The sequence below is a fragment of the Oncorhynchus mykiss genome, chromosome 10 (genome assembly GCF_057628025.1).
Source record: "Oncorhynchus mykiss isolate SJ-2025 chromosome 10, ASM5762802v1, whole genome shotgun sequence".
Taxonomy (NCBI): domain Eukaryota; kingdom Metazoa; phylum Chordata; class Actinopteri; order Salmoniformes; family Salmonidae; genus Oncorhynchus; species Oncorhynchus mykiss.
Genome location: NC_143031.1, coordinates 84,246,647 through 84,318,735, shown reverse-complemented (window position 1 = coordinate 84,318,735; position 72,089 = coordinate 84,246,647). Strand labels below are relative to the sequence as shown.

The window sequence follows — 72,089 nt, the reverse complement described above, 5'->3', positions numbered from 1 at the left end:
TACCTCCACCTACAGTCACATACCTCTTTACCTCCACCTACAGTCACATACCTCTTTACCTCCACCTACAGTCCCATACCTCTTTACCTCCAACTACAGTCACATACCTCTTTACCTCCACCTACAGTCCCATACCTCTTTACCTCCACCTACAGTCCCATACCTCTTTACCTCCACCTACAGTCCCATACCTCTATACCTCCACCTACAGTCACATACCTCTTTACCTCCACCTACAGTCACATACCTCTTTACCTCCACCTACAGTCACATACCTCTTTACCTCCACCTACAGTCACATACCTCTATACCTCCACCTACAGTCCCATACCTCTTTACCTCCACCTACAGTCCCATACCTCTATACCTCCACCTACAGTCCCATACCTCTTTACCTCCACCTACAGTCACATACCTCTTTACCTCCACCTACAGTCACATACCTCTTTACCTCCACCTACAGTCACATACCTCTTTACCTCCACCTACAGTCACAAACCTCCACCTACAGTCACATACCTCTTTACCTCCACCTACAGTCACATACCTCTTTACCTCCACCTACAGTCACATACCTCTATACCTCCACCTACAGTCCCTTACCTCCACCTACAGTCACATACCTCTTTACCTCCACCTACAGTCACATACCTCCACCTACAGTCACATACCTCTTACCTCCACCTACATTCACATACCTCTATACCTCCACCTACAGTCACATACCTCCACCTACAGTCACATACCTCTTTACCTCCACCTACAGTCACATACCTCTATACCTCCACCTACAGTCACATACCTCTATACCTCCACCTACAGTCCCATACCTCTTTACCTCCACCTACAGTCACATACCTCTTTACCTCCACCTACAGTCTCATACCTCCACCTACAGTCACATACCTCTTTACCTCCACCTACAGTCCCTTACCTCCACCTACAGTCACATACCTCCACCTACAGTCACATACCTCTTACCTCCACCTACAGTCACATACCTCTTTACCTCCACCTACAGTCACATACCTCCACCTACAGTCACATACCTCTTACCTCCACCTACATTCACATACCTCCACCTACAGTCCCATACCTCTTTACCTCCACCTAAAGTCCCATTCCTCTATACCTCCACCTACAGTCACATACCTCTTTACCTCCACCTACAGTCCCATTCCACTATACCTCCACCTACAGTCACATACCTCCAACTACAGTCACATACCTCTTTACTTCCACCTACAGTCCCATTCCTCTATACCTCCACCTACAGTCACATACCTCTTTACCTCCACCTAAAGTCCCATTCCTCTATACCTCCACCTACAGTCACATACCTCTTTACCTCCACCTACAGTCCCATTCCTCTATACCTCCACCTACAGTCACATACCTCCACCTACAGTCCCATACCTCTTTACCTCCACCTACAGTCACATACCTCCACCTACAGTCACATACCTCCACCTACAGTCACATACCTCCAACTACAGTCCCATACCTCTTTACTTCCACCTACAGTCACATACCTTTATACCTCCACCTACAGTCACATACCTCTTTACCTCCACCTACAGTCACATACCTCTTTACCTCCACCTACAGTCACATACCTCCAACTACAGTCCCATACCTCTTTACCTCCACCTACAGTCCCATACCTCTTTACCTCCACCTACAGTCACATACCTCCACCTACAGTCCCATACCTCTATACCTCCACCTACAGTCACATACCTCTTTACCTCCACCTACAGTCACATACCTCTTTACCTCCACCTACAGTCCCATACCTCTTTACCTCCAACTACAGTCACATACCTCTTTACCTCCACCTACAGTCCCATACCTCTTTACCTCCACCTACAGTCCCATACCTCTTTACCTCCACCTACAGTCCCATACCTCTATACCTCCACCTACAGTCACATACCTCTTTACCTCCACCTACAGTCACATACCTCTTTACCTCCACCTACAGTCACATACCTCTTTACCTCCACCTACAGTCACATACCTCTATACCTCCACCTACAGTCCCATACCTCTTTACCTCCACCTACAGTCCCATACCTCTATACCTCCACCTACAGTCCCATACCTCTTTACCTCCACCTACAGTCACATACCTCTTTACCTCCACCTACAGTCACATACCTCTTTACCTCCACCTACAGTCACATACCTCTTTACCTCCACCTACAGTCACAAACCTCCACCTACAGTCACATACCTCTTTACCTCCACCTACAGTCACATACCTCTTTACCTCCACCTACAGTCACATACCTCTATACCTCCACCTACAGTCCCTTACCTCCACCTACAGTCACATACCTCTTTACCTCCACCTACAGTCACATACCTCCACCTACAGTCACATACCTCTTACCTCCACCTACATTCACATACCTCTATACCTCCACCTACAGTCACATACCTCCACCTACAGTCACATACCTCTTTACCTCCACCTACAGTCACATACCTCTATACCTCCACCTACAGTCACATACCTCTATACCTCCACCTACAGTCCCATACCTCTTTACCTCCACCTACAGTCACATACCTCTTTACCTCCACCTACAGTCTCATACCTCCACCTACAGTCACATACCTCTTTACCTCCACCTACAGTCCCTTACCTCCACCTACAGTCACATACCTCCACCTACAGTCACATACCTCTTACCTCCACCTACAGTCACATACCTCTTTACCTCCACCTACAGTCACATACCTCCACCTACAGTCACATACCTCTTACCTCCACCTACATTCACATACCTCCACCTACAGTCCCATACCTCTTTACCTCCACCTAAAGTCCCATTCCTCTATACCTCCACCTACAGTCACATACCTCTTTACCTCCACCTACAGTCCCATTCCACTATACCTCCACCTACAGTCACATACCTCCAACTACAGTCACATACCTCTTTACTTCCACCTACAGTCCCATTCCTCTATACCTCCACCTACAGTCACATACCTCTTTACCTCCACCTAAAGTCCCATTCCTCTATACCTCCACCTACAGTCACATACCTCTTTACCTCCACCTACAGTCCCATTCCTCTATACCTCCACCTACAGTCACATACCTCCACCTACAGTCCCATTCCTCTATACCTCCACCTACAGTCACATACCTCCAACTACAGTCACATACCTCTTTACCTCCACCTACAGTCACATACCTCTTTACCTCCACCTACAGTCACATACCTCTTTACCTCCACCTACAGTCCCATACCTCTATACCTCCACCTACAGTCACATACCTCCACCTACAGTCACATACCTCTTTACCTCCACCTACAGTCCCATACCTCTATACCTCCACCTACAGTCACATACCTCCACCTACAGTCACATACCTCTTTACCTCCACCTACAGTCACATACCTCTCTACCTCCACCTACAGTCCCATACCTCTTTACCTCCACCTACAGTCACATACCTCTATACCTCCACCTACAGTCCCATACCTCCACCTACAGTCCCTTACCTCCACCTACAGTCCCATACCTCTTTACCTCCACCTACAGTCACATACCTCTTTACCTCCACCTACAGTCACATACCTCTTTACCTCCACCTACAGTCACATACCTCTTTACCTCCACCTACAGTCCCATACCTCTTTACCTCCACCTACAGTCACATACCTCTTTACCTCCACCTACAGTCCCATTCCTCTATACCTCCACCTACAGTCACATACCTCTATACCTCCAGCTACAGTCCCATACCTCTTTACCTCCACCTACAGTCACATACCTCCACCTACAGTCACATACCTCCACCTACAGTCCCATACCTCTTTACCTCCACCTACAGTCCCATACCTCTTTACCTCCACCTACAGTCCCATACCTCTTTACCTCCACATACAGTCACATACCTCTATACCTCCACCTACAGTCCCATACCTCTATACCTCCACCTACAGTCCCATACCTCTTTACCTCCACCTACAGTCACATACCTCTTTACCTCCACCTACAGTCCCATACCTCTATACCTCCACCTACAGTCACATACCTCTTTACCTCCACCTACAGTCTCATACCTCTTTACCTCCACCTACAGTCCCATACCTCTATACCTCCACCTACAGTCCCATACCTCTATACCTCCACCTACAGTCCCATACCTCTTTACCTCCACCTACAGTCCCATACCTCCAACTACAGTCACATACCTCCACCTACAGTCACATACCTCTATACCTCCACCTACAGTCACATACCTCCACCTAGAGTCCCATACCTCTTTACCTCCACCTAAAGTCCCATACCTCTTTACCTCCACCTACAGTCACATACCTCCAACTACAGTCACATACCTCCACCTACAGTCACATACCTCTATACCTCCACCTACAGTCACATACCTCCACCTACAGTCCCATACCTCTTTACCTCCACCTACAGTCACACACCTCCACCTACAGTCACATACCTCCACCTACAGTCCCATTCCTCTATACCTCCACCTACAGTCACATACCTCCAACTACAGTCCCATACCTCTTTACTTCCACCTACAGTCACATACCTCTATACCGCCACCTACATTCACATACCTCTTTACCTCCACCTACAGTCACATACCTCTTTACCTCCACCTACAGTCCCATACCTCCAACTACAGTCACATACCTCCACCTACAGTCACATACCTCTATACCTCCACCTACAGTCACATACCTCCACCTACAGTCCCATACCTCATTACCTCCACCTAAAGTCCCATACCTCTTTACCTCCACCTACAGTCACATACCTCCAACTACAGTCACATACCTCCACCTACAGTCACATACCTCTATACCTCCACCTACAGTCACATACCTCCACCTACAGTCACATACCTCCACCTACAGTCCCATACCTCTTTACCTCCACCTACAGTCACATACCTCCACCTACAGTCACATACCTCCACCTACAGTCACATACCTCCACCTACAGTCACATTCCTCTATACCTCCACCTACAGTCACATACCTCCAACTACAGTCCCATACCTCTTTACCTCCACCTACAGTCACATACCTCTTTACCTCCACCTACAGTCACATACCTCTTTACCTCCACCTACAGTCACATACCTCTTTACCTCCACCTACAGTCACATACCTCCACCTACAGTCCCATACCTCTTTACCTCCACCTACAGTCACATACCTCTTTACCTCCACCTACAGTCACATACCTCTTTACCTCCACCTACAGTCCCATACCTCTTTACCTCCAACTACAGTCACATACCTCTTTACCTCCACCTACAGTCCCATACCTCTTTACCTCCACCTACAGTCCCATACCTCTTTACCTCCACCTACAGTCCCATACCTCTATACCTCCACCTACAGTCACATACCTCTTTACCTCCACCTACAGTCACATACCTCTTTACCTCCACCTACAGTCACATACCTCTTTACCTCCACCTACAGTCACATACCTCTTTACCTCCACCTACAGTCACATACCTCTTTACCTCCACCTACAGTCACATACCTCTTTACCTCCACCTACAGTCACATACCTCTATACCTCCACCTACAGTCCCATACCTCTTTACCTCCACCTACAGTCCCATACCTCTATACCTCCACCTACAGTCCCATACCTCTTTACCTCCACCTACAGTCACATACCTCTTTACCTCCACCTACAGTCACATACCTCTTTACCTCCACCTACAGTCACATACCTCTTTACCTCCACCTACAGTCACATACCTCTTTACCTCCACCTACAGTCACATACCTCTTTACCTCCACCTACAGTCACATACCTCCACCTACAGTCACATACCTCTTTACCTCCACCTACAGTCACATACCTCTTTACCTCCACCTACAGTCACATACCTCTATACCTCCACCTACAGTCCCTTACCTCCACCTACAGTCAAATACCTCTTTACCTCCACCTACAGTCACATACCTCCACCTACAGTCACATACCTCTTACCTCCACCTACAGTCACATACCTCTATACCTCCACCTACAGTCACATACCTCCACCTACAGTCACATACCTCTTTACCTCCACCTACAGTCACATACCTCTATACCTCCACCTACAGTCACATACCTCTATACCGCCACCTACAGTCACATACCTCTTTACCTCCACCTACAGTCACATACCTCTTTACCTCCACCTACAGTCCCATACCTCCAACTACAGTCACATACCTCCACCTACAGTCACATACCTCTATACCTCCACCTACAGTCACATACCTCCACCTACAGTCCCATACCTCTTTACCTCCACCTAAAGTCCCATACCTCTTTACCTCCACCTACAGTCACATACCTCCAACTACAGTCACATACCTCCACCTACAGTCACATACCTCTATACCTCCACCTACAGTCACATACCTCCACCTACAGTCACATACCTCCACCTACAGTCCCATACCTCTTTACCTCCACCTACAGTCACATACCTCCACCTACAGTCACATACCTCCACCTACAGTCACATACCTCCACCTACAGTCCCATTCCTCTATACCTCCACCTACAGTCACATACCTCCAACTACAGTCCCATACCTCTTTACTTCCACCTACAGTCACATACCTCTATACCGCCACCTACAGTCACATACCTCTTTACCTCCACCTACAGTCACATACCTCTTTACCTCCACCTACAGTCACATACCTCCAACTACAGTCCCATACCTCTTTTCCTCCACCTACAGTCCCATACCTCTTTACCTCCACCTACAGTCACATACCTCCACCTACAGTCCCATACCTCTATACCTCCACCTACAGTCACATACCTCTTTAGCTCCACCTACAGTCACATACCTCTTTACCTCCACCTACAGTCCCATACCTCTTTACCTCCAACTACAGTCACATACCTCTTTACCTCCACCTACAGTCCCATACCTCTTTACCTCCACCTACAGTCCCATACCTCTATACCTCCACCTACAGTCACATACCTCTTTACCTCCACCTACAGTCACATACCTCTTTACCTCCACCTACAGTCACATACCTCTTTACCTCCACCTACAGTCACATACCTCTTTACCTCCACCTACAGTCACATACCTCTTTACCTCCACCTACAGTCACATACCTCTTTACCTCCACCTACAGTCACATACCTCTTTACCTCCACCTACAGTCACATACCTCCACCTACAGTCACATACCTCTTTACCTCCACCTACAGTCACATACCTCTTTACCTCCACCTACAGTCACATACCTCTATACCTCCACCTACAGTCCCTTACCTCCACCTACAGTCACATACCTCTTTACCTCCACCTACAGTCACATACCTCCACCTACAGTCACATACCTCTTACCTCCACCTACAGTCACATACCTCTATACCTCCACCTACAGTCACATACCTCCACCTACAGTCACATACCTCTTTACCTCCACCTACAGTCACATACCTCTATACCTCCACCTACAGTCCCTTACCTCCACCTACAGTCACATACCTCTTTACCTCCACCTACAGTCACATACCTCCACCTACAGTCACATACCTCTTACCTCCACCTACAGTCACATACCTCTATACCTCCACCTACAGTCACATACCTCCACCTACAGTCCCATACCTCTTTTCCTCCACCTACAGTCCCATACCTCTTTACCTCCACCTACAGTCACATACCTCCACCTACAGTCCCATACCTCTATACCTCCACCTACAGTCACATACCTCTTTACCTCCACCTACAGTCACATACCTCTTTACCTCCACCTACAGTCCCATACCTCCTTACCTCCAACTACAGTCACATACCTCTTTACCTCCACCTACAGTCCCATACCTCTTTACCTCCACCTACAGTCCCATACCTCTTTACCTCCACCTACAGTCCCATACCTCTATACCTCCACCTACAGTCACATACCTCTTTACCTCCACCTACAGTCACATACCTCTTTACCTCCACCTACAGTCACATACCTCTTTACCTCCACCTACAGTCACATACCTCTATACCTCCACCTACAGTCCCATACCTCTTTACCTCCACCTACAGTCCCATACCTCTATACCTCCACCTACAGTCCCATACCTCTTTACCTCCACCTACAGTCACATACCTCTTTACCTCCACCTACAGTCACATACCTCTTTACCTCCACCTACAGTCACATACCTCTTTACCTCCACCTACAGTCACATACCTCTTTACCTCCACCTACAGTCACATACCTCTTTACCTCCACCTACAGTCACATACCTCTTTACCTCCACCTACAGTCACATACCTCCACCTACAGTCACATACCTCTTTACCTCCACCTACAGTCACATACCTCTTTACCTCCACCTACAGTCACATACCTCTATACCTCCACCTACAGTCCCTTACCTCCACCTACAGTCACATACCTCTTTACCTCCACCTACAGTCACATACCTCCACCTACAGTCACATACCTCTTACCTCCACCTACAGTCACATACCTCTATACCTCCACCTACAGTCACATACCTCCACCTACAGTCACATACCTCTTTACCTCCACCTACAGTCACATACCTCTATACCTCCACCTACAGTCACATACCTCTATACCTCCACCTACAGTCACATACCTCTATACCGCCACCTACAGTCACATACCTCTTTACCTCCACCTACAGTCACATACCTCTTTACCTCCACCTACAGTCCCATACCTCCAACTACAGTCACATACCTCCACCTACAGTCACATACCTCTATACCTCCACCTACAGTCACATACCTCCACCTACAGTCCCATACCTCTTTACCTCCACCTAAAGTCCCATACCTCTTTACCTCCACCTACAGTCACATACCTCCAACTACAGTCACATACCTCCACCTACAGTCACATACCTCTATACCTCCACCTACAGTCACATACCTCCACCTACAGTCACATACCTCCACCTACAGTCCCATACCTCTTTACCTCCACCTACAGTCACATACCTCCACCTACAGTCACATACCTCCACCTACAGTCCCATTCCTCTATACCTCCACCTACAGTCACATACCTCCAACTACAGTCACATACCTCTTTACTTCCACCTACAGTCACATACCTCTATACCGCCACCTACAGTCACATACCTCTTTACCTCCACCTACAGTCACATACCTCTTTACCTCCACCTACAGTCACATACCTCCAACTACAGTCCCATACCTCTTTTCCTCCACCTACAGTCCCATACCTCTTTACCTCCACCTACAGTCACATACCTCTTTACCTCCACCTACAGTCCCATACCTCTATACCTCCACCTACAGTCACATACCTCTTTACCTCCACCTACAGTCACATACCTCTTTACCTCCACCTACAGTCCCATACCTCTTTACCTCCAACTATAGTCACATACCTCTTTACCTCCACCTACAGTCCCATACCTCTTTACCTCCACCTACAGTCCCATACCTCTTTACCTCCACCTACAGTCCCATACCTCTATACCTCCACCTACAGTCACATACCTCTTTACCTCCACCTACAGTCACATACCTCTTTACCTCCACCTACAGTCACATATCTCTTTACCTCCACCTACAGTCACATACCTCTATACCTCCACCTACAGTCCCATACCTCTTTACCTCCACCTACAGTCCCATACCTCTATACCTCCACCTACAGTCCCATACCTCTTTACCTCCACCTACAGTCACATACCTCTTTACCTCCACCTACAGTCACATACCTCTTTACCTCCACCTACAGTCACATACCTCTTTACCTCCACCTACAGTCACATACCTCTTTACCTCCACCTACAGTCACATACCTCTTTACCTCCACCTACAGTCACATACCTCTTTACCTCCACCTACAGTCACATACCTCCACCTACAGTCACATACCTCTTTACCTCCACCTACAGTCACATACCTCTTTACCTCCACCTACAGTCACATACCTCTATACCTCCACCTACAGTCCCTTACCTCCACCTACAGTCACATACCTCTTTACCTCCACCTACAGTCACATACCTCCACCTACAGTCACATACCTCTTACCTCCACCTACAGTCACATACCTCTATACCTCCACCTACAGTCACATACCTCCACCTACAGTCACATACCTCTTTACCTCCACCTACAGTCACATACCTCTATACCTCCACCTACAGTCACATACCTCTATACCTCCACCTACAGTCCCATACCTCTTTACCTCCACCTACAGTCACATACCTCTTTACCTCCACCTACAGTCACATACCTCTTTACCTCCACCTACAGTCACATACCTCTTTACCTCCACCTACAGTCACATACCTCTTTACCTCCACCTACAGTCACATACCTCTTTACCTCCACCTACAGTCACATACCTCCACCTACAGTCACATACCTCTTTACCTCCACCTACAGTCACATACCTCTTTACCTCCACCTACAGTCACATACCTCTATACCTCCACCTACAGTCCCTTACCTCCACCTACAGTCACATACCTCTTTACCTCCACCTACAGTCACATACCTCCACCTACAGTCACATACCTCTTACCTCCACCTACAGTCACATACCTCTATACCTCCACCTACAGTCACATACCTCCACCTACAGTCACATACCTCTTTACCTCCACCTACAGTCACATACCTCTATACCTCCACCTACAGTCACATACCTCTATACCTCCACCTACAGTCCCATACCTCTTTACCTCCACCTACAGTCACATACCTCTTTACCTCCACCTACAGTCTCATACCTCCACCTACAGTCACATACCTCTTTACCTCCACCTACAGTCCCTTACCTCCACCTACAGTCACATACCTCTTTACCTCCACCTACAGTCACATACCTCCACCTACAGTCACATACCTCTTACCTCCACCTACAGTCACATACCTCTTTACCTCCACCTACAGTCACATACCTCCACCTACAGTCACATACCTCTTACCTCCACCTACATTCACATACCTCCACCTACAGTCCCATACCTCTTTACCTCCACCTAAAGTCCCATTCCTCTATACCTCCACCTACAGTCACATACCTCTTTACCTCCACCTACAGTCCCATTCCTCTATACCTCCACCTACAGTCACATACCTCCAACTACAGTCACATACCTCTTTACTTCCACCTACAGTCCCATTCCTCTATACCTCCACCTACAGTCACATACCTCTTTACCTCCACCTAAAGTCCCATTCCTCTATACCTCCACCTACAGTCACATACCTCTTTACCTCCACCTACAGTCCCATTCCTCTATACCTCCACCTACAGTCACATACCTCCACCTACAGTCCCATTCCTCTATACCTCCACCTACAGTCACATACCTCCAACTACAGTCACATACCTCTTTACCTCCACCTACAGTCACATACCTCTTTACCTCCACCTACAGTCACATACCTCTTTACCTCCACCTACAGTCCCATACCTCTATACCTCCACCTACAGTCACATACCTCCACCTACAGTCACATACCTCTTTACCTCCACCTACAGTCCCATACCTCTATACCTCCACCTACAGTCACATACCTCCACCTACAGTCACATACCTCTTTACTTCCACCTACAGTCACATACCTCTCTACCTCCACCTACAGTCCCATACCTCTTTACCTCCACCTACAGTCACATACCTCTATACCTCCACCTACAGTCCCATACCTCCACCTACAGTCCCTTACCTCCACCTACAGTCCCATACCTCTTTACCTCCACCTACAGTCACATACCTCTTTACCTCCACCTACAGTCACATACCTCTTTACCTCCACCTACAGTCACATACCTCTTTACCTCCACCTACAGTCACATACCTCTTTACCTCCACCTACAGTCCCATACCTCTTTACCTCCACCTACAGTCACATACCTCTTTACCTCCACCTACAGTCCCATTCCTCTATACCTCCACCTACAGTCACATACCTCTATACCACCAGCTACAGTCCCATACCTCTTTACCTCCACCTACAGTCACATACCTCCACCTACAGTCACATACCTCCACCTACAGTCCCATACCTCTTTACCTCCACCTACAGTCCCATACCTCTTTACCTCCACCTACAGTCCCATACCTCTTTACCTCCACCTACAGTCACATACCTCTATACCTCCACCTACAGTCCCATACCTCTATACCTCCACCTACAGTCCCATACCTCTTTACCTCCACCTACAGTCACATACCTCTTTACCTCCACCTACAGTCCCATACCTCTATACCTCCACCTACAGTCACATACCTCTCTACCTCCACCTACAGTCTCATACCTCTTTACCTCCACCTACAGTCCCATACCTCTATACCTCCACCTACAGTCCCATACCTCTATACCTCCACCTACAGTCCCATACCTCTTTACCTCCACCTACAGTCCCATACCTCCACCTACAGTCACATACCTCTATACCTCCACCTACAGTCCCTTACCTCCACCTACAGTCCCTTACCTCCACCTACAGTCACATACCTCCACCTACAGTCACATACCTCCACCTACAGTCACATACCTCCACCTACAGTCACATACCTCCACCTACAGTCACATACCTCTTTACCTCCACCTACAGTCCCATACCTCTTTACCTCCACCTACAGTCACATACCTCTTTACCTCCACCTACAGTCACATACCTCTATACCTCCACCTACAGTCCCTTACCTCCACCTACAGTCACATACCTCTTTACCTCCACCTACAGTCACATACCTCCACCTACAGTCACATACCTCCACCTACAGTCACATACCTCCACCTACAGTCACATACCTCCACCTACAGTCACATACCTCTTTACCTCCACCTACAGTCCCATACCTCTTTACCTCCACCTACAGTCACATACCTCTTTACCTCCACCTACAGTCACATACCTCTATACCTCCACCTACAGTCCCTTACCTCCACCTACAGTCACATACCTCTTTACCTCCACCTACAGTCACATACCTCCACCTACAGTCACATACCTCCACCTACAGTCACATACCTCTTTACCTCCACCTACAGTCACATACCTCTTTACCTCCACCTACAGTCACATACCTCTTTACCTCCACCTACAGTCACATACCTCCACCTACAGTCCCATTCCTCTATACCTCCACCTACAGTCACATACCTCTTTACCTCCACCTACAGTCACATACCTCTCTACCTCCACCTACAGTCACATACCTCCACCTACAGTCACATACCTCCACCTACAGTCACATACCTCTTTACCTCCACCTAAAGTCCCATTCCTCTATACCTCCACCTACAGTCACATACCTCTTTACCTCCACCTACAGTCCCATTCCTCTTTACTTCCACCTACAGTCACATACCTCTTTACCTCCACCTACAGTCCCATACCTCTTTACCTCCACCTACAGTCACATACCTCTTTACCTCCACCTACAGTCACATACCTCTTTACCTCCACCTACAGTCACATACCTCTTTACCTCCACCTACAGTCACATACCTCTTTACCTCCACCTACAGTCACATACCTCTTTACCTCCACCTACAGTCACATACCTCTTTACCTCCACCTACAGTCCCATACCTCTTTACCTCCACCTACAGTCCCATACCTCTTTACCTCCACCTACAGTCACATACCTCTTTACCTCCACCTACAGTCACATACCTCTTTACCTCCACCTACAGTCACATACCTCTTTACCTCCACCTACAGTCTCATACCTCTTTACCTCCACCTACAGTCACATACCTCTATACCTCCACCTACAGTCCCATACCTCTGTACCTCCACCTACAGTCCCATACCTCTTTACCTCCACCTACAGTCACATACCTCTTTACCTCCACCTACAGTCACATACCTCCACCTACAGTCACATACCTCTTTACCTCCACCTACATTCACATACCTCCACCTACAGTCCCATACCTCTTTACCTCCACCTACATTCACATACCTCCACCTAAAGTCCCATTCCTCTATACCTCCACCTACAGTCACATACCTCTTTACCTCCACCTACAGTCCCATTCCTCTATACCTCCACCTACAGTCACATACCTCCAACTACAGTCACATACCTCTTTACCTCCACCTACAGTCACATACCTCTTTACTTCCACCTACAGTCACATACCTCCACCTACAGTCACATACCTCTTTACCTCCACCTACAGTCACATACCTCTTTACCTCCACCTACAGTCACATACCTCTTTACCTCCACCTACAGTCACATACCTCCACCTACAGTCACATACCTCTTTACCTCCACCTACAGTCACATACCTCTTTACCTCCACCTACAGTCACATACCTCTTTACCTCCACCTACAGTCACATACGTAACAAGCAGGACATTCATACCAGCCTTACACTACATTAAGCAGGACGTTCATACCAGCCTTACAGTACATTAAGCAGGACTTTTCATACCAGCCTTACAGTACATTAAGCAGGACATTCATACCAGCCTTACACTACATTAAGCAGGACGCTCATACCAGCCTTACAGTACATTAAGCAGGACGTTCATACCAGCCTTACACTACATTAAGCAGGACATTCATACCAGCCTTACACTACATTAAGCAGGACATTCATACCAGCCTTACAGTACATTAAGCAGGACATTCATACCAGCCTTACACTACATTAAGCAGGACATTCATACCAGCCTTACACTGCATTAAGCAGGACGTTCATACCAGCCTTACATTACATTAAGCAGGACGTTCATACCAGCCTTACAGTACATTAAGCAGGACATTCATACCAGCCTTACAGTACATTAAGCAGGACATTCATACCAGCCTTACACTACATTAAGCAGGACATTCATACCAGCCTTACACTACATTAAGCAGGACGTTCATACCAGCCTTACATTACATTAAGCAGGACGTTCATACCAGCCTTACAGTACATTAAGCAGGACATTCATACCAGCCTTACAGTACATTAAGCAGGACATTCATACCAGCCTTACAGTACATTAAGCAGGACATTCATACCAGCCTTACACTACATTAAGCAGGACATTCATACCAGCCTTACAGTACATTAAGCAGGACATTCATACCAGCCTTACAGTACATTAAGCAGGACATTCATACCAGCCTTACAGTACATTAAGCAGGACGTTCATACCAGCCTTACAGTACATTAAGCAGGACATTCATACCAGCCTTACAGTCCAATTGTAACCCAGTAGTAGTGTGAGCTGCTAACATAAAGTGACATGGAGGCTGTTTCTACAGTCTGACCCTGTTTCTACAGTCTGACCCTGTTTCTACAGTCTGATCCTGTTTCTACAGTCTGATCCTGTTTCTACAGTCTGAGCCTGTTTCTACAGTCTGACCTTGTTTCTACAGTCTGAGCCTGTTTCTACAGTCTGATCCTGTTTCTACAGTCTGAGGCTGTTTCTACAGTCTGAAGTCCCCTGTGTTTTCCCCCACGGTGGAGGGATTGTGCGCACCGACACGGAGTTCTGTGTGTGTGTGTCTTTGTGTGTGTGTGTGTGTGTGTGTGTGTGTGCTCAGTGTGTGTGTGTGTGTTTTTGTATGTGTCCTTAAGGTATCCCTCCATACCTCAGAAGGCTCCCTGAGTCACATACCTCACATTCCTGGCAACAATGGCTCTGTTTTCACTAGCCTGTTTTATAGAGGGTCTTCAGAGATGTTTTCACTAGCCTGTTTAATAGAGGGTCTTCAGAGATGTTTTCAGTAGCCTGTTTTATAGAGGGTCTTCAGAGATGTTTTCACTAGCTTGTTTTATAGAGGGTCTTTAGAGATGTTTTCACTAGCCTGTTTTATAGAGGGTCTTCAGAGATGTTTTCACTAGCCTGTTTTACAGAGGGTCTTCAGAGATGTTTTCAGTAGCCTGTTTTATAGAGGAGAGGGTTTTCAGAGATGTTTTCAGTAGCCTGTTTTATAGAGGGTCTTCAGAGATGTTTTCACTAGCCTGTTTTATAGATGGTCTTCAGAGATGTTTTCACTAGCCTGTTTTATAGAGGGTCTTCAGAGATGTGTTCACTAGCCTGTTTTATAGAGGGTCTTCAGAGATGTTTTCAGTAGCCTGTTATATAGAGGGTCTTCAGAGATGTTTTCAGTAGCCTGTTTTATAGAGGGTCTTCAGAGATGTTTTCAGTAGCCTGTTTTATAGAGGGTCTTCAGAGATGTTTTCACTAGCCTGTTATATAGAGGGTCTTCAGAGATGTTTTCAGTAGCCTGTTTTATAGAGGGTCTTCAGAGATGTTTTCAGTAGCCTGTTTTATAGAGGGTCTTCAGAGATGTTTTCAGTAGCCTGTTTTATAGAGGGTCTTCAGAGATTTTTTCACTAGCCTGTTTTACAGAGGGTCTTCAGAGATGTTTTCACTAGCCTGTTTTATAGAGGGTCTTCAGAGATGTTTTCAATGGACACTAGTTTTACATTGAGTTGTATTGACAGTGAGTTTGTGTGTTTGAAGTCAAAGTGAACTTTAAAGACATGATTCTAAAATTGTTTCAGTAAGTTATTTATTAACTGTAAAAATGTCAGATAATTAAATGTTATTTTGTTACGACTAAATCTGCATCCCAAATGGAACACTAAACCCTATTCTCTATGGGCCCTGTGGTCTAAAGTAGTGCACCCTATTCTCTATGGGCCCTGTGGTCTAAAGTAGTGCACCCTATTTCCTATTGCCCTGTGGTCAAAAGTAGTGCACCCTATTCTCTATGGGCCCTGGTCAAAAGTAGTGCACCCTATTCCCTATGGGCCCTGGTCAAAAGTAGTGCACCCTATTCCCTATGGGCCCTGTGGTCTAAAGTAGTGCGCCCTATTCCCTATGGGCCCTGTGGTCTAAAGTAGTGCGCCCTATTCCCTATGGGCTCTGTGTTCTAAAGTAGTGCACCCTATTCCCTATGGGCCCTGTGGTCTAAAGTAGTGCACATGCGATTAGCATGAGGTTGAGCTAACGTAGGCTAATGCGATTAGCATGAGGTTGTAAGTAACATGAAAATGAAGAGGCTAAAAGTTTGTTTTTATTTCATATTTTATTTAACCTGGCTGGTAGTGTCATTGGGGGATGCAGAGACAGACTGTCATTGTGGCTTTCCATTTTTAGTTCCGCTGTCTCCTGGACAACCTCTCTGGGACTAAATACACTGCCAAGACTCTTGAGACACACACGTACACACCATGCACACACACACACAAACACAGACCTGAAATTCCTCAGACAGCTTCCAGTAATAAGAGACTCTTCTCTCTGACGCCACAAACTATAAACCAAGAGGTCTTTACATTAAATCCACCCGTTCAACACACACGGTAGGACATGTTCCTCTTTTGTCTTCCCGCCAACACACACACACACACACACACACACACACACACACACACACACACACACACACACACACACACACACACACACACACACACACACACACACACACACACACACACCCTGGATGTCTTCTGTAATATGATCTACTGGAAGAGTATTCTCCTGATTTTCCTGGCTGTGGGGGTTCAGGGAGACAGACAGGGAGAGGAGAAAACGTTTTTCAACTGTGGGGTAGGAGAGAGAGAGAGACAGAGAGGTGGAGAGAGAGAGAGAGGGGGAGAGAGAGAAAGAAGAAAACGTTTTCAACTGTGAGGTAGGAGAGAGAGAGAGACAGAGAGAGAAAAAAACATTTTCATCTGTGGAAGGTAGACTAGAGAGAACTTTTTCATCTGTGGAAGGTAGGAGAGAGAGACTGAAGAATTTAATCTGTGGGAGGTAGGAGAGAGAGACCGAGGAATTGGATCTGTGGGAGGTAGTGTAGTGTAATTACAGAGTTTATAGCGCCGTACCAAGCCTGCCACATCACTATGGACACAACGGAATATAAGACGTCCTTAACCGTTTTTACCCTCTTCTGTGTCCTGTCGATATGCTGGTGTGCCCCTCAACGGTTCTGCCAGCCTGGAGACGACAATTCGGGTAAAGTACCACATTGTATTCATTCATCATCCTCATGGCTGGTTACGCATCACGGAGCTATTGAAGTAAGTTACGAGGTCGTTTCTGAGACGATTGTCTTGTCTTTTTTTCCCCCCATGTGATTTTATAAAAGCGTATAGTGTTTGTTTGCTACAGCCTAGCGGTCCATCCATCACTCTACTCCGTGCTTCTACATCTGCATGGCTGCTTGGGGTTTTTAGGCTGGGTTTCTGTATAGAAACGTTAAGGTGCACTGTCCCTTTAAAAATATAACATTTACTCAAACTCAGTATGAGTATTTCAAGTCAGGTTAATAGTATTTCAAGTCAGGTTACTAGTATTTCAAGTCAAGTTAATGGTATTTCAAGTCATGTTAATAGTATTTCAAGTCAGGTTAGTAGTATTTCAAGTCAGGTAACTAGTATTTCAAGTCAGGTTACTAAAAATGTTAAGTCCAAACCACAGTATCCGTTTATAAGTGCAATATAATTGTAGAAAAAATGTCAAAGTAAATGTCATCACAGATGTTGATTCTTCGTCTGTGCTGGTGTCTGACGTTCTACAGTGGCAAGCGAAAGTATTCACACCCTTGGCATTTTTCCTATTTTGTTGCCTTCACAACCTGGAATTAAAATAGTTTTTAGGGGGGGGGTAATATATAATTTGATTTACACAACATACCTACCGCTTTGAAGATGCAACATTTTTTTTCTTATTGGGAAACAAACAAGAAATAAGACAAAAAACAGAAATTTAGCGTGCATAACTATTCACCCTCCCAAAGTCAGTACTTTGTAGAGCCACGTTTTGCAGCAATTACAGCTGCAAGTCTCTTGGGGTATGTCTCTATAAGCTTGGCACATCTAGCCACTGGGATTTTTGCCCATTCTTCAAGGCAAAACTGCTCCAGCTCCTTCAAGTTGGATGGGTTTCGCTGGTGCACAGCAATCTTTAACACATATCACAGATTCTCAATTGGATTGAGATCTGGGCTTTGACTAGGCCATTCCAAGACATTTAAATGTTTCCCCTTAAACCACTAGAGAGTTGATTTAGTAGTATGCTTAGGGTCATTGTCCTGCTGGAAGGTGAACCTCCTTCCCAGTCTCAAATCTCTGGAAGACTGAAACAGGTTTCCGTCAAGAATTTCCTTGGATTTAGCGCCATCCATCATTCATTCAATTCTGACCAGTTTCCCAGTCCCTGCCGATGAAAAACATCCCCACAGCATGATGCTGTTGCCACCACCATGCATCACTGTGGGGATAGTATTCTCGGGGTGATGAGAGGTGTTGGGTTTGCGCCAGACGTAGTGTTTTCTTAGATGGCCAAATAGCTCAATTCTGGTCTCATCTGACCAGAGTACCTTCTTCCATATGTTTGGGGAGTCTCCCACATGCCTGTTTGGCGAACACCAAACATGTTTGCTTATTTTTTTTCTTTAAGCAGTGGCTTTTTTCTGTCTACTCTTCCGTAAAGCCCAGCTTTGTGTAGTGTACGGCTTAAAGTGGTCCAAATGGACAGATACTACAATCTCTGATGTGGAGCTTTGCAGATACTTCAGGATTATCTTTGGTCTCTTTGTTGCCTCTCTGATTAATGCCCTACTTTCTTGGTCCAAGAAAGAGATGAGTTTTGGGCAGGTTCTCTTGGCAGGTTTGTTATGGTGCCATTTAAATAAAAATAATAATAATAGATTTAATGGTGCTCCGTGGGATGTTCAAAGTTTCTGCTTGGTGGTGCCCCTTGCTTAGTGGTTTTGCAGACTCTGGGGCCTTTCACAACAGGTGCACATATACTGAGAAGATCAAGAAGATCCACAAACGATTGAATGTACCACTGAGCACTGCCAGGGCAATTATAAAAATATAAAAAAATATATGGAACAGTTGAAAACCTCACGGGTAGAGGACACAAATGCATTTTGCCCCCCAGGAGAGGGAGGAGGATGGTGAGAGTCTGGGGGTTCTCAAGCAGAGGTTAGAGAACCACTGCAGTAGGTCACATAGAGTCTGGGGGATTCTCCAGGAGAGGTTATAGAACCACTGCAGTAGGTTACATAGAGTCTGGGGGTTCTCCAGCAGAGGTTAGAGAACCACTGCAGTAGGTCACATAGAGTCTGGGGGTTCTCCAGGAAAGGTTAGAGAACCACTGCAGTAGGTTACATAGAGTCTGGGTGTTCTCCAGGAGAGGCTAGAGAACCACTGCAGTAGGTTACATAGAGTCTGGGGGTTCTCCAGGAGAGGTTATAGAACCACTGCAGTAGGTTAGATAGAGTCTGGGGGTTCTCCAGGAGAGGTTAGAGAACCACTGCAGTAGGTTACATAGAGTCTGGGGGTTCTCCAGGAGAGGTTATAGAACCACTGCAGTAGGTTACATAGAGTCTGGGGGTTCTCCAGGAGAGGTTAGAGAACCACTGCAGTAGGTTACATAAAGTCTGGGGATTCTCCAGGAGAGGTTATAGAACCAATGCAGTAGGTTACATAGAGTCTGGGGTTCTCCAGGAGAGGTTATAGAACCACTGCAGTAGGTTACATAAAGTCTGGGGGTTCTCCAGGAGAGGCTAGATAACCACTGCAGTAGGTTACATAGAGTATGGGGGTTCTCCAGGAGAGGTTATAGAACCACTGCAGTAGGTTAGATAGGGTCTGGGGGTTCTCCAGGAGAGGTTAGAGAACCACTGCAGTAGGTTACATAAAGTCTGGGGGTTCTCCAGGAGAGGTTAGAGAACCACTGCAGTAGGTTACATAGAGTCTGGGGTTCTCCAGGAGAGGTTATAGAACCACTGCAGTAGGTTACATAAAGTCTGGGGGTTCTCCAGGAGAGGTTAGAGAACCACTGCAGTAGGTTACATAGAGTCTGTGGGTTCTCCAGGAGAGGTTATAGAACCACTGCAGTAGGTTACATAAAGTCTGGGGGTTCTCCAGGAGATGTTAGAGAACCACTGCAGTAGGTTACATAGAGTCTGGGGGTTCTCCAGGAGATGTTAGAGAACCACTGCAGTAGGTTAGATAGAGTCTGGGGGTTCTCCAGGAGAGGTTAGATAACCACTGCAGTAGGTTACATAGAGTATGTGGGTTCTCCAGGAGAGGTTAGAGACTGCAGTAGGTTAGATAAAGTCTGGGGGTTCTCCAGGAGAGGTTAGAGAACCACTGCAGTAGGTTACATAGAGTCTGTGGGTTCTCCAGGAGAGGTTATAGAACCACTGCAGTAGGTTACATAGAGTCTGGGGGTTCTCCAGGAGAGGTTAGAGAACCACTGCAGTAGGTTACGTAGAGTCTGTGGTTTCTCCAGAAGAGGTTAGAGAACCACTGCAGTAGGTTACATAGAGTCTGGGGGTTCTCCAGGAGAGGTTAGAGAACCAATGCAGTAGGTTACATAGTGTCTGTGGGTTCTCCAGGAGAGGTTATATAACCACTGCAGTAGGTTACATAAAGTCTGGGGTTTCTCCAGGAGATGTTAGAGAACCACTGCAGTAGGTTACATAGAGTCTGGGGGTTCTCCAGGAGAGGTTAGAGAACCACTGCAGTAGGTTAGATAGAGTCTGGGGGTTCTCCAGGAGAGGTTAGAGAACCACTGCAGTAGGTTACATAAAGTCTGGGGGTTCTCCAGGAGAGGTTAGAGAACCACTGCAGTAGGTTACATAGAGTCTGGGGTTCTCCAGAGAGGTTATAGAACCACTGCAGTAGGTTACATAAAGTCTGGGGGTTCTCCAGGAGAGGTTAGAGAACCACTGCAGTAGGTTACATAGAGTCTGTGGGTTCTCCAGGAGAGGTTAGAGAACCACTGCAGTAGGTTACATAGAGTCTGTGGGTTCTCCAGGAGAGGTTATAGAACCACTGCAGTAGGTTACATAAAGTCTGGGGGTTCTCCAGGAGAGGTTAGAGAACCACTGCAGTAGGCTACATAGAGTCTGGGGGTTCACCAGGAGAGGTTAGAGAACCACTGCAGTAGGTTAGATAGAGTCTGGGGGTTCACCAGGAGAGGTTATAGAACCACTGCAGTAGGTTACATAGAGTCTGGGGGTTCACCAGGAGAGGTTAGATAACCACTGCAGTAGGTTACATAGAGTCTGGGGGTTCACCAGGAGAGGTTAGATAACCACTGCAGTAGGTTACATAGAGTCTGGGGGTTCACCAGGAGAGGTTAGATAACCACTGCAGTAGGTTACATAGAGTCTGGGGGTTCACCAGGAGAGGTTAGAGAACCACCGCAGTAGGTTACATAGAGTCTGTGGGTTCACCAGGAGAGGTTAGAGAACCACTGCAGTAGGTTACATAGAGTCTGGGGGTTCACCAGGAGAGGTTAGAGAACCACTGCAGTAGGTTACATAGAGTCTGTGGGTTCACCAGGAGAGGTTAGAGAACCACTGCAGTAGGTTACATAGAGTCTGGGGGTTCACCAGGAGAGGTTAGAGAACCACTGCAGTAGGTTACATAGAGTCTGTGGGTTCACCAGGAGAGGTTAGAGAACCACTGCAGTAGGTTACATAGAGTCTGGGGGTTCACCAGGAGAGGTTAGAGAACCACTGCAGTAGGCTACATAGAGTCTGGGGGTTCACCAGGAGAGGTTATAGAACCACTGCAGTAGGTTACATAGAGTCTGTGGGTTCTCCAGGAGAGGTTATAGAACCACTGCAGTAGGTTACATAGAGTCTGGGGGGTTCTCCAGGAGAGGTTAGAGAACCACCGCAGTAGGTTACATAGAGTCTGTGGGTTCTCCAGGAGAGGTTAGAGAACCACTGCAGTAGGTTACATAGAGTCTGTGGGTTCTCCAGGAGAGGTTAGAGAACCACCGCAGTAGGTTACATAGAGTCTGTGGGTTCTCCAGGAGAGGTTATAGAACCACTGCAGTAGGTTACATAGAGTCTGTGGGTTCTCCAGGAGAGGTTAGAGAACCACCGCAGTAGGTTACATAGAGTCTGTGGGTTCTCCAGGAGAGGTTATAGAACCACTGCAGTAGGTTACATAGAGTCTGTGGGTTCTCCAGGAGAGGTTAGAGAACCACCGCAGTAGGTTACATAGAGTCTGTGGGTTCTCCAGGAGAGGTTAGAGAACCACTGCAGTAGGTTACATAGAGTCTGTGGGTTCTCCAGGAGAGGTTAGAGAACCACCGCAGTAGGTTACATAGAGTCTGTGGGTTCTCCAGGAGAGGTTATAGAACCACTGCAGTAGGTTACATAGAGTCTGTGGGTTCTCCAGGAGAGGTTAGAGAACCACCGCAGTAGGCTACACGTACTTCTATTGTGATGTGTTTTGTGTTTTGCAGGAAGATGCAACAACCGTCCAGATGTAGAAAAACGTAAGTTGAACTGAACTTATTTTATTCTTATAAGAAAATAAATTAAATGTAAATATGGATTGTAAAATATATCTTATGTATGATAGTCCATGTCAACTGTATAGCAGTGCACTGGATCATAGTGTTTATAGTGTGCATACCACACTGTATCTGACAGTGTTTATAGTGTACATACCACACTGTAGCTGACAGTGTTTATAGTGTACATACCACACTGGATCTGACAGTGTTTATAGTGTACATACCACACTGGATCTGACAGTGTTTAGAGTGTACATACCACACTGGATCTTAGTGTTTATAGTGTACATACCACACTGGATCTGACAGTGTTTATAGTGTACATACCACACTGGATCTGACAGTGTTTAGAGTGTACATACCACACTGGATCTTAGTGTTTATAGTGTACATACCACACTGTAGCTGACAGTGTTTATAGTGTACATACCACACTGTATCTTAGTGTTTATAGTGTACATACCACACTGGATCTGACAGTGTTTATAGTGTACATACCACACTGGATCTGACAGTGTTTATAGTGTACATACCACACTGTATCTGACAGTGTTTATATTGTACATACCACACTGTAGCTGACAGTGTTTATCGTGTACATACCACACTGTATCTGACAGTGTTTATAGTGTACATACCACACTGTAGCTGACAGTGTTTATAGTGTACATACCACACTCTATCTGACAGTGTTTATAGTGTACATACCACACTGTAGCTGACAGTGTTTATCGTGTACATACCACACTGTATCTTAGTGTTTATAGTGTACATACCACACTGTAGCTGACAGTGTTTATAGTGTACATACCACACTGTATCTTAGTGTTTATAGTGTATATACCACACTGGATCTTAGTGTTTATAGTGTACATACCACACTGTATCTTAGTGTTGATAGTGTACATACCATACTGGATCTGACAGTGTTTATAGTGTACATACCACACTATATCTTATTGTTTATAGTGTACATACCATACTGTATCTTAGTGTTTATAGTGTACATACCACACTGGATCTTAGTGTTTATAGTGTACATACCACACTGTAGCTGACAGTGTTTATAGTGTACATACCACACTGTATCTGACAGTGTTTATAGTGTACATACCACACTGTAGCTGACAGTGTTTATAGTGTACATACCACACTGGATCTGACAGTGTTTATAGTGTACACACCACACTCTATCTGACAGTGTTTATAGTGTACATTCCACACTGGATCTTAGTGTTTATAGTGTACATACCACACTGGATCTTAGTGTTTATAGTGTACATATCACACTGTATCTTAGTGTTTATAGTGTACATACCACACTGTATCTTAGTGTTTATATTGTACATACCACACTGGATCTGACAGTGTTTATCGTGTACATACCACACTGTAGCTGACAGTGTTTATAGTGTACATACCACACTGTAGCTGACAGTGTTTATAGTGTACATACCACACTGTAGCTGACAGTGTTTATAGTGTACATACCACACTGGATCTGACAGTGTTTATAGTGTACATACCACACTGGATCTTAGTGTTTATAGTGTACATACCACACTGGATCTGACAGTGTTTATAGTGTACATACCACACTGGATCTTAGTGTTTATAGTGTACATACCACACTGGATCTTAGTGTTTATAGTGTACATACCACACTGTATCTTAGTGTTTATAGTGTACATACCACACTGTATCTGATAGTGTTTATAGTGTACATACCACACTGTATCTGATAGTGTTTATAGTGTACATACCACACTGTAGCTGACAGTGTTGATAGTGTACATACCACACTGGATCTTAGTGTTTATAGTGTACATACCACACTGTAGCTGACAGTGTTGATAGTGTACATACCACACTGGATCTTAGTGTTTATAGTGTACATACCACACTGTATCTGACAGTGTTCATAGTGTACATACCACACTGGATCTGACAGTGTTTATAGTGTACATACCACACTGTAGCTGACAGTGTTGATAGTGTACATACCACACTGGATCTTAGTGTTTATAGTGTACATACCACACTGTAGCTGACAGTGTTTATAGTGTACATACCACACTGGATCTTAGTGTTTATAGTGTACATACCACACTGTATCTTAGTGTTTATAGTGTACATACCACACTGGATCTTAGTGTTTATAGTGTACATACCACACTGGATCTTAGTGTTTATAGTGTACATACCACACTGTAGCTGACAGTGTTTATAGTGTACATACCACACTGTACCTGACAGTGTTTATAGTGTACATACCACACTGGATCTGACAGTGTTTATAGTGTACATACCACACTGTAGCTAACAGTGTTTATAGTGAACATACCACACTGGATCTGACAGTGTTTATAGTGTACATACCACACTGTAGCTGACAGTGTTTATAGTGTACATACCACACTGGATCTGACAGTGTTTATAGTGTACATACCACACTGGATCTTAGTGTTTATAGTGTACATACCACACTGGATCTTAGTGTTTATAGTGTACATACCACACTGGATCTGACAGTGTTTATAGTGTACATACCATACTGGATCTTAGTGTTTATAGTGTACATACCACACTGGATCTTAGTGTTTATAGTGTACATACCACACTGTATCTTAGTGTTTATAGTGTACATACCACACTGTATCTGATAGTGTTTATAGTGTACATACCACACTGTATCTGATAGTGTTTATAGTGTACATACCACACTGTAGCTGACAGTGTTGATAGTGTACATACCACACTGGATCTTAGTGTTTATAGTGTACATACCACACTGTAGCTGACAGTGTTGATAGTGTACATACCACACTGGATCTTAGTGTTTATAGTGTACATACCACACTGTATCTGACAGTGTTCATAGTGTACATACCACACTGGATCTGACAGTGTTTATAGTGTACATACCACACTGTAGCTGACAGTGTTGATAGTGTACATACCACACTGGATCTTAGTATTTATAGTGTACATACCACACTGTAGCTGACAGTGTTTATAGTGTACATACCACACTGTATCTGACAGTGTTGATAGTGTACATACCACACTGGATATTAGTGTTTATAGTGTACATACCACACTGTAGCTGACAGTGTTTATAGTGTACATACCACACTGGATCTTAGTGTTTATAGTGTACATACCACACTGTAGCTGACAGTGTTTATAGTGTACATACCACACTGTATCTGACAGTGTTTATAGTGTACATACCACACTGTATCTTAGTGTTTATAGTGTACATACCACACTGGATCTTAGTGTTTATAGTGTACATACCACACTGTATCTTAGTGTTTATAGTGTACATACCACACTGGATCTTAGTGTTTATAGTGTACATACCACACTGGATCTTAGTGTTTATAGTGTACATACCACACTGTAGCTGACAGTGTTTATAGTGTACATACCACACTGGATCTTAGTGTTTATAGTATACATACCACACTGGATCTTAGTGTTTATAGTGTACATACCACACTGGATCTTAGTGTTTATAGTGTACATACCACACTGGATCTTAGTGTTTATAGTGTACATACCACACTGTAGCTGACAGTGTTTATAGTGTACATACCACACTGTACCTGACAGTGTTTATAGTGTACATACCACACTGGATCTGACAGTGTTTATAGTGTACATACCACACTGTAGCTGACAGTGTTTATAGTGAACATACCACACTGGATCTGACAGTGTTTATAGTGTACATACCACACTGTAGCTGACAGTGTTTATAGTGTACATACCACACTGGATCTGACAGTGTTTATAGTGTACATACCACACTGGATCTTAGTGTTTATAGTGTACATACCACACTGTATCTTAGTGTTTATAGTGTACATACCACACTGTATCTGATAGTGTTTATAGTGTACATACCACACTGTATCTGATAGTGTTTATAGTGTACATACCACACTGTAGCTGACAGTGTTGATAGTGTACATACCACACTGGATCTTAGTGTTTATAGTGTACATACCACACTGTAGCTGACAGTGTTGATAGTGTACATACCACACTGGATCTTAGTGTTCATAGTGTACATACCACACTGTATCTGACAGTGTTCATAGTGTACATACCACACTGGATCTGACAGTGTTTATAGTGTACATACCACACTGTAGCTGACAGTGTTGATAGTGTACATACCACACTGGATCTTAGTGTTTATAGTGTACATACCACACTGTAGCTGACAGTGTTTATAGTGTACATACCACACTGTATCTGACAGTGTTGATAGTGTACATACCACACTGGATCTTAGTGTTTATAGTGTACATACCACACTGTAGCTGACAGTGTTTATAGTGTACATACCACACTGGATCTTAGTGTTTATAGTGTACATACCACACTGTAGCTGACAGTGTTTATAGTGTACATACCACACTGTATCTTAGTGTTTATAGTGTACATACCACACTGGATCTTAGTGTTTATAGTGTACATACCACACTGTATCTTAGTGTTTATAGTGTACATACCACACTGGATCTTAGTGTTTATAGTGTACATACCACACTGGATCTTAGTGTTTATAGTGTACATACCACACTGTAGCTGACAGTGTTTATAGTGTACATACCACACTGGATCTTAGTGTTTATAGTGTACATACCACACTGGATCTTAGTGTTTATAGTGTACATACCACACTGTAGCTGACAGTGTTTATAGTGTACATACCACACTGGATCTTAGTGTTTATAGTGTACATACCACACTGGATCTTAGTGTTTATAGTATACATACCACACTGGATCTTAGTGTTTATAGTGTACATACCACACTGTAGCTGACAGTGTTTAAAGTGCACATACCACACTGTATCTGACAGTGTTTATAGTGTACATACCACACTGGATCTGACAGTGTTTATAGTGTACATACCACACTGTACCTGACAGTGTTTATAGTGTACATACCACACTGTAGCTGACAGTGTTTATAGTGTACATACCACACTGTAGCTGACAGTGTTTATAGTGTACATACCACACTGTAGCTGACAGTGTTTATAGTATACATACCACATTTGTGTCAATAGAGCTACAGTTGAAGTCGTTAGTTCACATGCACTTGTTGTGCTCAAAATATATCTTCATTATTAGAAAGCCACAGGGCCAACTCAATGTGCAAAATATAAAGTACTCAGGAAATAGTAGGAGATATTCCTCACAGGAAAACAATGTACAACAAAGACAAAAGACAGAGGGGATCCCATCATATATACAGTTGGAGTCGGAAGATTACAAACACTGAGGTTGGAGTCATTCAAACTCGTTTTTCAACCACTCCACATATTTCTTGTTAACAAACTATAGTCTTGGCAAGTCGGTTAGGACATCTACTTTGTGCATGACACAAGTCATTTTTCCTACAATTGTTTACAGACAGTCTATTTCACTTATAATTCAATGTATCACAATTTCAGTGGGTCAGACATTTACATACACTAAGTTGACTGAGCCTTTAAACAGAAAATTTCAGAAAATTATGTTGTGGCTTTAGAAGCTTCTGATAGGCTAATTGCCATACTTTGAGTCAATTGGAGGTGTACCTGTGGATGTATTTCAAGGCCTACCTTCAAGCTCAGTACCTCTTTGCTTGAAATCATGGGAAAATCAAAATAAATCAGCCAAGACCTCAGAAATACAATTGCAGACCTCCGCAAGTCTGGTTCATCCTTGGGAGCAATTTCCAAATGCCTGAAGGTACCACGTTCATCTGTACAAACAATAGTACGCAAGTATAAACACCATGGGACCACGCAGCCGTCATACCGCTCAGGAAGGAGATGCGTTCTGTCTACTAGAGATGAACGTACTTCGGTGCGAAAAGTGCAAATCAATCCAAGAACAACAGTAAAGGACCATGTGTAGATGCTGGAGGAAATAGGTACAAAAGTATCTATATCCACAGTAAAATGAGTTCGATATCGACATAACCTGAAAGGCCGCTCAGCAAGGAAGAAGCCACTGCTCCAAAACCGCCATAAAAAAAGCCAGACTTCGGTTTGCAACTTCTAATGGGGACAAAGATCGTACTTTTTGGAGAAATGTCCTCTGGTCTGATGAAACCAAAATATAACTGTTTGGCCATAATGTCCATCGTTATGTTTATTGTATATATATTCTGTTGTCTGTAGATTATGTTTATTGTCTATATATTCTGTTGTCTGTAGATTATGTTTATTGTCTATATATTCTGTTGTCTGTAGATTATGTTTATTGTCTGTAGGTTCTGTTGTCTGTAGATTATGTTTATTGTCTATATATTCTGTTGTCTGTAGATTCTGTTTATTGTCTGTAGGTTCTGTTGTCTGTAGATTATGTTTATTGTCTATATATTCTGTTGTCTGTAGATTATGTTTATTGTCTATATATTCTGTTGTCTGTAGATTCTGTTTATTGTCTGTAGGTTCTGTTGTCTGTAGATTATGTTTATTGTCTATATATTCTGTTGTCTGTATATTATGTTTATTGTCTATATATTCTGTTGTCTGTATATTATGTTTATTGTCTATATATTCTGTTGTCTGTAGATTATGTTTATTGTCTATATATTCTGTTGTCTGTAGATTATGTTTATTGTCTATATATTCTGCTTGTTGTCTGTAGATTCTGTTTATTGTCTGTAGGTTCTGTTGTCTGTAGATTATGTTTGTTGTCTATATATTCTGTTGTCTGTAGATTATGTTTATTGTCTATATATTCTGCTTGTTGTCTGTATATTATGTTTGTTGTCTATATATTCTGTTGTCTGTAGATTATGTTTATTGTATATATATTCTGTTGTCTGTAGATTATGTTTATTGTCTATATATTCTGCTTGTTGTCTGTATATTATGTTTATTGTCTATATATTCTGTTTATTGTCTGTAGATTATGTTTGTTGTCTATATATTCTGTTGTCTGTAGATTATGTTTATTGTCTATATATTCTGCTTGTTGTCTGTAGATTATGTTTATTGTATATATATTCTGTTGTCTGTAGGTTCTGTTTATTGTCTGTAGGTTCTGTTTATTGTCTGTAGGTTCTGTTTATTGTCTGTAGGTTCTGTTTATTGTCTGTAGATTCTGTTTATTGTCTGTAGATTCTGTTTATTGTCTGTAGATTATGTTTATTGTCTGTAGATTATGTTTATTGTCTGTAGATTCTGTTTATTGTCTGTAGGTTCTGTTTATTGTCTGTAGGTTCTGTTTATTGTCTGTAGGTTCTGTTTATTGTCTGTAGATTCTGTTTATTGTCTGTAGATTCTGTTTATTGCCTGTAGATTCTGTTTATTGTCTGTAGATTCTGTTTATTGTCTGTAGGTTCTGTTTATTGTCTGTAGGTTCTGTTTATTGTCTGTAGGTTCTGTTTATTGTCTGTAGATTCTGTTTATTGTCTGTAGATTCTGTTTATTGCCTGTAGATTCTGTTTATTGTCTGTAGGTTCTGTTTATTGCCTGTAGATTCTGTTTATTGTCTGTAGATTCTGTTTATTGTCTGTAGGTTCTGTTGTCTGTAGATTATGTTTGTTGTCTATATATTCTGTTGTCTGTAGATTATGTTTATTGTCTATATATTCTGCTTGTTGTCTGTATATTATGTTTGTTGTCTATATATTCTGTTGTCTGTAGATTATGTTTATTGTATATATATTCTGTTGTCTGTAGATTATGTTTATTGTCTATATATTCTGCTTGTTGTCTGTATATTATGTTTATTGTCTATATATTCTGTTTATTGTCTGTAGATTATGTTTGTTGTCTATATATTCTGTTGTCTGTAGATTATGTTTATTGTCTATATATTCTGCTTGTTGTCTGTAGATTATGTTTATTGTATATATATTCTGTTGTCTGTAGGTTCTGTTTATTGTCTGTAGGTTCTGTTTATTGTCTGTAGGTTCTGTTTATTGTCTGTAGGTTCTGTTTATTGTCTGTAGATTCTGTTTATTGTCTGTAGATTATGTTTATTGTCTGTAGATTATGTTTATTGTCTGTAGATTATGTTTATTGTCTGTAGATTCTGTTTATTGTCTGTAGGTTCTGTTTATTGTCTGTAGGTTCTGTTTATTGTCTGTAGGTTCTGTTTATTGTCTGTAGATTCTGTTTATTGTCTGTAGATTCTGTTTATTGCCTGTAGATTCTGTTTATTGTCTGTAGATTCTGTTTATTGCCTGTAGATTATGTTTATTGTCTGTAGATTATGTTTATTGTCTGTAGATTCTGTTTATTGTCTGTAGGTTCTGTTTATTGTCTGTAGGTTCTGTTTATTGTCTGTAGGTTCTGTTTATTGTCTGTAGGTTCTGTTTATTGCCTGTAGATTCTGTTTATTGTCTGTAGATTCTGTTTATTGCCTGTAGATTCTGTTTATTGCCTGTAGATTCTGTTTATTGCCTGTAGATTCTGTTTATTGTCTGTAGATTCTGTTTATTGTCTGTAGATTCTGTTTATTGCCTGTAGATTCTGTTTATTGTCTGTAGATTCTGTTTATTGTCTGTAGATTCTGTGTGTTGTTTTTTGGCAGTACCATTTAACAGATTCAAATTCCTTTACATGCAAATGTAGCAGGATGGAACAAGCCTGTATATAGATGCCTGTATATAGATGTCTGTGTGCATCCCAAATGTCAGACTGTTCACTATATAGTGCACTGCTTCTGCCCAGGGGCCATAGGGAGTAGGATGCCGTTTGGAACACCTCCGTGGTCTCAGAGAGGGCAGGAACATTAGTTAGGACCCTGTAGGGGGATGTTCTGTACTGTCTGTCACCTGTCTGTCTGGGATGATGTAAAATATACTTATATCGATATCACGTCAAGACATAACAAAGAAATGTATTGTTAATTTAAAAAAAAAACTTTGTAACGCTCAGAGAACATTATTTAAAAAACATACATTCTAGGCAGAGTTGCAAAGAAAAAGCCATATCTCAGACTGGCCAATAAAAAGAAAAGATTAAGATGGGCAAAAGAACACAGACACTGGACAGAGGAACTCTGCCTAGAAGGCCAGCATCCTGGAGTCAGCTCTTCACTGTTGATGTTGAGACTGGACACAGGAACTCTGCCTAGAAGGCCAGCATCCCGGAGTCGCCTCTTCACTGTTGACGTTGAGACTGGACAGAGGAACTCTGCCTAGAAGGCCAGCATCCTGGAGTCGCCTCTTCACTGTTGACGTTGAGACTGGACAGAGGAACTCTGCCTAGAAGGCCAGCATCCTGGAGTCAGCTCTTCACTGTTGACGTTGAGACTGGACAGAGGAACAGCATCCCGGAGTCTCCTCTTCACTGTTGACGTTGAGACTGGACAGAGGAACAGCATCCCGGAGTCTCCTCTTCACTGTTGACGTTGAGACTGGACAGAGGAACAGCATCCCGGAGTCGCCTCTTCACTGTTGACGTTGAGACTGGACAGAGGAACTCTGCCTAGAAGGCCAGCATCACAGAGTCGCCTCTTCACTGTTGACGTTGAAACGGGTGTTTTGCGTGTACCATGTAATGAAGCTGCCAGTTGAGGACCTGTGAGGTATCTGTTTCTCGAACTAGACAGTCTAATGTACTTGTCCTCTTGCTCAGTTGTGCACCGGGCCCTCCCACTCCTCTGTCTATTCTGTTTAGAGCCGGTTTGCGCTGTTCTGTGAAGGGAGTAGGACACAGCGTTGTAAGATCTTGAGTTGCTTGGCAATTTCCCGCATGGAATAGCCTTAATTTCTCAGAACAAGAATAGACTGACGAGTTTCAGAAGAAAGTTCTTTGTTTCTGGCCATTTTGAGCCTGTAATCGAACCCACTAATGCTGATGCTCCAGATACTCAACAAGTTTAAAGAAGGCCAGTTTTATTGCTTCTTTAAATCAGGACAAAAGTTTTCAGCTGTGCTTACAAATTTTTTCTAAGGGTTTTCTAATGATCAATCAGCCTTTTAAAATGAACCTCCCTGCAACGTTCTCAGAACCTCCCTGCAACGTTCTCAGAACCTCCCTGCAACCTAAAAATCTACGTTCCAAGAACAGGCAAAATGTTCCATTTTAAATGTCAGGAAACCTATGTCTTCGTTCCCAGAACGAACAAGAAACCAAAAACGTACTTTCCCACAACTTCCAAGTATACCAAATGTGCTGCTAGCTGGGTAAAGTCCCTTAAGTCTTGAGTAAGTCCTATATCATAGTAACATCAACAAAGTAGACAATAAAGTGTGACCAGGTTCAGTTGTCCAACGTTGTCCAACAATGCAGATAGAAATGCCATGATTACAGCCGACATGACTCCTAGTTCGACATGTCAGAGAGGCATGTTTGTTCTACATAACATATTTCTATCTGAACGTTCCTAAATGTTGTGTCCTCCTCTTAACCCTCCTCCCTCCACAGCCGCAGTGTGTTCAGAGATTAACCTGGGTTACTGCAATGACCTGGACTACTCCAGGTGAGTCTTCAGGTTACCCTCCCTTACTATAAGCCGAGTATGCATCCCAAATGCCACACTATTCCCTATATAGTGCAGTACTTTTGACCAGGGCCCATAGGGGGTTCCCTCCCTTACCCTAGGGTGAAGATATTTCCCACATGGAAATGGAAGAGAATAACTTTGTTTGAGAAAAAACATTACCAATATGTTCTCATCTACTTGACTGATTGATTCACTGACTGATCGACAGACCGATTCACAGATTTACTGACTGACTGACTAATTGATTGATTGATTGACCTACTGACTGACTGTTCAACAGACTGATCGTCAGATCGACCAATCAACCAATTGATCAATTGCTCATCTCCTCTCTCCCCAGGACCATCTTCCCTAACATCCTAGGTCAGCAGTCTCGTCACGAGGTGGAGTCTGGAGCTGAGTACCTCCTCCTCTCTGTGATCCACGGTCTCCTCAACGGGGAGTGTTCCCCCGACATCCGTCTGCTGGGGTGCTCCGTACTCGCCCCGCGCTGCCAAGACCTACCCAGCCCCGCACCTGTCAAGGTGTGTCCCAGCTAGCACATTTAGTTCCAGCCCTGCCCCCGTCAAGGCGTGTCCCAGCTAGCACATTTAGTTCTAGCCCCGCCCCCGTCAAGGCGTGTCCCAGCTAGCACATTTAGTTCTAGCCCCACAACAGTCAAGGTGTGTCCCAGCTAACACATTTAGTTCCAGCCCCACAACAGTCAAGGTGTGTCCCAGCTAGCACATTTAGTTCCAGCCCCACAACAGTCAAGGTGTGTCCCAGCTAGCACATTTAGTTCTAGCCCCACAACAGTCAAGGTGTGTCCCAGCTAGCACATTTAGTTCCAGCCCCACAACAGTCAAGGTGTGTCCCAGCTAGCACATTTAGTTCCAGCCCCACAACAGTCAAGGTGTGTCCCAGTTAGCACATTTAGTTCCAGCCCCACAACAGTCAAGGTGTGTTCCAGTTAGCACATTTAGTTCCAACCCCACAACAGTCAAGGTGTGTCCCAGCTAACACATTTAGTTCCAACCCCACAACAGTCAAGGTGTGTTCCAGTTAGCACATTTAGTTCTAGCCCCACAACAGTCAAGGTGTGTTCCAGTTAGCACATTTAGTTCCAACCCCACAACAGTCAAGGTGTGTCCCAGCTAGCACATTTAGTTCCAGCCCCACAACAGTCAAGGTGTGTGTGCTGGAAGGGTTGGATCCAGGATGGGTGTCCATCTCATATGGATTAATACAGTATTCTTCTTCTCCTCATATTCCCCCTTCTTCTTCTTCTTCTTCTAAAGTCATGCCGCAGTGCATGTGAGGCGGTGAGGAAGGGGTGTGGCCACGCGTTCGAGGGCATCGACATGGCGTGGCCTTACTTCCTAGACTGTGACCGATTCTTCGCCGGCGAACAGGAAGGCTGTCACGACCCGTTGGCCCCGTTAAGAGGTAGCCCTCCCGGAATTGTACATGTTAAAAATAACTTGTTGAATATACAATAATTACACAATAAGAGTTTTTACTGTACTGTACAAATTTTATTTTTATTACCTCTGAGCTAGGTGGGACGTTAGTGTCCCACCTGTCCAACATCCTGTGAAATTGCAGAGTGCGAAATTCAAAATACAAAATGTGTAATATTAAACATTCATGAAAATACAAGTGTCTTACATTGTTTAAAAGCTTAACATCTTGTTTATCCAGCTGCTTTGTCAGATTTCAAAAAGGCGTTACGGCGAAAGCACACTATGCAATTATTATCTGAGGACAGCCGGCCCGTGTACAAAAGCCTTACAAACATTTTCCAAACAAGCAAAGGCATCACAAAAGTCAGAAATAGCGATAAAATAAATCACTTACCTTTGAAGATCTTCCTCTGTTTGCAATCACACGGGTCCCAGCTACATAACAAATGATCCTTTTGTTCGATAAAGTCCTTTCTAATATCCCAAAAAATGTCAGTTTAGTTGGCGCGCTTGACTGACTAATCCACCGGTTACCCTCATTCAAAATGCATACAAATGAACCTGAAACTTCGTCCAAACAAGTCAAACAACGTTTCTAATGAATCCTCAGGTACCCTAATATTTAAATAAATGATAAAATTTAAGACGGAGAACAGTATGTTCATTACCGGAGATAAATAACGTAAAGTGTGCGCCCTCACTGACGCACGCCACAACACTACAGCCAAAATGGAAGCTACCTAGAAAAACTACAAATTCTAGCTAATTTATCAAAAAACACACCTGAATCTCTTTCTAAAAACTGTTGACATCTACTGGAAGCCCTAGGAACTGTTGACATCTACTGGAAGCCCTAGGAACTGTTGACATCTACTGGAAGCCCTAGGATCTGTTGACATCTACTGGAAGCCCTAGGAACTGTTGACATCTACTGGATGCCCTAGGAACTGTTGACATCTACTGGAAGCCCTAGGATCTGTTGACATCTACTGGAAGCCCTAGGAACTGTTGACATCTACTGGAAGCCCTAGGAACTGTTGACATCTACTGGAAGCCCTAGGAACTGTTGACATCTACTGGAAGCCCTAGGGACTGTTGACATCTACTGGAAGCCCTAGGATCTGTTGACATCTACTGGAAGCCCTAGGAACTGTTGACATCTACTGGATGCCCTAGGAACTGTTGACATCTACTGGAAGCCCTAGGATCTGTTAACATCTACTGGAAGCCCTAGGAACTGTTGACATCTACTGGAAGCCCTAGGAACTGTTGACATCTACTGGAAGCCCTAGGAACTGTTGACATCTACTGGAAGCCCTAGGATCTGTTGACATCTACTGGAAGCCCTAGGAACTGTTGACATCTACTGGAAGCCCTAGGAACTGTTGACATCTACTGGAAGCCCTAGGAACTGTTGACATCTACTGGAAGCCCTAGGAACTGTTGACATCTACTGGAAGCCCTAGGAACTGTTGACATCTACTGGAAGCCCTAGGAACTGTTGACATCTACTGGAAGCCCTAGGAACTGTTGACATCTACTGGAAGCCCTAGGAACCGTTGACATCTACTGGAAGCCCTAGGAACTGTTGACATCTACTGGAAGCCCTAGGAACTGTTGACATCTACTGGATGCCCTAGGAACTGTTGACATCTACTGGAAGCCCTAGGAACTGTTGACATCTACTGGAAGCCTTAGGAACTGTTGACATCTACTGGAAGCCCTAGGAACTGTTGACATCTACTGGAAGCCCTAGGAACTGTTGACATCTACTGGAAGCCCTAGGAACTGTTGACATCTACTGGAAGCCCTAGGAACTGTTGACATCTAGTGGAAGCCCCAGGAACTGTTGACATCTACTGGAAGCCCTAGGAACTGTTGACATCTAGTGGAAGCCCTAGGAACTGTTGACATCTACTGGAAGCCCTAGGAACTGTTGACATCTACTGGAAGCCCTAGGAACTGTTGACATCTACTGGAAGCCCTAGGATCTGTTGACATCTACTGGAAGCCCTAGGAACTGTTGACATCTACTGGAAGCCCTAGGAACTGTTGACATCTACTGGAAGCCCTAGGAACTGTTGACATCTACTGGAAGCCCTAGGAACTGTTGACATCTACTGGAAGCCCTAGGAACTGTTGACATCTACTGGAAGCCCTAGGAACTGTTGACATCTACTGGAAGCCCTAGGAACTGTTGACATCTACTGGAAGCCCTAGGAACCGTTGACATCTACTGGAAGCCCTAGGAACTGTTGACATCTACTGGAAGCCCTAGGAACTGTTGACATCTACTGGATGCCCTAGGAACTGTTGACATCTACTGGAAGCCCTAGGAACTGTTGACATCTACTGGAAGCCTTAGGAACTGTTGACATCTACTGGAAGCCCTAGGAACTGTTGACATCTACTGGAAGCCCTAGGAACTGTTGACATCTACTGGAAGCCCTAGGAACTGTTGACATCTACTGGAAGCCCTAGGAACTGTTGACATCTAGTGGAAGCCCTAGGAACTGTTGACATCTACTGGAAGCCCTAGGAACTGTTGACATCTAGTGGAAGCCCTAGGAACTGTTGACATCTACTGGAAGCCCTAGGAACTGTTGACATCTACTGGAAGCCCTAGGAACTGTTGACATCTACTGGAAGCCCTAGGAACTGGTGACATGTAGTGGAAGCCCTAGGAACTGCAATCTGGGAGGTATTCCATAGATTTTCCCATAGACAGCCATTTTAAATGATGTCATCATCCCCCCCCAAAAGAAATTACAGATGGATTCTCCTCGGGTTTTCGCCTTTAACAGTTTCTGAAACTTTAGAGTGTTTTCTATCCAATACCACCAATTATATGCATATCCTTGCATCTGGGCCTGTGTAACAGGCAGTTTACTTTGGGTACCTCATTCATCCAAACTTCCGAATACTGCCCCCTAGCCCAAAGAAGTGTTTAGCATGTTGAACATACATTCTACCCTGTCTTACAAAATAAGAGTTTTTTAATGTACTGTTACACAAATAGAATTTTAACATGTTAAAAACGCATTCTACCCTGTCTTACAAAATAAGAGTTTTTAATGTACTGTTACACAAATAGAATTTTAACATGTTAAACACGCATTCTACCCTGTCTTACAAAATAAGAGTTTTTAATGTACTGTTACACAAATAGAATTTTAACATGTTAAACACGCATTCTACCCTGTCTTACAAAATAAGAGTTTTTAATGTACTGTTACACAAATAGAATTTTAACATGTCAAACATACATTCTACCTTGTCTTAGCATTCACAAATACCTGAAAAGCTATCTAGGACATAGTGCATTTTTAGTTCCTAAATACATTACAAATGTATTTGAAAGAGCTTACCAAGTAATTTAACATGACAATCGTAATGTGTGTCCGCCCCTTTTTTTAAATGTTCACCTAAAATGAAAGGCCATAATGTATTTCTTCCAGCCCAGCTGCAATTTAGATTTTGGCCACTAGATGGCAGCGGTGTCTGTGCAAAGTTTAGACTGATCCATTGAACATTGCATTTCTGTTCAAAATGTTGTATCAAGACTGCCCAAATGTGCCTAATTTGTTTATTCATACCTTTTCATGTTCAAAATTGTGCACACTCCTCAAACAATAGCATGGTATTCTTTCACTGTATTAGCTAATGTAAATTGGACAGTGCAGTTAGATTAACAAGAATTTAAGCTTTCTGCCCATATCCGATATGTCTATGTCCTGGGAAATGTTCTTGTTACGTACAACCTCATGCTAATCAAATTAGCCTACATTAGCTCAACCATCCCGTGGATTGGACACCGATCCCGAAGGGGTGTTTCAGAAAACCAACTATGATCAATTCAGCTAATCTCCCACCCCCTTCCTCCATATCACTCGACCCCCCTCCCCTCCTCCTTTCGCCCTCTCCCTCTCAGCCAGACAGGAAGTGGCTTTCTCCAACCTGTCTCCAGACGAACCCTCCACCATCATTCAGTTCACGTACCACTCCAACGCCCAAATGTACAGCGTTCTGAAGAGGACGGCTGCCAAGTGCTCTCACATCTCCCGCACCTACAGGTACTGGCTGTTGTCTGCTGCTGTTTGCTTTGACAGGAAATACAACCTCAAGGGGATGAATAAACTACTGATCTGTGTATCTATATATCTACAGTACTGATCTGTGTATCTATATATCTACAGTACCGATCTGTGTATCTATATATCTACAGTACCGATCTGTGTATCTATATATCTACAGTACTGATCTGTGTATCTATATATCTACAGTACTGATCTGTGTATCTATATATCTACAGTACGGATCTGTGTATCTATATATCTACAGTACTGATCTGTGTATCTATATATCTACAGTACGGATCTGTGTATCTATATATCTACAGTACTGATCTGTGTATCTATATATCTACAGTATCGGACGCAGCACAGAGGGGAAAGACCTCCTGGCCATAGAGTTCACAGACAACCCCGGAGGGCATGAACTGTGTGAGTGTGTGACGATTTAAGGTGGAGTGATTTCTGGGGTTTGAACTGCACCGCAATGGGGCAAGTGAGCTAGGGAGCCCATTGGTACAGGGCTAGTTGAGGACCTCCTGTTTATTAAAGCCTATTGGTACAGGGCTAGTTGAGGACCTCCTGTTTATTAAAGCCTATTGGTACAGGGCTAGTTGAGGACCTCCTGTTTATTAAAGCCTATTGGTACAGGGCTAGTTGAGGACCTCCTGTTTATTAAAGCCTATTGGTACAGGGCTAGTCGAGGACCTCCTGTGTCTTAACATCTTCTAAAATGAACTTTGACACAGGTTTTGACTTGAGCAATTCCTTTCCTGTGTCTCTCACCCCCTCCCTTCCTCCCCCGTCTCTCCCTCCCCCATCTCCCCCATCTCAGTGGAACCGGAGATCAAGCTGGTTGGCAACATGCATGGCAACGAGGTCCTGGGTCGCCAGTTGCTGCTCTACCTGGCCCAGTACCTGTGTTCCGAGTATCTCCTTGGCAACCAGCGTATCCAGACGCTCGTAAACACCACGCGCATCCACATCCTGGCGTCCATGAACCCCGACGGTTACGAGCTGGCGGCCGCCGAGGTAGAGGATAGCAACGACCCGGAACAACAACCACACCACAACCAGGAAGTAAATCACAAATAAATTTAAAAAACGTCGAAGCCGGGACCAACCAACCGCCGCGTTAGAGATAGAAAGAGGCCACGCCTCCTATCTTCTCCATTATATAGAGTCTGTGACAGCATGTGTTGGGGCACTCTCTTTCTAAGCCTTGCCCCTTTTCGCAACTGCCTATCATCTACCTGAGCTCTCCTATTTGTTCAGCCCCTCCCACTACCAGAGAGACAGAGTGATAGTGTCCTCAACCAATCAACAAGAGCCGTCGGTTAGACTGTTGTCATGGAAACGCAGTGCCATTTTTTTTTGTAGCTGTGTTTAAGGTCGAAGAGGTAACACTGCTAGAAATCTCAAAACGTTTTTCTTAAAATATAAAATGTAACAAATATATTTGTAATAGATAGAACGTCTAGTCGTTGTTTTTCCCAACAGCTGGCGGTGGGAAGCTCTATTGTCGCTATCATCATCTTTTCAAACTACCGAATGATTTCTGGACTATCTTCTTGTAATAGATAGAACGTCTAGTCGTTGTTTTTCCCAACAGCTGGCGGTGGGAAGCTCTATTGTCTTTATCATCATCTTTTCAAACTACCGAATGATTTCTGGACTATCTTCTTGTAATAGATAGAACGTCTAGTCGTTGTTTTTCCCAACAGCTGGCGGTGGGAAGCTCTATTGTCTTTATCATCATCTTTTCAAACAACCGAATGATTTCTGGACTATCTTCTTGTAATAGATAGAACGTCTAGTCGTTGTTTTTCCCAACAGCTGGCGGTGGGAAGCTCTATTGTCTTTATCATCATCTTTTCAAACAACCGAATGATTTCTGGACTATCTTCTTGTAATAGATAGAACGTCTAGTCGTTGTTTTTCCCAACAGCTGGCGGTGGGAAGCTCCATTGTCTTTATCATCATCTTTTCAAACAACCGAATGATTTCTGGACTATCTTCTTCACACAAACAGCATGTCCTGTCACTACAGACACCCTGGTTCGATATCCAGGCTGTATCACAACCCGGCCGGCTGTGATGGGGAATCCCATAGGGCGGCGCACAATTGGCCCAGCGTCGTCCGGGTTTGGACGGTGTAGGCCGTCATTTTAAATAAGAATTTGTTCTTCACTGACTTGCCTCTTAAAATAAAGGTTTTAATAAAAACATAAATGTTTACTCGACAGCTTGTTCTCTCCGGACGGATTACATAGTCTGTCCCTAAATTACTTCCTGTATAGGGAACGATCATGTGACTTGACTGGGAAAATCTCTGGGCCCTCTTCTGGGTCACATGGTCAACAAAACACTCCTGACCTCTTATATTCATCCTATCCAATCACATTCTTCTAACCGACATGACTTCCCATGTTTTCCATTACCCATGATGCTTCACTCTTCACTCCTCCCCGTAACGCTCCTGCAGGGTCGTGGGGTGTTGAACCATGTCTAGGGTCACAACCTTTACCCTCTGTGTGTGTTTGTGTAGGGTCACGAGCTCAACGGTTGGACGGTGGGTCGCACCAACGCTCAGAACCTAGACTTGAACCGAAACTTTCCTGACCTTACGTCTATCCTCTACCGGAATCGCAGGATCAAACGGTTCCGCACAGACCACATCCCCATCCCAGACTCTTACTGGTTTGGTAAGGTATGTAATATCAACATCTCGCTACACTGGTGTCGGTAGTGGGATGGCGCCAGTGAGGCCATCGGAGAGGTGTGTACACATGAGTGATGTAACTAGCTTCTCTATAGCAAGTCCCTCAGGTGTAGGTACCTCTCCGATGGTATGGGAACTTAGCTTTCTGTTGATGTGGGAATGTATAGGACATTCCTACTGTTTTGGTAAGGTATAGGACATTCCTACTGTTTTGGTAAGGTACAGGACATTCCTACTGTTTTGGTAAGGTACAGGACATTCCTACTGTTTTGGTAAGGTACAGGACATTCCTACTGTTTTGGTAAGGTACAGGACATTCTTACTGTTTTGGTAAGGTACAGGACATTCCTACTGTTTTGGTAAGGTACAGGACATTCCTACTGTTTTGGTAAGGTACAGGACATTCCTACTGTTTTGGTAAGGTACAGGACATTCCTACTGTTTTGGTAAGGTACAGGACATTCCTACTGTTTTGGTAAGGTACAGGAGATTCCTACTGTTTTGGTAAGGTACAGGACATTTCTACTGTACAGGACATTCCTACTGTTTTGGTAAGGTACAGGACATTCCTACTGTACAGGACATTCCTACTGTTTTGGTAAGGTACAGGACATTCCTACTGTTTTGGTAAGATATGTTCTAGGGGTGTCCAGAGTTTTAGACAAAACCAGTTTTGTAAGGGAAATGTGTAATTATCCTCCTCTCCTCTCCTCTCCTCTCCTCTCCTCTCCTCTCCTCTCCTCTCCTCTCCTCTCCTCTCCTCTCCTCTCTCAGGTAGCTTCAGAGACTTATGCAGTGATGAAGTGGATCAGGTCTGTGCCGTTTGTCCAGTCTGCGAGCCTCCATGGTGGAGAGCTGGTGATCTCTTATCCCTTTGACTTCTCTAGACACCTCCATGAAGAGAGGATGTTCTCCCCTACACCTGATGAACAGGTACCCTGTCCTGTAATACACCTGACCAACAGGTACCCTGTCCTACACCTGACCAACAGGTACCCTGTCCTACACCTGACCAACAGGTACCCTGTCCTGTCCTACACTTGACCAACAGGTACCTTGTCCTGTAATACACCTGACCAACAGGTACCCTGTCCTGTAATACACCTGACCAACAGGTACCCTGTCCTGTAATACACCTGACCAACAGGTACCCTCTCCTGTAATACACCTGACCAGCAGGTACCCTGTCCTGTCCTACACCTGACCAACAGGTACCCTGTCCTGTAATGCACCTGACCAACAGGTACCCTGTCCTGTCCTACACCTGATGAGCAGGTACCCTGTCCTGTAATACACCTGACCAACAGGTACCCTGTCCTGTAATACACCTGATGAACAGGTACCCTGTCCTGTAATACACCTGATGAACAGGTACCCTGTCCTGTAATACACCTGACCAACAGGTACCCTGTCCTGTAATACACCTGATGAACAGGTACCCTGTCCTGTAATACACCTGACCAACAGGTACCCTGTCCTGTAATACACCTGACCAACAGGTACCCTGTCCTGTAATACACCTGACCAACAGGTACCCTGTCCTGTAATACACCTGATGAGCAGGTACCCTGTCCTGTAATACACCTGACCAACAGGTACCCTGTCCTGTAATACACCTGATGAACAGGTACCCTGTCCTGTAATACACCTGACCAACAGGTACCCTGTCCTGTAATACACCTGACCAACAGGTACCCTGTCCTGTAATACACCTGACCAACAGGTACCCTGTCCTGTAATACACCTGACCAACAGGTACCCTGTCCTGTAATACACCTGACCAACAGGTACCCTGTCCTGTAATACACCTGACCAACAGGTACCCTGTCCTGTAATACACCCGATGAACAGGTACCCTGTCCTGTAATACACCTGATGAACAGGTACCCTGTCCTGTAATACATCTGACCAACAGGTACCCTGTCCTGTAATACACCTGACCAACAGGTACCCTGTCCTGTAATACACCTGACCAACAGGTACCCTGTCCTGTAATACACCTGATGAACAGGTACCCTGTCCTGTAATACACCTGATGAACAGGTACCCTGTCCTGTAATACACCTGACCAACAGGTACCCTGTCCTGTCCTACACCTGACCAACAGGTACCCTGTCCTGTAATACACCTGATGAACAGGTACCCTGTCCTGTAATACATCTGACCAACAGGTACCCTGTCCTGTAATACACCTGGTGAACAGGTACCCTGTCCTGTCCTTCACCTGATGAACAGGTACCCTGTCCTGTAATACATCTGACCAACAGGTACCCTGTCCTGTCCTACACCTGACCAACAGGTACCCTGTCCTGTAATACACCTGACCAACAGGTACCCTGTCCTGTAATACACCTGATGAACAGGTACCCTGTCCTGTAATACACCTGACCAACAGGTACCTGTTCTAAACCTGACCAACGAGTACCCTGTCCTAAATCTGACCAACAGGTACCCTGTTCTACACCTAGTTCATGTCAGTGGTGAAAACCTCTTCTGTTCCCAGGCTAGAAAATGCCATGTTGTAGAGTAGAGACTGTGTTCCTCTCTGCAGGCATTTAAGCAGCTGGCCCGGACATACGCAGACTCTCACGCCAGCATGGCCGACAACAACACAGAGAGGTGATTATATTCCTGGCTATTATTATGATCACCCCTTATTACATGACCTATATATTGTATATTCTAGGTGTGGAGCGTCCTTCATCCGGAGTGGAGGCATCATCAATGGAGCTCTGTGGTACAGCTTCCCAGGGGGTACGGAACCTTCTATATCTTCTCCTCTCCTCCTCGTGTCATTCTGTCTCTCCTTCTCGTGTCATTCTTACTCTCTCTTCCTCTCGTCCTCTCCTCCTCTCTTCCTCTTCTCTCTCCTCCTCTCCTCTCCTCCTCTCCTTCTCTTCTCTCTCCTCCTCTCCATCTCTTCTCTCTCCTCCTCTCCTCCTCCTCTTTTCCTCTCCTCCTCTCCTCCTCTCCTCCTCTCTTCCTCTCTTCCTTTTCTCCTCTCATCTCTTCCTTTCCTCCTCTCCTCTCTCCTCCTCTCTTCCTCTCTTCCTTTTCTCCTCTCATCTCTTCCTTTCCTCCTCTCCTCTCTCCTCCTCTCCTCCTCTCTTCCTCTTCTCTCTCCTCCTCCTCTTTCTCTTCTCTCTCCTCCTCTCTTCCTCTTTTCCTCTCCTCCTCTCCTCCTCTCTTCCTCTTTTCTCTCCTCCTCTCTTCCTCCTCTCCTTAACCTCCCCCTCTTATTCCTGTCTCTGTCTGTTAATTCTCAGTACTTGTGTGTCTAGTGTATATATTTACGGTGTGTCCTAACTCTCTATTTCTCCGGTACCGTAGGCATGTCAGACTTTAACTACCTCCACACTAACTGTCTGGAGATTACGGTGGAGCTGGGCTGTGACAAGTTCCCTTCTGAAGAGGAGCTCTACCCAGAGTGGCTCAGGAACAAGGAGGCCCTGCTCAGTTTCATGGAGTCGGTGGGTCTGCCTCTCTATAGCCCAGCGACCAGACAGCCATTTTGTGCCGTAGTTATACCGTAGAAGGCCTTTGTGCTGTCTCATCATTTTATGACCATGTTTAATGTCCTTATCAGTGGTGGCTGGTGGGCAGAGATATAGGAGGACAGCTGGCTCTTTGTAATGGCTGGAATGGAATACATGGAGCTGTATATTGAACACACGGAAAACATGTGTTTGATGTGTCTGATTCCGTTCCATTCATTCCAATACAGCCGTTATGTTAAAACCTCTTAAGGATCCACCCCCTTTTTTTCCCAAATGTTCGCCTAAAATGACATACCTAAATCTAACTGCCTGTAGCTCAGGCCCTGGAGGAAGGATATTCATATTCTTGACACCATTTGAAAGGAAACACTTTGAAGATTGTGGAAATGTGAAAGGAATGTAGGAGAATATGACACATTAGATCTGGTAAAAGATAATACAAAGAAAAAAACAACTATTTTTTTGTACCATCATCTTTGAAACGCAAGAGAAAGGCCACAATGTATTATTCCAGCCCAGCTGCAATTTAGATTTTGGCCACTAGAGTGCAGCAGTGCATGTGCAAAGTTTTAGACTGATCCAATGAACCATTGCATTTCTGTTCAAAATGTTGTATCAAGACTACCCAAATGTGCCTAACTTGTTTATTAATAACTTTTCATGTTCAAAACTCTAATAGCTACTGTAAATTGGACAGTGCAGTTAGATTAACAAGCATTTAAGCTTCCTGACAATATCAGATATGTCTATGTCCTGGGAAATGTTCTTAGTTACTTACAACCTCATGCTAATCGCATAAGCCTACATTAGCTCAACCTCATACTAATCACATTAGCCTACGTTAGCTCAACCTCATGCTAATCGCATTAGCCTACATTAGCTCAACCTCATGCTAATCGCATTAGCCTACATTAGCTCAACCTCATGTTAATCACATTAGCCTACATTAGCTCAACCTCATGTTAAACACATTAGCCTACATTAGCTCAACCTCATGCTAATCGCATTAGCCTACATTAGCTCAACCGTCCCGTGGACGGGACACCGATCCCGAAGAAGTTTTAAGCTGCCGTCCTACTATATATTTGTCCCGCCCACCAGCCTCCACTGACCTTAGCATTCCCTGCCATTCACTGATAGGGTTGCAAATTCCAGGAAACTTCCCCCCCCAAAAAATTTCCTGGGTTTCCAGGAATCTGGTTGGGAGAATCCTAGAATCAGGGGGGATAAGCAGTATATCCAGGAATCCTGGTTGGGAGAATCCTGGAATCCTGGTTGGGAAAATCCTGGAATGAGTGGGGAATGAGCCGTATATCCAGGAATCCTGGTTGGGAGAATCCTGGAATCCTGGTTGGGAAAATCCTGGAATGAGTGGGAAATGAGCCGTATATCCAGAAATCCTGGTTGGGAGAATCCTGGAATGAGTGGGGAATGAGCCGTATATCCAGAAATCCTGGTTGGGAGAATCCTGGAATGAGGGGGGAATAAGCCGTATATCCAGGGATCCTGGTTGGGAGAATCCTGGAATGAGGGGGGAATAAGCCGTATATCCAGGGATCCTGGTTGGGAGAATCCTGGAATGAGTCTGGAATAAGCAGTATTTGTTAAAATAACCCTATGTCATTCCCCAAGCCTGATATTCCCTGTCGTTCCTTCTCTTCTCCAGGTCCACAGAGGTATTAAGGGAGTGGTGAAGGATGAAGAGGGCTATGGAATAAAGGGAGCGTCCATATCTGTCAGGGGAATTCGTAAAGATGTCACCACAGGTAACCACCGTAATAACTGATAGCCATAGTTCTGGATAAGGTCTGCAGCCCAGACAGGCTGCTTCTGAGCAGGACTCTCTGTTAGAGCTCTATGGAGGGAGAAAGGAGCCCAAATGGCTGCTTCTGAGCAGGGCTCTCTGTTAGAGCTCTATGGAGGGAGAAAGGAGCCCAAATGGCTGCTTCTGAGCAGGGCTCTCTGTTAGAGCTCTATGGAGGGAGAAAGGAGCCCAAATGGCTGCTTCTGAGCAGGGCTCTCTGTTAGAGCTCTATGGAGGGAGAAAGGAGCCCAAATGGCTGCTTCTGAGCAGGGCTCTCTGTTAGAGCTCTATGGAGGGAGATAGGAGCCCAAATGGCTGCTTCTGAGCAGGGCTCTCTGTTAGAGCTCTATGGAGGGAGATAGGAGCCCAAATGGCTGCTTCTGAGCAGGGCTCTCTGTTAGAGCTCTATGGAGGGAGATAGGAGCCCAAATGGCTGCTTCTGAGCAGGACTCTCTGTTAGAGCCTTATGGAGGGAGAAAGGAGCCCAAATGGCTACTTCTGAGCAGGGCTCTCTGTTAGAGCTCTATGGAGGGAGAAAGGAGCCCAAATGGCTACTTCTGAGCAGGGTCCTCTATTAGAGCTCTATGGAGGGAGATAGGAGCCCAAATGGCTAATTCTGAGCAGGTGGCTACTTCTGAGCAGGGCTCTCTGTTACAGCTCCATGGAGGGACAAAGGAGCCATTTGGGACATAGATCATACCTAGTTTCATTCACAGAGCTTTTACAGACGCTCCAAGCGGTTTACATTGTATGGTGTTAATGTAGAGATGTTGGCAGTATACACGCAAGGAATCACAACATTCTTTTTGACGTTGTGTCATCACTGGAGAGACGTGACATCAAGACAAACGCTTTCTCGTGGTGGTTACCCTGTATCAACATGTCACTGTCTCCCTCCTTCCCTGTCTCCTTCCCTGTCTCCCTCCTTCCCTGTCTCCCTCCTTCCCTGTCTCCCTCCTTCTCTGTCTAACTCCTTCTCTGTCTCCCTCCTTCTCTGTCTATCTCCTTCTCTGTCTAACTCCTTCTCTGTCTAACTCCTTCACTGTCTCCCTCCTTCCCTGTCTCCCTCCTTCCCTGTCTCCCTCCTTCCCTGTCTCTCTCCTTCTCTGTCTCCCTCTTTCTCTGTTTCCCTCCTTCCCTGTCTCCCTCCTTCCCTGTCTCCCTCCTTCCCTGTCTCCCTCCTCCTCTGTCTCCCTCTTTCTCTGTCTCTCTACTTCCCTGTCTCACTCCTTCTCTGTCTCCCTCTTTCTCTGTCTCCCTCCTTCTCTGTCTCCCTCCTTCCCTGTCTCCCTCCTTCTCTGTCTCCCCCTTCCCTGCCTCCCTCCCTCCCTCCCTCCTTCCCTGTCCCCTGTCTCCTTCCCTGTCTCCCTCCTTCCCTGTCTCCCTCCTTCCCTGTCTCCCTCCTTCCCTGTCTCCCTCCTTCCCTGTCTCCCTCCTTCTCTGTCTCCCTCCTTCTTTGTCTCCCTCCTTCTCTGTCTAACTCCTTCTCTGTCTAACTCCTTCTCTGTCTCCCTCTTTCACTGTCTCCCTCCTTCCCTGTCCCCTGTCTCCTTCCCTGTCTCCCTCCTTCCCTGTCTCCCTCCTTCTCTGTCTAACTCCTTCTCTGTCTCCCTCCTTCCCTGTCTCCCTCCTTCCCTGTCTCCCTCTTTCTCTCTCTCTCCTTCCCTGTCTCACTCCTTCTCTGTCTCCCTCTTTCTCTGTCTCCCTCCTTCTCTGCCTCCCTCCTTCCCTGTCTCCCTCCTTCTCTGTCTCCCCATTCCCTGCCTCCCTCCCTCCCTCCTTCCCTGTCCCCTCCCTCCCTCCATCCCTGTCTCCGTCCCTGTCCCCTCCCTCCCTCCCTCCTCCTGCCTCTCTCTCTCTCTCTCTCTCTCTCTCTCTCTAGCGGAGGAAGGTGATTACTGGAGGTTAATGAACTCAGGAACACACATCATAACAGCATCAGCTAAAGGTTACTCCAAAGTCAGCAAGAGAATTTACCTGCCTGCTCACATGGAAAAAGCTGGGCGGGTCAACTTCGTGCTCAAAAAGGTAAAGTGAGAGGTTTATCTGTGATCTGAGGTGTTTCTGTGTCAGGATAAGTGTTTTCAGAAATATGATATTGATGTCAGGGTCATGATATCTGAGGTGTTTCTGTGCCAGGATCAGTGTTTTCAGAAATATGATATTGATGTCAGGGTCATGATATCTGATGTGTTGATGTCAGGGTCATGATATCTGAGGTGTTGATGTCAGTGTCATGATATCTGAGGTGTTGATGTCAGTGTCATGATATCTGAGGTGTTGATGTCAGGGTCATGATATCTGAGGTGTTGATGTCAGTGTCATGATATCTGAGGTGTTGATGTCAGTGTCATGATATCTGAAGTGTTGATGTCAGTGTCATGAAATCTGAGGTGTTGTTGTCAGTGTCATGATATCTGATGTGTATTATGTTGATATCAGTGTCATGATATCTGAGGTGTTGATGTCAGTGTCATGATATCTGAGGTGTTGATGTCAGTGTCATGATATCTGAAGTGTTGATGTCAGTGTCATGATATCTGAGGTGTTGTTGTCAGTGTCATGATATCTGATGTGTATTATGTTGATATCAGTGTCATGATATCTGAGGTGTTGATGTCAGTGTCATGATATCTGAGGTGTTGATGTCAGTGTCATGATATCTGAGGTGTTGATGTCAATGTAATGATATCTGAGGTGTTGATGTCAGGGTCATGATATCTGAGGTGTTGATGTCAGTGTCATGATATCTGAGGTGTTGATGTCAGTGTCATGATATCTGAGGTGTTGATGTCAGGGTCATGATATCTGAGGTGTTGATGTCTGAGGTGTTGATGTCAGTGTCATGATATCTGAGGTGTATTATGTTGATGTCAGGGTCATGATATCTGAGGTGTTGTTGTCAGTGTCATGATATCTGAGGTGTATTATGTTGATGTCAGGGTCATGATATCTGAGGTGTTGTTGTCAGTGTCATGATATCTGAGGTGTTGATGTCAGTGTCATGATATCTGAGATATATCATGTTGATGTCAATATCATGATATCTGAGGTGTTGTTGTCAGTGTCATGATATCTGAGGTGTTGATGTCAGTGTCATGATATCTGAGATATATCATGTTGATGTCAGGGTCATGATATCTGAGGTGTTGATGTCAGTGTCATGATATCTGAGGTGTTGTTGTCAGTGTCATGATATCTGAGGTGTTGATGTCAGGGTCATGATATCTGAGGTGTAATATGTTGAAGTCAGTGTCATGATATCTGAGGTATTGATGTCAGTGTCATGATATCTGAGGTGTAATATGTTGAAGTCAGTGTCATGATATCTGAGGTGTTGATGTCAGGGTCATGATATCTGAGGTGTAATATGTTGAAGTCAGTGTCATGATATCTGAGGTGTATTATGTTGATGTCAGTGTCATGATATCTGAGATGTTGATGTCAGTGTCATGATATCTGAGGTGTAATATGTTGATGTCAGTGTCATGATATCTGAGGTGTTGATGTCAGTGTCATGATATCTGAGGTGTTGATGTCAGGGTCATGATATCTGAGATGTTGATGTCAGTGTCATGATATCTGAGGTGTAATATGTTGATGTCAGTGCCATGATATCTGAGGTGTATTATGTTGATGTCAGTGTCATGATATCTGAGGTGTTGATGTCAGTGTCATGATATCTGAGGTGTTAATGTCAGTGTCATGATATCTGAGGTGTATTATGTTGATGTCAGTGTCATGATATCTGAGATGTTGATGTCAGTGTCATGATATCTGAGGTGTTGATGTCAGTGTCATGATATCTGAGATGTTGATGTCAGTGTCATGATATCTGAGGTGTTGATGTCAGTGTCATGATATCTGAGGTGTTAATGTCAGTGTCATGATATCTGAGGTGTATTATGTTGATGTCAGTGTCATGATATCTGAGATGTTGATGTCAGTGTCATGATATCTGAGGTGTTGATGTCAGTGTCATGATATCTGAGGTGTTGATGTCAGTGTCATGATATCTGAGGTGTTGATGTCAGTGTCATGATATCTGAGGTGTTGATGTCAGTGTCATGATATCTGAGTTGTTGATGTCAGTGTCATGATATCTGAGGTATAATGCTAGCCGTCCCTTGAGCGAGATACCTGTCAACAACATCCGGTGAAATTGGAGGGTAAGTAAATTCAAATAAATAATAAGTAATATTAAACATTTATGAACATACAAGTATCTTATATCGGTTAAAAGCTGACATTCTTGTTAATCTAACTGAATTTTCAGATTTGCAAAAGGCTTTACGGTGAAAGCATACCATGCCATTGTTTGAGGACGGCGCCCCACAACATATTTTTCAATCACAAACAGTGATTAAATAAATCACCTACTTCTGAAAATCTTCCTCTGATTGCAATCCAAATGGTCCCAGCTACAACAGGAATGGTCGTTTTGTTAGATAAAATCCTTCTTTATATCCCAAAAAAAGTCAGTTTAGTTTAGCGCCATCGATTTCAGTAATCCACTCGTTCAACTGGCCAAGATAGAAATCCGAAAAACTACACCTTAACTTTGTTCAAACAAGTCAAACTACGTTTCTGTTTATTCCTCAAATGTAAATTAACTATAATATTTCATACGGAAAGAAGTATATTCAATAGGAAAACAAAATAAGCTGGTGAGCGTCCTCTTTATGGCGTGATGCCCCAAGACTGGATTTTCAAAGCTGACTCTCTCTTTTCAAAGTCATATTCTTTCTTCAACATTCATGTTTACAAGCCTGAAACCTTGGGACAAAGACTGTTGCCATCTAGTGGAAGCCATAGGAATTGCAATTTGGGAGCTGGAATCACATAGGACCCATAGCTATTCATTGAAAGATCATGGGATCTCAAAAAAAATAATTTTGTTTTTTTTTTCTTCGGATTTTCGACTACCATATCACTTGTGTTATACTCTCGTGTATTATTTTAACAGTTTTAGAAACTTCAAAGTGTTTTCTATTCCGTACTACCAATTATATGCATATCCTGGCTTCTGGGCCTGAGTAACCTCCCCTCTCCCCCCTCCTCCCTCCTCCCCTACCTCTCATTAAAGATATGTATTTCTCTCCTCTCCTCCAGGTCCCTGTTCAGCCAGTAGGACCAGACCACCTGTTGTTCTCCAGTTCCTATCTCCTCCCTCCTCCCCTACCTCTCATTAAAGATATGTATTTCTCTCCTCTCCTCCAGGTCCCTGTTCAGCCAGTAGGACCAGACTACCACCTGTTCCTCAGCTCCTCCTTGGACACTTATGAGCGCTTCGACCCTTACAACCACTTCCAGAGCTACGGCCGCTCCGAGCCGGGAGAACCCAGGGAACCCAGGGAACCCAGGGAACCGGGGATGGGAGCAGAGGGACAGGAGAAGCCGTGGTGGTGGAACTACTTTACTCAGGCAGGAGTCTCTGCTCCCACCTGGCTGCTACGGAACTTCTAGAAGACTGGACAGGAGAAAGACTGAAAACGGCACACTATTCCCTTATTCCCTCACACTATTCCCTTATTTGGTGCACTACATTTGACCAAAGCCCAAGTGCATTGTGGGGCGGCAGGGTAGGCTAGTGGTTAGAGCGTTGGACTAGTAGCCGAAAGGTTGCAAGTTCAAATCCCCTAGCTGATAAGGTACAGATCTGTCATTCTGCCCCTGAACAACCTACTGTTCCTAGGCCGTCATTGAAAATAAGGATTTGTTCTTAAACTGACTTGCCTAGTTAGGTAAAATAAAAATTATTTGTAGTTTGCATCCCAAATGGCACCATATTCCCTATATAGTACACCCTATTCCCTATATAGTACACCCTATTCCCTATATAGTGCACCCTGTTCCCTATATAGTCAAAAGTAGTGCACTGTAAAGGGAATGGGTGCTATGTGAAATGTCTCCTACAAGATTGGTTCTCAATCTTTTTTTGGTTTCTGTCCCCCATCACATTTAGCTCTGGCCGGAGTACCACCAACGTTCCCCCCATGTTCCCAGAAGGCCTTATGTTCTGTTTAGTCTTCCTGGCCAGGTACCCTGTCCACCAGGGGAACACCTACCTCCACTATGGGCAGGAATCTGATCATGTGTTGTGTCCTGAACAGGAATGATTCTGGGCCTCCATTAACATAATGGGTGCTCTATTATGTTTCATTAAAACATTCTAGTTCTGTCTTCCTCTGTGTTCTATTATGTTTCATTAAAACATTCTAGTTCTGTCTTCCTCTGTGTTCTATTATGTTTCATTAAAACATTCTAGTTCTGTCTTCCTCTGTGTTCTATTATGTTTCATTAAAACATGCTGTCTTCCTCTGTGTTCTATTATGTTTCATTAAGACATTCTAGTTCTGTCTTCCTCTGTGTTCTATTATGTTTCATTAAGACATTCTAGTTCTGTCTTCCTCTGTGTTCTATTATGTTTCATTAAAACATTCTAGTTCTGTCTTCCTCTGTGTTCTATTATGTTTCATTAAAACATTCTAGTTCTGTCTTCCTCTGTGTTCTATTATGTTTCATTAAGACATTCTAGTTCTGTCTTCCTCAGTGTTCTATTATGTTTCATTAAAACATTCTAGTTCTGTCTTCCTCTGTGTTCTATTATGTTTCATTAAAACATTCTAGTTCTGTCTTCCTCAGTGTTCTATTATGTTTCATTAAGACATTCTAGTTCTGTCTTCCTCAGTGTTCTATTATGTTTCATTAAGACATTCTAGTTCTGTCTTCCTCAGTGTTCTATTATGTTTCATTAAGACATTCTAGTTCTGTCTTCCTCTGTGTTCTATTATGTTTCATTAAGACATTCTAGTTCTGTCTTCCTCTGTGTTCTATTATTTCATTAAGACATTCTAGTTCTGTCTTCCTCAGTGTTCTATTATTTCATTAAGACATTCTAGTTCTGTCTTCCTCTGTGTTCTATTATGTTTCAGTAAGACATTCTAGTTCTGTCTTCCTCTGTGTTCTATTATGTTTCATTAAGACATTCTAGTTCTGTCTTCCTCAGTGTTCTATTACGTTTCATTAAGACATTCTAGTTCTGTCTTCCTCTGTGTTCTATTGTGTTTCATTAAGACATTCTGTCTTCCTCTGTGTTCTATTATTTCATTAAGACATTCTAGTTCTGTCTTCCTCTGTGTTCTATTATGTTTCAGTAAGACATTCTAGTTCTGTCTTCCTCTGTGTTCTATTATGTTTCATTAAAACATTCTAGTTCTGTCTTCCTCTGTGTTCTATTGTGTTTCATTAAGACATTCTGTCTTCCTCTGTGTTCTATTGTGTTTCATTAAGACATTCTGTCTTCCTCTGTTTTCTATTATGTTTCATTAAGACATTCTGTCTTCCTCAGTGTTCTATTATGTTTGATTTTAGACAGGCCCTGTCTAAAGACATTCTAATCACAACATTCATCCTCTGAGTTCTATCTTCCTCGGGGTTCTAACAATGCTTCTGTTTCAATGTCTTTCTGTTACAACAAGTGGACTTGTGGATCTGACAGGTTGGGACACACACACACACAAACCCTAGCACACACACACATATACAAACCCTAGCACTTACACACACACTTACACACACACACACACACACACACACACACACACACACACACACATACAAACCCTAGCACGCACACACACACACACACACACACACACACACAAACCCTAGCACACACACACACACACACACACACACACACAAACCCTAGCACGCACACACATTTGTCATTTTAAAGGATTGGGGGCAAATTCTAAACACAAGCAGCTTGTGATGACTTACTGCCTTCAAGACTCAGCATGTCTAAAGATACTCCCCTCCTCCCTACTCTCCTCTCCCCCCTACTCTCCTCTCCTCCTCCTCTCCTCTCCCTCTCTCCTCTCCCCCTTCTCTCCTCTCCCCCCTACTCTCTCCTCTCCCCCCTACTCTCCTCTCCCCCCTACTCTCCTCTCCTCCTCCTCTCTCCTCTCTCCTCCCCCTACTCTCCTCTCCTCTCCCCCTCCTCTCCTCTCCCCCCTACCCTCTCCTCTCCCCCTCCTCTCCTCTCCCCCCTACTCTCTCCTCTCCCCCTCCTCTCCTCTCCCCCCTACTCTCTCCTCTCCCCCCTACTCTCTCCTGCCCCTCCTCTCCTCTCCTCTCCACTCCTCTCCTCTCCTCTCTAGCTGTATCAGTGTATAGCTGTGTCAGTATATAGCTGTGTCAGTGTATAGCTGTATCAGTGTATAGCTGTGTCAGTGTATAGCTGTGTCAGTCTATAGCTGTATCAGTCTATAGCTGTGTCAGTGTATAGCTGTGTCAGTGTATAGCTGTATCAGTCTATAGCTGTATCAGTGTATAGCTGTGTCAGTGTATAAGCTGTGTCAGTCTATAGCTGTATCAGTGTATAGCTGTATCAGTGTATAGCTGTGTCAGTCTATAGCTGTATCAGTCTATAGCTGTATCAGTCTATAGCTGTATCAGTCTATAGCTGTATCAGTCTATAGCTGCATCAGTCTATAGCTGTATCAGTCTATAGCTGTATCAGTCTATAGCTGTGTCAGTGTATAGCTGTATCAGTCTATAGCTGTATCAGTCTATAGCTGTATCAGTCTATAGCTGTATCAGTGTATAGCTGTATCAGTCTATAGCTGTATCAGTCTATAGCTGTATCAGTCTATAGCTGTATCAGTCTATAGCTGTATCAGTGTATAGCTGTATCAGTCTATAGCTGTATCAGTCTATAGCTGTATCAGTGTATAGCTGTATCAGTGTATAGCTGTATCAGTCTATAGCTGTATCAGTGTATAGCTGTATCAGTGTATAGCTGTATCAGTGTATAGCTGTATCAGTGTATAGCTGTGTCAGTCTATAGCTGTATCAGTCTATAGCTGTATCAGTCTATAGCCTACCAGAATCAAGACCCTCTTGATAAATCACTATTACACGTTTTGTCCGTCAGATGCTTTTCATTTCAGATTAAAAATTGATAAAAGGGATGAGGAATCCATTGGTCTTGCTATTTGCATGATTTAGGGTGTTGTTTACACTACTGGCCACTAGATGGCGCCACAGTACACAAAATCAACCACCAGGCATTCACACTGCTTTGATGGGAGATGTCATGAGTTATTTTAACCACAAGGGGGCGCAACCGTACATTAAATGAAGACCAGGCCACCTTCCACCCAGACGGAGAATGAAAAACAAGAGAGTAGAAAGATGAGAAATTGTCCAGGCGTTGGGATTTAGAGAGAGAGATGTTATTCAAGTCTGTGTTATGTCCCAGTTATCTCTCCTTCCTCCTGAAGTGTACACTCATTCACTAGGCATACTGCCCACAAATGATCTCTTCTTCCTCCTGAAGAGTACACTCCTTCACTAGGCCTACTGCCCTCAAGTCATAAAGCATTGGATTGGTGTTGTGGTGACATGGGCTAGAGAGAGTTTCCATACGCCCAGTCATTCCCTTTCAAATCCACGATAGGGAAGTGAACAAGTGCTCACTTGGAGAGATAATTGGGACGCACCCATTGTGCCAAAGTCAAAGGGAGGCAAGATAATTCAATAGATATGAAGTAGAGAGTAGCCTTATAGGCTTCTTCGTCTTCTTCTTCTTCTTCTCCTGGCTGTTAAATAACACTGACCACAAATATATAAACGGGGGCCTCCCGGGTGGGGCAGTGGTCTAAGGCTGTGTCGCTAGAGATTCTGGGATTGAGTCCAGGCCCTGTCTCTGTGGTCTAAGGCTGTGCCGCTAGAGATTCTGGGATTGAGTCCAGGCCCTGTCTCAGTGGAGATTCTGGGATTGAGTCCAGGCCCTGTCTCAGTGGTCTAAGGCTGTGCCGCTAGAGATTCTGGGATTGAGTCCAGGCCCTGTCTCAGCTGACCGGGAGACTCATGAGGCGACGCACAATTTCCCCAGCGACGTCCGGGTTAGGGTAGGGTTTGGCCGGCAGGGATGTCCTTGTCCCATCATGCACTAGCGGCTCCTGTGGGCGCAGTGCACGCTGACACGGTTGCCAGGTGTACGGTGTTAACGGTGTAGGGTTAAGTGGGCGTTGTGTTAAGAGGCAATGCTGCTGGCTTCAAGGGTTAAGTGGGCGTTGTGTTAAGAGGCAATGCTGCTGGGTTGTGTTTCGGAGGACGCACGGCTCCAAACCTTCGCCTCTCCCGAGAGGAGCCAGGCCAATCAGAAGGAGTTTTTTCCCCACAAAAGGGCTTTATTACAGACAGAAATACTCCTCAGTTTCATCAGCTGTCTGTTTGACTGGTGTCAGACCATCCCGCAGGTAAAGAAGCCAGCTGTGGAGGTCCTGGACTGGCATGGTTACACATTTGTCTGCGGTTGTGAGGCCGGTTGGACGTACCACCAAATTCTCTTAATCGACATTAGAGGCGGCTTATGGTAGAGAAATGAACATTCAATTCTCTGGCAACAGCTGTGGTGGACATTCCCTGCAGTCAGCATGTCAATTATACTCTCCCTCAAAACTTGAGACATCTGTGGCATTGTGTTGTGTGACAAAACTGGACATTTTGAAGTGGCCTTTCATTGTCCCCAGCACAAGGTGCACCTGTGGAATGATAAAGCTGTTTAATCAGCTTCTTGATATGCCACACTTGTCAGAGAATAAATAAGCTTTTTGTGCCTACATGTTGTGTTTATGTTTCTGTTCAGTGTATTTTAGACCCAGGCCTACTCCACTACACTTCCACTGTGAACACACACATAATCACTGAACGAAAATATACTAAACTAAAGCTGTACATTGTTAAAAGGTTCCTGGAGGGGATCCTTCAGGGGTTCTTCAAACTGAAACACTAACTAAACACCAACTAAAGAGGTTCCCTGAAGAACCCCCACCAACTAAAGAGGTTCCTTTGAAGAACCCCCACCAACTAAAGAGGTTCCTTGAAGAACCCCCACCAACTAAAGAGGTTCCTTTGAAGAACCCCCACCAACTAAAGAGGTTCCTTGAAGAACCCCCACCAACTAAAGAGGTTCCTTTGAAGAACCTCCACCAACTAAAGAGGTTCCTTGAAGAACCCCTAATTTACCCTTGTTGAACCACTACTTTTTTAGAGCGATAGTGATTGTTGCACTCAAATAATTAGGGATTCAACAAGGGTAAATTAGGGGTTCAACAAGGGTAAATTAGGGGTTCAACAAGGGTAAATGAGAGGTTCAACAAGGGTAAAGGAGGGGTTCAACAAGGGTTCTTCGGTTCCAAGCAAGGCAGAGAGATTTGGATATTATTTGTCCCCTGAAGTTGTGTAGCTCTAATTAAACCAAGGACTTGAAAATCTCTATTTCATGTCCCCAATCCTGTTCTGTCCTCCCTAAGTCAGGTCTTAGACAGGGACATGGGTGGATCCATCCTGTTCTGCCCTCCCTGAGTCAGGTCTCAGACAGGGACATGGGTGGATCAATCCTGTTCTGTCCTCCCTGAGTCAGGTCTTAGACAGGGACATGAGTGGATCAATCCTGTTCTGTCCTCCCTGAGTCAGGTCTTAGACAGGGACATGGGTGGATGCATCCTGTTCTGTCCTCCCTGAGTCAGGTCTTAGACAGGGACATGGGTGGATCAATCCTGTTCTGTCCTCCCTGAGTCAGGTTTTAGACAGGGACATGGGTGGATCAATCCTGTTCTGTCCTCCCTGAGTCAGGTCTTAGACAGGGACATGGGTGGATGCATCCTGTTCTGTCCTCCCTGAGTCAGGTCTTAGACAGGGACATGGGTGGATGCATCCTGTTCTGTCCTCCCTGAGTCAGGTCTTAGACAGGGACATGGGTGGATGCATCCTGTTCTGTCCTCCCTGAGTCAGGTCTTAGACAGTGACATGAGTGGATCAATCCTGTTCTGTCCTCCCTGAGTCAGGTCTTAGACAGGAACATGGGTGGATCAATCCTGTTCTGTCCTCCCTGAGTCAGGTCTTAGACAGGGACATGGGTGGATGCATCCTGTTCTGTCCTCCCTGAGTCAGGTCTTAGACAGGGACATGGGAGTACACCAAATGAACCACCAGGCATTCACACTGCTTTGATGGGAGATGTCATGAGTTATTTTAACCACAAGAGGGCGCAACCGTACATTAAATGAAGACCAGGCCACCTTCCACCCACAGGGGTAGACATTAAACTATTGACGGAGAATGAAAAACAAGAGAGTAGAAAGATGAGAAATTGTCCAGGCGTTGGGATTTAGAGAGAGAGATGTTATTCAAGTCTGTGTTATGTCCCAGTTATCTCTCCTTCCTCCTGAAGTGTACACTCATTCACTAGGCATACTGCCGACAAATGATCTCTCCTTCCTCCTGAAGTGTACACTCCTTCACTAGGCCTACTGCCCTCAAGTCATAAAGCATTGGATTGGTGTTGTGGTGACATGGGCTAGAGAGAGTTTCCATACACCCAGTAGGCCTACTGCCCTCAAGTCATAAAGCATTGGATTGGTGTTATGGTGACATGGGCTAGAAAGAGTTTCCATATACCCAGTCATTCCCTTTCAAATCCACGATAGGGAAGTGAACAAGTGCTCACTTGGAGAGATAATTGAGACGCACCAATTGTGCCAAAGTCAAAGGGAGGCAAGATAATTCAATAGATATGAAGTAGAGAGTAGCCTTATAGGCTTCTTCGTCTTCTTCTTCTTCTTCTCCTGGCTGTTAAATAACACTGACCACAAATATATAAACGGGGGCCTCCTGGGTGGGGCAGTGGTGTAAGGCTGTGCCGCTAGAGATTCTGGGATTGAGTCCAGGCCCTGTCTCAGTGGTCTAAGGCTGTGCCGCTAGAGATTCTGGGATTGAGTCCAGGCCCCGTCTCAGTGGTCTAAGGCTGTGCCGCTAGAGATTCTGGGATTGAGTCCAGGCCCCGTCTCAGTGGTCTAAGGCTGTGCCGCTAGAGATTCTGGGATTGAGTCCAGGCCCTGTCTCAGTGGTGTAAGGCTGTGCCGCTAGTGATTCTGGGATTGAGTCCAGGCCCTGTCTCAGTAGAGATTCTGGGATTGAGTCCAGGCCCTGTCTCAGTGGTCTAAGGCTGTGCCGCTAGAGATTCTGGGATTGAGTCCAGGCCCTGTCTCAGTGGTCTAAGGCTGTGCAGCTAGAGATTCTGGGATTGAGTCCAGGCCCTGTCTCAGTGGTCTAAGGCTGTGCCGCTAGTGATTCTGGGATTGAGTCCAGGCCCTGTCTCAGTGGTGTAAGGCTGTGCCGCTAGTGATTCTGGGATTGAGTCCAGGCCCTGTCTCAGTAGAGATTCTGGGATTGAGTCCAGGCCCTGTCTCAGTGGTCTAAGGCTGTGCCGCTAGAGATTCTGGGATTGAGTCCAGGCCCTGTCTCAGCTGACCGGGAGACTCATGAGGCGGCGCACAATTTCCCCAGCGACGTCCGGGTTAGGGTAGGGTTTGGCCGGCAAGGATGTCCTTGTCCCATCATTCACTAGCGGCTCCTGTGGGCGCAGTGCACGCTGACACGGTTGCCAGGTGTACGGTGTTAACGGTGTAGGGTTAAGTGGGCGTTGTGTTAAGAGGCAATGCTGCTGGCTTCAAGGGTTAAGTGGTCGTTGTGTTAAGAGGCAATGCTGCTGGCTTCAAGGTTTAAGTGAGCATTGTGTTAAGAGGCAATGCTGCTGGGTTGTGTTTCGGAGGACGCACGGCTCCAAACCTTCTCCTCTCCCGAGGGGAGCCAGGCCAATCAGAAGGAGTTTTTTCCCCACAAAAGGGCTTTATTACAGACAGAAATACTCCTCAGTTTCACCAGCTGTCTGTTTGACTGGTCTCAGACCATCCCGCAGGTAAAGAAGCCAGCTGTGGAGGTCCTGGACTGGCATGGTTACACATTTGTCTGCGGTTGTGAGGCCGGTTGGACGTACCACCAAATTCTCTTAATCGACATTAGAGGCGGCTTATGGTAGAGAAATGAACATTCAATTCTCTGGCAACAGCTGTGGTGGACATTCCCTGCAGTCAGCATGTCAATTATACTCTCCCTCAAAACTTGAGACATCTGTGGCATTGTGTTGTGTGACAAAACTGCACATTTTGAAGTGGCCTTTCATTGTCCCCAGCACAAGGTGCACCTGTGGAATGATAAAGCTGTTTAATCAGCTTCTTGATATGCCACACTTGTCAGAGAATAAATAAGCTTTTTGTGCCTACATGTTGTGTTTATGTTTCTGTTCAGTGTATTTTAGACCCAGGCCTACTCCACTACACTTCCACTGTGAACACACACATAATCACTGAACGAAAATATACTAAACTAAAGCTGTACATTGTTAAAAGGTTCCTGGAGGGGATCCTTCAGGGGTTCTTCAAACTGAAACACTAACTAAACACCAACTAAAGAGGTTCCCTGAAGAACCCCCACCAACTAAAGAGGTTCCTTTGAAGAACCCCCACCAACTAAAGAGGTTCCTTGAAGAACCCCCACCAACTAAAGAGGTTCCTTTGAAGAACCCCCACCAACTAAAGAGGTTCCTTGAAGAACCCCCACCAACTAAAGAGGTTCCTTTGAAGAACCCCCACCAACTAAAGAGGTTCCTTGAGGAACCCCCACCAACTAAAGAGGTTCCTTTGAAGAACCCCCACCAACTAAAGAGGTTCCTTTGAAGAACCCCCACCAACTAAAGAGGTTCCTTGAAGAACCCCCACCAACTAAAGAGGTTCCTTTGAAGAACCCCCACCAACTAAAGAGGTTCCTTGAAGAACCCCCACCAACTAAAGAGGTTCCTTTGAAGAACCTCCACCAACTAAAGAGGTTCCTTGAAGAACCCCTAATTTACCCTTGTTGAACCACTACTTTTTTAGAGCGATAGTGATTGTTGCACTCAAATAATTAGGGATTCAACAAGGGTAAATTAGGGGTTCAACAAGGGTAAATTAGGGGTTCAACAAGGGTAAATGAGAGGTTCAACAAGGGTAAAGGAGGGGTTCAACAAGGGTTCTTCGGTTCCAAGCAAGGCAGAGAGATTTGGATATTATTTGTCCCCTGAAGTTATGTAGCTCTAATTAAACCAAGGACTTGAAAATCTCTATTTCATGTCCCCAATCCTGTTCTGTCCTCCCTAAGTCAGGTCTTAGACAGGGACATGGGTGGATCCATCCTGTTCTGCCCTCCCTGAGTCAGGTCTCAGACAGGGACATGGGTGGATCAATCCTGTTCTGTCCTCCCTGAGTCAGGTCTTAGACAGGGACATGGGTGGATCCATCCTGTTCTGTCCTCCCTGAGTCAGGTCTTAGACAGGGACATGGGTGGCTCAATCCTGTTTTGTCCTCCCTGAGTCAGGTCTCAGAAAGAAACATGGGTGGATCAATCCTGTACTGTCCTCCCTGAGTCAGGTCTTAGACAGGGACATGGGTGAATAAATCCTGTTCTGTCCTCCCTGAGTCAGGTCTTAGACAGGGACATGAGTGGATCAATCCTGTTCTGTCCTCCCTGAGTCAGGTCTTAGACAGGGACATGAGTGGATCAATCCTGTTCTGTCCTCCCTGAGTCAGGTCTTAGACAGGGACATGGGTGGATCAATTCTGTTCTGTCCTCCCTGAGTCAGGTCTTAGACAGGGACATGGGTGGATCAATCCTGTTCTGTCCTCCCTGAGTCAGGTCTTAGACAGGGACATGGGTGGATCAATCCTGTACTGTCCTCCCTGAGTCAGGTCTTAGACAGGGACATGAGTGGATCAATCCTGTTCTGTCCTCCCTGAGTCAGGTCTTAGACAGGGACATGGGTGGATCAATCCTGTACTGTCCTCCCTGAGTCAGGTCTTAGACAGGGACATGAGTGGATCAATCCTGTTCTGTCCTCCCTGAGTCAGGTCTTAGACAGGGACATGGGTGGATCAATCCTGTTCTGTCCTCCCTGAGTCAGGTCTTAGACAGGGACATGAGTGGATCAATCCTGTTCTGTCCTCCCTGAGTCAGGTCTTAGACAGGGACATGGGTGGATCAATTCTGTTCTGTCCTCCCTGAGTCCCCCAAAATACTACAGTAAATACTACAGTACAGTCTCCAAAACAATACAGTAAATAAATACTACTGTAAATCTACTGTAAATCCCCCCAAAACTACAGTAAATACTACAGTTTTCTTATACTACAGTATTTTTTTCCAGGTCTGTCTGTCTGTAGTGCACTATATAGGGCCCTGGTCTAAAGTAGTGCACTATATAGGGTCCAGGTCTAAAGTAGTGCACTATATAGGGCCCTGGTCTAAAGTAGTGCACTATATAGGGTCCAGGTCTAAAGTAGTGCACTATATAGGGTCCAGGTCTAAAGTAGTCCACTATATAGGGCCCTGGTCTAAAGTAGTGCACTATACAGGGAATAGGGTGCCATTTTGGAGTCACAATACTCTGTGCTTTTTAAGGGTAGCTCTAATTATGAATGAATTAGTTTCAGGGTCAGCTGATGCTACCTGCTTTAATCGCAGTGACCCCCAGCCCGACCCCGGGCCACCATTGAGCCTCCAAGTAGTCAAATCTCCATCTGCATCCCAAATGGGACCCTATTCCCTATATAGTGCCCTACGTTTGACCAGAGCCCTATTCCCTATATAGTGCCCTACGTTTGACCAGAGCCCTATTCCCTATATAGTGCACTACTTTAGACCAGAGCCCTATTCCCTATATAGTGAACTACTTTAGACCAGAGCCCTATTCCCTATACAGTGCACTACTTTAGACCAGGGCCCTAAATAGTGCTGTAGTTTAAACCAGGACTCTATATAGTACACTACTTTAGACCAGATGCCCATGGCTGTCCCTAGGGGAATAAAGTAGGGCACTATATAGTGCACTACTTTAGACCAGATGGCTGTCCCTAGGGGAATAAAGTAGGGCACTATATAGGGAAGAGGGTTCCATTTGGGACAGATATTGTCTCAACCAGAGTGTGTTGATGGTGAGAGATCCACTTCTCTCTTTCTTTCTCTGTTCCTGATGGGTTTATTTTGAAATGTTACCTCACTCCTTCTCTCTTTCCTTCGCTGCCTGTCGGTATGCGTGTCTGTCCATCTGTCTCACTCCTCTCTTTCCTTCGCTGCCTGTCGGTATGCGTGTCTGTCTGTCTCACTCCTTCTCACTTTCCTTCGCTGCCTGTCGGTATGCGTGTCTGTCCATCTGTCTCACTCCTTCTCTCTTTCCTTCGCTGCCTGTCGGTATGCGTGTCTGTCCATCTGTCTCACTCCTTCTCACTTTCCTTCGCTGCCTGTCGGTATGCGTGTCTGTCTGTCTGTCTCACTCCTTCTCTCTTTCCTTCGCTGCCTGTCGGTATGCGTGTCTGTCTGTCTGTCTCACTCCTCTCTTTCCTTCGCTGCCTGTCGGTATGCGTGTCTGTCCATCTGTCTCACTCCTTCTCTCTTTCCTTCGCTGCCTGTCGGTATGCGTGTCTGTCCATCTGTCTCACTCCTTCTCTCTTTCCTTCGCTGCCTGTCGGTATGCGTGTCTGTCCATCTGTCTCACTCCTTCTCTCTTTCCTTCGCTGCCTGTCGGTATGCGTGTCTGTCCATCTGTCTCACTCCTTCTCTCTTTCCTTCGCTGCCTGTCGGTATGCGTGTCTGTCCATCTGTCTCACTCCTTCTCTCTTTCCTTCGCTGCCTGTCGGTATGCGTGTCTGTCTGTCTCCCCCCTCTCTCTCCGTCTCCCCCCCCTCTCTCCGTCTCCCCCCTCTCTCTGTCTCTCTCTCTCTGTCTCTCTCTCTCCCCTCATCTCCCTCTCTCTCTCTCCATCTCCCCCTCTCTCCCCCCCCTCTCTCTCTCTCTCTCTCTCTCTCTCTCTCTGTCTCCCCCCTCTCTCTCCGTCTCCCCTCTCTCTCTCTCTCTCTCTCTCTCTCTCTCTCTCTCTCTCTCTCTCTCTCTCTCTCTCTGTCTCCCCCCCTCCCCCCTCTCTCTCCGTCTCACCTCTCTCTCTCTCTCTCTCTCTCTCTCTCTCTCTCTCTCTCTCTCTCTCTCTGTCTCCCCCCTCTCTCTCCGTCCCCCCCTCTCTCTCTCTCTGTCTCTCGCTCTCCCCTCATATCTCACTCTCTCTCTGCCCCTCTCTCTCTCTCATAGCTTGTGGGAAGGAGAAGGAAGAACATATATATTTTAATTGAATGTTTCTGTCTCTCTCTCTACTACTGTCTCTATCAGTCCCATAGTAATATAGTACTACTGTCTGTATCAGTACCATAGTAATATAGTAGTACTGTCTCTATCAGTACCATAGTAATATAGTAGTACTGTCTCTATCAGTACCATAGTAATATAGTACTACTGTCTCTATCAGTACCATAGTAATATAGTAGTACTGTCTGTATCAGTACCATAGTAATATAGTACTACTGTCTGTATCAGTACCATAGTAAAATAGTACTACTGTCTGTATCAGTACCATAGCAATATAGTACTACTGTCTCTATCAGTCCCATAGTAATATAGTACTACTGTCTCTATCAGTACCATAGTAATATAGTACTACTGTCTCTATCAGTCCCATAGTAATATAGTAGTACTGTCTGTATCAGTACCATAGTAATATAGTACTACTGTCTGTATCAGTACTATAGTAATATAGTACTACTGTCTCTATCAGTACCATAGTAATATAGTACACTGTCTGTATCAGTACTATAGTAATATAGTACTACTGTCCCTATCAGTACCATAGTAATATAGTACTACTGTCTGTATCAGTACCATAGTAATATAGTACTACTGTCTGTATCAGTACCATAGTAATATAGTACTACTGTCCCTATCAGTACCATAGTAGTACGATAGACTGTCTACCTCTTAGTCCATGAGACATTTTGTATTTTCATATTGTAAATTATATTTGTGTAAGTGTGAATTTGAAACACGGACATGCAAATACTCGCGCACACACACACACACACACGCACACACACACACACACACACACACACACACACACACACACACACACACACACACACACAGAGAGAGACAGACAGACAGACGTTTTGATTCAGTAGTCGTTTGCTTTGCGGAGTGGCGACGCCCCTCTCTGGTTGCAGTGTGAGCTGAGCGGTCAAGACAGAATCGCCCTGGGCCCGGCAGTGTGGGTAACAGGACCTTGCCAGACAGTGTGTGTGTGTGTGTTATTATTGTATTCGACTTGGCTATGGTCCCTGTTACACATGAATACATCTAAAATAGAGACAACTGTTGAGGTAATAACTAGGCTTTGGTCCCTGTTACACATCAATACATCTAAAATAGAGACAACTGTTGAGGTAATAACTAGGCTTTGGTCCCTGTTACACATCAATACATCTAAAATAGAGACAGCTGTTGAGGTAATAACTAGGCTTTGGTCCCTGTTACACATCAACACATCTAAAATAGAGACAACTGTTGAGGTAATAACTAGGCTTTGGTCCCTGTTACACATCAATACATCTAAAATAGAGACAGCTGTTGAGGTAATAACTAGGCTTTGGTCCCTGTTACACATCAATACATCTAAAATAGAGACAGCTGTTGAGGTAATAACTAGGCTTTGGTCCCTGTTACACATCAACACATCTAAAATAGAGACAACTGTTGAGGTAATAACTAGGCTTTGGTCCCTGTTACACATCAATACATCTAAAATAGAGACAACTGTTGAGGTAATAACTAGGCTTTGGTCCCTGTTACACATCAACACATCTAAAATAGAGACAGCTGTTGAGGTAATAACTAGGCTATGGTCCCTGTTACACATCAATACATCTACTACAGAGAAAACTTTTGAGGTAATAACGAGGCAGACTAAGTGGGCAGACTTTAAAATATTTAGAGCTCAATAGGTCCTGGTCAACAGTAGAGTTCTATGGGTCCTGGTCAACTGTAGAGTTCTATGTGTCCTGGTCAACAGTAGAGCTCTATGTGTACTGGTCAACAGTAGAGCTCAATGGGTCCTGGTCAACAGTAGAGCTCTAATAGGTCCTGGTCAACAGTAGAGCTCTATGGGTCCTGGTCAACAGTATAGCTTTATAGGTCCTGGTCAACAGTAGAGCTCTATAGATCCTGGTCAACAGTAGAGCTCTATGGGTCCTGGTCAACAGTAGAGCTCTTATAGGTCCTGGTCAACAGTAGAGCTCTAATAGGTCCTGGTCAACTGTATAGCTCTATGGGTCCTGGTCAACAGTAGAGGTCTATGGGTCCTGGTCAACAGTAGAGCTCAATGGGTCCTGGTCAACAGTAGAGTTCTAATAGGTCCTGGTTAACAGTAGAGCTCTATAGGTCATGGTCAACAGTAGAGCTCTATAGGTCATGGTCAACAGTAGAGCTCAATGAGTCCTGGTCAACAGTATAGCTCTATAGATCCTGGTCAACAGTAGAGCTCTATGTGACCTGGTCAACAGTAGAGCTCTAATAGGTCCTGGTCAACAGTAGAGCTCTAATAGGTCCTGGTCAACAATAGATCTCTATGGGTCCTGGTCAACAGTAGAGGTCTATGGGTCCTGGTCAACAGTAGAGCTCTATGAGTCCTGGTCAACAGTAGAGCTCTATGTGTTCTGGTCAACAGTAGAGCTCTATGTGTACTGGTCAACAGTAGAGCTCTATGTGTACTGGTCAAAAGTAGAGCTCAATGGGTCCTGGTCAACAGTAGAGCTCTATAGATCCTGGTCAACAGTAGAGCTCTAATAGGTCCTGGTCAACAGTAGAGCTCTAATAGGTCCTGGTCAACAGTAGAGCTCTAATAGGTCCTGGTCAATAGTATAGCTCTAATAGGTCCTGGTCAACAGTAGAGCACTAATAGGTCCTGGTCAACAGTAGAGCTCTAATAGGTCCTGGTTAACAGTAGAGCTCTAATAGGTCCTGGTCAACAGTAGAGCTCTATGTGTCCTGGTCAACAGTATAGCTTTATAGGTCCTGGTCAACAGTAGAGCTCTATAGGTCATGGTCAACAGTAGAGCTCTAATAGGTCCTGGTCAACAGTAGAGCTCTATGTGACCTGGTCAACAGTAGAGCTCTAATAGGTCCTGGTCAACAGTAGAGCTCTAATAGGTCCTGGTCAACAATAGATCTCTATGGGTCCTGGTCAACAGTAGAGGTCTATGGGTCCTGGTCAACAGTAGAGCTCTATGGGTCCTGGTCAACAGTAGAGCTCTATGTGTTCTGGTCAACAGTAGAGCTCTATGTGTACTGGTCAACAGTAGAGCTCTATGTGTACTGGTCAAAAGTAGAGCTCAATGGGTCCTGGTCAACAGTAGAGCTCTAATAGGTCCTGGTCAACAGTAGAGCTCTAATAGGTCCTGGTCAATAGTATAGCTCTAATAGGTCCTGGTCAACAGTACAGCACTAATAGGTCCTGGTCAACAGTAGAGCTCTAATAGGTCCTGGTTAACAGTAGAGCTCTAATAGGTCCTGGTCAACAGTAGAGCTCTATGTGTCCTGGTCAACAGTATAGCTTTATAGGTCCTGGTCAACAGTAGAGCTCTATAGGTCATGGTCAACAGTAGAGCTCTATAGGTCATGGTCAACAGTAGAGCTCTAATAGGTCCTGGTCAACAGTAGAGCTCTATGTGTTGCTGGTCAACAGTAGAGCTCTGTGGGTCCTGGTCAACAGTAGAGCTCTAATAGGTCCTGGTCAACAGTAGAGCTCTGTGGGTCCTGGTCAACAGTAGAGCTCGAATAGGTCCTGGTCAACAGTAGAGCTCTAATAGGTCCTGGTCAACAGTAGAGCTCTGTGGGTCCTGGTCAACAGTAGAGCTCTGTGGGTCCTGGTCAACAGTAGAGCTCTATGGGTCCTGGTCAAGAGTAGAGCTCTATGTGTCCTGCTCAACAGTAGAGCTCTAATGGGTCCTGGTCAACAGTAGAGCTCTAATAGGCCCTGGTCAACAGTAGAGCTCTAATAGGTCCTGGTCAATAGTAGAGCTCTACAGTAGAACCCATGGAACGGGTTAAAAGGGACTTTCCATTAACCAATCGTTTCCTTTCCTTTCCATGAACCAATCGTTTCCTTTCCTTTCCATGAACCAATTGTTTCCTTTCCTTTCCATGTACCAATAGTTTCCTTTCCTTTCCATTAACCAGTCGTTTCCTTTCCTTTCCATGTACCAAGCGTTTCCTTTCCTTTCCATGTACCAATCGTTTCCTTTCCATCAACCAATCATTTCCTTTCCTTTCCATGAACCAATAATTTCCTTTCCTTTCCATGTACCAATCGTTTCCTTTCCTTTCCATGAACCAATCGTTTCGTTTCCTTTCCATGAACCAATCCTTTCCTTTCCATGAACCAATCGTTTCCTTTCCATGTACCAATCGTTTCCTTTCCATGAACCAGTTTCCTTTCCTTTCCATGAACCAATCGTTTCCTTTCCATGTACCAATCATTTCCTTTCCATGAACCAATCGTTTCCTTTCCTTTCCATGAACCAATCGTTTCCTTTCCTTTCCATGTACCAATTGTTTCCTTTCCTTTCCATGAACCAAACGTTTCCTTTCCTTTCCATGTACCAATCGTTTCCTTTCCTTTCCATGTACCAATCGTTTCCTTTCCTATCCATGTACCAATCGTTTCCTTTCCTTTCCATGAACCAATCGTTTCCTTTCCTTTCCATGAATCAATCATTTCCTTTCCTTTTCATGTACCAATCGTTTCCTTTCCTTTCCTTAAACCAATCGTTTCCTTTCCTTTCCATGTACCAATCGTTTCCTTTCCTTTCCATGAACCAATCGTTTCCTTTCCTTTCCATGTACCAATCGTTTCCTTTCCTTTCTTTAAACCAATCGTTTCCTTTCCTTTCCATGTACCAATCGTTTCCTTTCCTTTCCATGAAGGGAAGTGAACAAGTGAGAAAGGAGATATTGTTTGAAATGCAGCCTGTGTTCAGTGATGCATCTACATCCTCTGAGCTGACAGCTAAAGTGTGTGTGTGTGTGTGTGTGTGTGTGTGTGTGTGTGTGTGTGTGTGTGTGTGTGTGTGTGTGTGTGTGTGTGTGTGTGTGTGTGTGCGTGTTAACATCCTCTGGCCTGACAGCTAAAGTAGCACAGCGATGTCCCCGACTATATGCCTCCGGACATTTACCTCTCTGTCTCTCTCTCCTTCCTTTTTAAGTGTTTTCTATCTCTCTCTCTCCTTCCTTTTTAAGTGTTTTCTATCTCTCTCTAGCTCTCTCTCTCCTCTCCGTCTCTTTTCTTTTTCCGCCTGTAGAGATACGGGGTGCTTTGAGAAGCAACTTATTTCCGTGTGTGTGTGTGTGTGTGTGTGTGTTGTGGTGCCTGATCTCATGAACGTAGATCTATTATTAAATACGGTTGTACAGGTTCTCTGCAATGCTTTTCAATGAAGAGCATTTGGAATTGGAATTACTTTTCTGAGTTGAGAAGGAACTGACCACCAACCCTGATTGGATTATACCTTGTTGAATTGTACTGTTACAGGCTGCATTGTTATTATTATATTATATTATATTATATTATATTCTATTATATATTATATTATATTATATATTCTATTCTATTATTATATTATTATTATATTATATTATTATATATTATATTATATATTATATTATTATTATATATTATATTATATATTCTATTCTATTATTATATTATTATTATATTATATTATTATATATTATATTATATATTATATTATTATTATATATTATATTATATATTATATTATTATTATATATTATATTATTATTATATATTATATTATTATATTATATTATTATTATATATTATATTATATATTATATTATTATATTATATTATTATTATATATTATATTATATTATATTATTATTATATTATATTATTATATATTATATTATATATTATATTATTATTATATATTATATTATATATTATATTATTATTATATATTATATTATTATTATATATTATATTATTATTATATATTATATTATTATTATATATTATATTATATTATTATTATATATTATATTATATTATATTCTATTATTATTATATATTATATATTATATTATATTATTATATATTATATTATTATATATTATATTTTATATTATTATTATTATATAATATAATATATATTATATTATATTATTATATATTATATATTATATTATATTATTATATATTATATTATATTATTATATATTATATTATTATTATTATATATTATATTATATTATTATTATTATATATTATTATTATTATATATTATATTATATATTATATTATATTATTATTATTATATATTATATTATTATATATTATATTTTATATTATTATTATTATATATTATGTTATATATTATTTTATATTATTATTATTATATATTATATTATTATATATTATATTATATATTATATTATATTATTATTATTATATTATTATATATTATATTATTATATATTATATTATTATATATTATATATTATATTATATTATTATATATTATATTATTATATATTATATTTTATATTATTATTATTATATATTATAATATATATTATATTATATTATTATATATTATATATTATATTATATTATTATATATTATATTATATTATTATATATTATATTATTATTATTATATATTATATTATATTATTATTATTATATATTATTATTATTATATATTATATTATATATTATATTATATTATTATTATTATATATTATATTATTATATATTATATTTTATATTATTATTATTATATATTATGTTATATATTATTTTATATTATTATTATTATATATTATATTATATATTATATTATATTATTATTATTATATATTATATTATTATATATTATATATTATATTATATTATTATTATTATATATTATGTTAT

The 72,089-nt window shown here is 43.9% G+C and overlaps 1 protein-coding gene across 7 annotated transcripts; it reads left to right on the top strand.

Annotated features, from left to right (window-relative positions):
* The first annotated feature begins 17,503 nt into the window (after positions 1-17,503).
* Positions 17,504-53,780, top strand: LOC110511271 (carboxypeptidase Z). 7 transcript variants are annotated; one of them, XM_090188191.1, is made up of 16 exons: positions 17,504-17,991; positions 23,260-23,292; positions 33,713-33,767; positions 34,132-34,315; positions 35,069-35,216; positions 39,165-39,306; positions 39,662-39,735; positions 40,139-40,383; positions 41,852-42,013; positions 42,800-42,958; positions 44,577-44,644; positions 44,712-44,779; positions 45,356-45,495; positions 47,189-47,288; positions 49,209-49,354; positions 52,547-53,780. In XM_090188191.1, the coding sequence occupies exons 1-16, from the start codon at positions 17,880-17,882 to the stop codon at positions 52,790-52,792; spliced, it is 2,082 nt and encodes a 693-aa protein (XP_090044317.1). In that variant the 5' UTR covers positions 17,504-17,879; the 3' UTR covers positions 52,793-53,780. The 7 variants fall into 7 exon arrangements, with proteins under 7 accessions (XP_090044317.1, XP_090044319.1, XP_090044320.1 ...); XM_090188193.1 differs by having other exon boundaries at positions 17,530-17,991; positions 40,139-40,335; XM_090188195.1 differs by having other exon boundaries at positions 17,877-17,991; positions 39,169-39,306.
* The last annotated feature ends 18,309 nt before the right edge of the window (positions 53,781-72,089 follow it).

Coding starts and splice junctions, on each gene's coding strand:
- LOC110511271 (XM_090188191.1), top strand. CDS start 17,880: ATGGACACAACGGAATATAAGACGTCCTTAACCGTTTTTACCCTCTTC. Junction 34,316..35,068: donor CCAGCCCCGCACCTGTCAAG/GTGTGTCCCAGC, acceptor CTTCTTCTAAAG/TCATGCCGCAGTGCATGTGA. Junction 49,355..52,546: donor TCAACTTCGTGCTCAAAAAG/GTAAAGTGAGAG, acceptor CCTCTCCTCCAG/GTCCCTGTTCAGCCAGTAGG.